General features: G+C 37.7%; 3 protein-coding genes across 3 annotated transcripts; 1 reads left to right on the plus strand and 2 right to left on the minus strand.

The window, feature by feature from the left end:
• Window positions 1-461: 461 nt before the first annotated feature.
• ppp2r5a (protein phosphatase 2, regulatory subunit B', alpha isoform) lies at window positions 462-31,403 on the minus strand. Its single transcript, XM_084090476.1, has 13 exons — window positions 30,766-31,403; window positions 24,278-24,474; window positions 24,055-24,156; window positions 22,636-22,728; window positions 15,967-16,097; window positions 13,553-13,612; window positions 13,213-13,321; window positions 11,878-11,931; window positions 4,660-4,710; window positions 4,368-4,487; window positions 3,192-3,319; window positions 2,137-2,238; window positions 462-2,061 (listed from the first exon to the last, which is right to left on the minus strand). The coding sequence occupies exons 1-13, from the start codon at window positions 30,917-30,919 to the stop codon at window positions 1,851-1,853; spliced, it is 1,512 nt and encodes a 503-aa protein (XP_083946602.1). The 5' UTR covers window positions 30,920-31,403; the 3' UTR covers window positions 462-1,850.
• Window positions 31,404-31,808: 405 nt separating this feature from the next.
• Window positions 31,809-43,139, minus strand: dtl (denticleless E3 ubiquitin protein ligase homolog). The gene is made up of 15 exons (XM_084090678.1): window positions 43,040-43,139; window positions 42,835-42,960; window positions 42,643-42,735; window positions 42,497-42,558; window positions 42,271-42,391; window positions 40,676-40,741; window positions 40,486-40,586; window positions 36,438-36,511; window positions 36,174-36,277; window positions 35,991-36,095; window positions 35,742-35,854; window positions 35,554-35,643; window positions 35,294-35,432; window positions 34,259-34,863; window positions 31,809-33,115 (listed from the first exon to the last, which is right to left on the minus strand). Exons 1-15 carry the CDS (start codon window positions 43,092-43,094, stop codon window positions 32,999-33,001), a joined length of 1,971 nt encoding a protein of 656 aa, XP_083946804.1. The 5' UTR covers window positions 43,095-43,139; the 3' UTR covers window positions 31,809-32,998.
• Window positions 43,140-43,931: 792 nt separating this feature from the next.
• ints7 (integrator complex subunit 7) lies at window positions 43,932-59,384 on the plus strand. Its single transcript, XM_084090949.1, has 20 exons — window positions 43,932-44,165; window positions 44,365-44,494; window positions 44,628-44,774; window positions 44,985-45,122; window positions 45,654-45,700; window positions 45,781-45,980; window positions 47,753-47,875; window positions 47,970-48,087; window positions 48,218-48,352; window positions 48,481-48,578; window positions 50,409-50,648; window positions 50,744-50,881; window positions 52,063-52,269; window positions 52,386-52,580; window positions 53,267-53,370; window positions 56,511-56,579; window positions 56,730-56,862; window positions 57,001-57,099; window positions 58,541-58,726; window positions 58,854-59,384. Exons 1-20 carry the CDS (start codon window positions 44,072-44,074, stop codon window positions 59,166-59,168), a joined length of 2,916 nt encoding a protein of 971 aa, XP_083947075.1. The 5' UTR covers window positions 43,932-44,071; the 3' UTR covers window positions 59,169-59,384.
• Window positions 59,385-64,277: the final 4,893 nt, after the last annotated feature.

Here is a 64,277-nt window from a genome sequence, read left to right on the forward strand (position 1 = left end):
TGTGGTCTCACGAATAATTATAGCTAGTTATAATACTTTATATTATTATTTATTATTATAATATTCATTGTTAATCCTTCCGAAAGTATAACACATAATTATACTGCATTATAACTTTGGTTACATTTACTTATGAAAAAGATATAATGCATTAAAACATACATTATAAATACCTTTATAATACATTATACATAAAGACTTAAGTGTTTACCACTTTACATGAACTAACAATTGAGCAATATATTTTTACATCATTTATAAACCTGTTCACAGTGCATTAACTAATGTTAACAGATACAACTTTTGATCTTAAAACTGTGTTAGTAAATGAGTAGATTAACTAACGAAACCTTATAAAGTGTGACCAATAAATTAATTCAAGATATATTCTCTATTTTTCTTAAATTCTTTTATTTTGATTAATATAGTATACAGTTTTTGCTTTTGCTGTACATTTAAAAACAAGACAAAAGTACTGATTAAAAGTGCAGTCACATTAGCGAAATTTCATCGGCTAAAAAGGTTCATTGTCTATGGTCAATATTGTAGCGATGCATGAAGAAATTGTTCAAACCAAGCAGCTTTCTGTTGGTCAACGTGGAAAATCCACATGACCAACTTGAAATCGTTGTGAAATCTGTGGAGAAATCTTTAGTCCTTACACAAAAATTCCAATTCCTATTGAAATGACAGAATTTCACAAATGTCAAATTTGTCGCGTAAATGTGACCGCACCATAAAGGTACACTACGTAACTTTTTTTTGTTCAAAATCAACAACATATAAAGAGACAATACATCATCAATCCCTCTTCCAAAACGCTTTTTTTGTCTTTTCCTGATTCACTATGGCAAGTCTATTATATTTAGAGCTGTCGGGATGGTTTTTGTGGAAAATTACATATATGCGTCACGCTTTTCGTCAGATCTGTAAATAGAGAAATGTTGCTCCGGATACTTTGACTTGTGTCTGGTGTGAGAGTGGCAGAGGATAGATGTCACAACGAGCAAGAAAGGCTGACATGGAGCAGCTAAATCTCCAACCTCTGTTTAAAAAAAAAAAGGCCAGTCTGTTGGCAAAAAGAGAACGCGACAGAGCTCGTAATAAAACAAGAATCAACATTGGCTGGGCTTTTTGAAGAAGGCGAGAAAAGTTGTTAATGATGGCATTTTTATTTCTCAACAGGCGAGTAAGGTTTTAATTGAACAGATAAATTGCCATTATGCATCTCTCTAACAGAGTTGATTGTAAGCATTATCTATTGTGAAGGGTAATTTTATTACGGTTGTTATAACTCTATGCTGGAATTTATTTTCAAGTAAGCACCGTGTCTATAAATGGGTAAAACTACAGTAATGTCTTCAGCTAGCTGGTTAAATCTCTTAAGCCTAGTAGTGAATGTTTTATGAGCGGTATAATAACCATATTCATCCGCACAATCACGCAGAGCCCAAGCACAACCAAAACAATGTTCATCCGCAAAATGCTTGCAGTTTTGTTTTTTAACCGCTAGAGGGCCGGAAGTTACATAGTGTACATTTAATCTTTTTTTTTTTTTTTTGAAGTGTCGGTGAAAATTTTACATCTTTGATTAGACAAAAATTTATAATTTACTATAACCACACTTTACATCCAAAATAGACTTACATACATAAAATATATTATCATTTACCAGGAGAAAATAGCATTTTGATTTAGTTTTACATACGCTTTCAGAAAAAGAAAAGGTTCTTGTTTAAAAATGTAGATTATTGCTCAAGGTCCATATCCTTTACTGCACTCTAGATTGGTTTACATTTGTAGACCAGCAAAATACTGAGTAAAGAAAGATAAAAAGAAAGAGGGCGGTGTCATTCGGCCCAGGTGTCGCTCTCACTTCTATCAGTAATGGCTGCTGCTGTGTTTTCATCCTTATCATGAAGGTTGTTGTTGTTGTTGTTTTTGTTGCTGTAGGTGAACTGCATCTCATGCCTGTTATTCTGGATGGCTGACGTTTCCTGCAGTCTTAGTTCATCCAGCTTCCTCCACAGTTCCTCACGTTCCTGCTCTTTCTTCTTCTCTCTGAGGACAGAAGTGATGGCAATCATGAGCAGTGTCATTTTAAACTAAATGCAAAGAGTAAAGGTGTATTCTTACCGCTGTCTGTCAGATTTGTATGAGGCTGTCAGTTCGTCAAACAGTTTGCTGTTCATCTCCATCAGTGTTTTTAACACATTGTACACCAGGGCCACGATCGTCCTGAGACAATGTAGAGTAAAAGAGTTTACAACAAGCCTGCGTGTCATTTCTTTACTGTCAGACTTTGTAGAATTTAAGGTTCCAACCATTTAAAGACTTTCATAGTAAATTAAGCAAATCAAATCTTTCATTTTACTTAGAAAAGACAATGTTACAACATGCTGTTCATTTGAACTTTTAATTAATCAAAGAATAAAACAAATAAATATCCCCAAAAAAAGTAGCACAACTGTTTTCAATATTGATAATAATATATTTTTTTTCTTGAGTATCAAATCAGCATATTAAAATGATTTGTGGTTTTTTGATGTGGTTCAGCGATCTCTGTGACGGGAGAAAGTGTGTGTCTCTGCCTGTCGTCTCACGAGGAGAAGCCTAAAGAAGCCGCTGTTTTGTTTGAGGAGAAAGTTATTGAAGAGTGTGTGAGAGAGCCGATTATTGTTTGGAAAAGACTTATCTAAAAAAACACACAATCCACAGCAAGCCGACCCCATCTCCTTCCTTCTTTCCACAAACGAACTTTTGTGGACAGACGTCAACATTAGACGTGCAGAAGATGTCGAAAAAAGACGTCGCCTGCCGTCACAAAACAACCCCTTCAGTGGACCAAATTTGGACGTCCAAAAATTACATGAAAAAGACGTCAATCTGACGTCATATTGCGCAGTGGGTTATTTAATGGGCCTGAGCTGAGTTGATACTAACAGTTGTATTTTTTTATCAACTAACATTGACAATATTTATTAATATTAATTAACAAACATTAATAAATGCAATGTTAATGTTAGTTCATGTGTTATGAAATTAAACATTAACAATTAAAACATTTTTATTTTTGGCTGAACTATTCCTTTATATCCATTATATATTTCCTTTATACATTTGATCCCTATCTGTGCCAGTGTTCAAATCACAACAGCAAAGATCAATTTAAAAAAATATCCAAAACCTACGGGTTCCAGTGTTCTTTGGAGATCCGGTACAGGTTTCCAAACATGATGGGAAGGATTTTGGCATTATTCTCCTCGATTAGACTCAAAATGTATTCGTTGTTCCAGAAGTACAGTGCTCGTTCTGCTACCTGCAAATACCAAACAGCCAGATTAATAATGAGAGCCAATAACTTGTGTTGAAATGTACAGCAGTCAAAAGATTAGGGTCAGTAAGATTTAAAGAAATTATTACTTTTATTCAGCAAGGACACATTAAATTGATCAAAAGTGACAGTCAAGACTTTTATAATGTTACAAAAGATTTATATTTAAAATAAATACTGTTCTTTTGAACTTTCTATTCATCAAAGAATCCTGAAAATGGTTTCTTCACAGTTTTCACACACACATAAAAAAAAACTATTTTCAACATTGATAAATGTTTCGGGTTACACTTTCTTTTAAGGTGTCATTGTTTCAGTGTAATTATATATTTAAATGCCGAGTAATAATAATTAACTACATGTGCTTAATATAGGGTTAGGGTAGGATTAGGATTTGGTTGAGGGTTAGTTGCATGTAATTATGCATAATTTACTGTTATTACTATGGTAAGTACATGTAACATTATGTAACAAGGACACTAAAATAAAGTGTTACCAATGTTTCTTAGAATGTTTTCTTAATGATCATGTGACAATTTTTACTGTATTTTTGATCAAATAAAGGCTGGAATACACTACATAACTTTTGCACAGATTTACAGTCTGGACAAGTTGTCGAAAGTCAGAGCTGTTTGATATTTTGAGCAGATTTAGAACATAAACAGTCATTTCGAAGGCTGCGTCACATTTGTCAGTTTGTTTTGTTCGTATTAATGACTTGAATGTCTGGTAGTGTGTGATCCTCAGTCATTTAGTGTATAATGCCCAGTTTTTCCTCTATACCCATTTACAAAATTGGCAAATGTATGAGGTCTATAGTTTTTTTTTTATATATACATGTTCAGATTTTAAAAGTCTTGCAGTGTATTCCAGCCTCAAGAGACTTCTTACCAAGAGAAATCTTACCAACCCTAAACTTTTAAACAGTAATGTAAATGCAAATAGCATTTGTAATCTGCCGTTTTTCCCTAACATGGTGTGATGAAATTGGACAGGTCAGCAAACAGACCCCAATTACAATCTTACACTGTACCTGAAAATGAGGGCTAGCTACACATTTAGAGATTTGCTTAAATAAAGGCTCCTGAATCTTCTTGAACTGAGTGGGTTCAATAACATCCAGAATCTCTTCGATTTCCCCTAGAAACATGACCTAAATAAAGCAGAGAGACAGAACCCAGGAACTCAGACACATAATTCGGCAAACATACAATGAGAAAGTAAAAAAGAAAAAGAAAAAAGATAATAGTAATGAATGCAAAACTGTGCCAATATAATGGCTGTATGTAATAACTGTTATAAAGACAGTTATCAGATGGGCTTACCTCTTTCTGACTACATGTCTTGGGCCAAAATTTCAGAAGGCCACGAACCACCTAAGAGAAAACAGAAAAGACCTAATAAATTTAGCAATCCTAATGAATACGAGTTAGAAAACAAATATTTCAGACACACACACACACTAATCAATATAAAGGAAACGATAAAATATTATATATAATATTATATATATATATATATATATATATATATATATATATATATATATATATATATATATATATATATATATATATATATATATATATATATATATATATATATATATATATATTCATGCTGAAAAACAAGTGATAAATAGAAAAAGTAAATAAACAAAACAATATATAAAAACTAAAATAAAAACTACATTTATAAGTTTTTAAAGTTTATCTTTGAAATAATAATAAATAATAATTAAAAAAAAATCTAAAAACTAAATCTGACCCTCACTACATTAAAAATATTTTCTTACAAATCAACCAAAAAGTAAAGCGTAAAGGAAAACAAATACATATATATACACATTATTTATATATATATATGTGTGTGTGTGTGTGTGTGTGTGTGTGTGTGTGTGTGTGTGTGTGTGTGTGTGTGTGTGTGTGTGTGTGTGTGTGTGTGTGTGTATGTATGTATATATATGGAAATTAATAAATTGTATATTTTTATTATTATTATTATTTTATGAGGTATATCACTTCAGTTACAAGGGGTGATGATTATTATGATTTTCTTGTCTAATTTGTTAGCTAGCTATTTTGCAAGAAAATTAATAAAGACCTTTTTTAAATGTATCGTAAGAAATGTGTTGTGCTAATTGTGACATTCAGTTGTTTATTAGTGTTGACAAGAACTGACTGCCTTGTATAAGTGGTTACTTAGCTTTCGATTATATAACAGTAAATTTGGCACCTTTCTGTCTTCTGATTGGCAGAATCCATTTCTCATTCCTTTTTTGGAAAATCATGCAAACTACCGATGAAAATTTTGGTCATTTCATCTACTTCAAGTTGATGTGGGTGCTGTACTATTTTTTTTATTATTGTGTTATTTTTTATTATTTTATTGCATCACATAAACATCCCATAAGGATCAGCTGTGCCATTTTCCCTGCTGTTTACTTGTGGTTTCCAAACCTAGAAATATGAAAATCATTCATCGTACCATATCATTTATTGCTCTGCCTTCAACATGACCGCCCTCTAAGTTGGGGGATTTATGCCTGTGCACAGCCATGAGTTAATTCTTGCTTACAGGCGAACACAAGTGGTAATGAGCTCTCATCTACAGTCATGAACACTGGGGCTTCCCTGCGGTCGCCACCACGTCCTCAGAATCAAGTCACTGTTCACGCATGACTGTTCAACAAAACACAGCAGCAGCCGTATAATCACAATGGCTGAAAAACACACTCCATGGCAATGCAGATGGCATGAAAACCAAATATTAAGCCAAACCTCCAGAAGCCCCTCAGCATCTTTGCACCCTATGGTATCCGAGATGTGTGGGATGAGTACCTGTTCCGAGGCTGCTAAAGCCTAGCTCTTTAACATCTGGCAGTCCCTCAAGCAGTCATTTATAAACTATCATCATTGTGCCTTCAAAATACTTAACTTCAAGATACTCCAGAGGGATTTTCTCTATAATAAGCACAGAATTGCAAGTCAAATTAGTAGCACACTCCATATAAATTATACCCTCACTGTCCAAACATCTACTATGAAATAATGAAACACACACACACACACACACACACACACACACACACACACACACACACACACACACACACACACACACACACACACACACACACACACACACACACACACACACACACACACACACACACACACACACACACACACACACACACACACACACACACACACACACACACACACACACACACACACACACACACACACACACACACACACACACACACACTTCGACTGGGCCAGGGCAACACCTTGATTCTTGTTTTTTTTTTCAGCCATTCTGTTGTAGATTTGCTGGTGTGCTTGGAATCATCGTCCTGTTGAATGACCCAATATCATCCAAGCTTTAGCTGTTGGACAGATGGCCTCACATTTGACTCAAGAAAACTTAGGTATACAGAGGAGGACATGATCGACTCAATGACTGCAAGGTGCCAAGGCCCTGTGGCTGCAAAACATGGCAAAAATCATCAACCCTCCATCAGTATGATGGACAGTTGGTATGAGGTGATTGTGCTGAAATGCTATGTTTGGTTTTCGCCAAACGTGGCACTGTGCATTATGGCCAAACATCTCCACTTTGGTGTAATCTGTCTAATGGACATTGTTCCAGAAGTCTTATGGTTTGTTCAGATGCAACTTTGCAAACCTAAGCCATGCTTAGAGAGAAGCAGCTTTCTCTTGGCAACCCTTCCAAACATGCCATACTTGTCCAGTCTTTTTCTAATTGTACTGCCCAGAACTTTAACATTTAACATGTTAACTGAGACGTGTAGAGTCTGAGGTGTAGTTCTTGGGTGTTTTGTGATTTCTCTGAGTATTGCACGATCTGACCTTGGGGTGCATTTGCTAGGACGTCTATTCCTGGGAAGACTGGCTACTGTCTTGAATGTTTTCCACTTGTGAATAATCTTCCTTACTGTAGAATGAATCAGAAATGAAATCAAATTGTTTGGAAATGGCCGTATAACCCTTCCCAGATTGATGGCAGCAACAATTGCTTCGCTAAAATCATTGCAGATGTCTTTCCTCCTTGGCATTATGTTAACACACCTGAATGCTCCAGATTAGCAAACTGCCAAAACTTCTGCTTTTATAGAGGTGATCAATCTTGCTGATAATCCATTACTCAAAAGCATTTTTAGCAGTGCCTGGCAGCTACTTTCCCTCTTAATTCCTATGGAAGCAGTAAGGGTGTACTTCGTTTGTCACCCATAGCTTTTCCATTTTGGCCTAGTTTTTGTTAAATAAATAATGACACGGTGTAATATGTCATGTGTTATAGTTCATCTGAGGTTGTATTTAATTGCTTCATTAACGTAATTTACGTCACACAGATAGATGATCTTAGAAGTCTGGAGTTTATCACACTGAGAGTCTACAATGGCGCAAGCACCTGCAACCCTGGTAGGCGGACATTTTTATTCTAACCCTTTAAACCTGATTTCGCTTCTCTGTTTGTGATCAGATCATTTTAAGCCACTAAACTCAAGGTAAGTTTTCAGTCAAATGATCCAGTAAGTGTATTCATTCAAACAATCAGTCCAAAACAGTGCTAATGTATAGAAAACGTCTAGGTTCCTAATGTAACCAACTTTACGTCAGAATAGTGTTTCGTCAACGAAAATTATGACGAAATATTGTCGTCAACGAACCGTTATCACCTGACGAAAACGAGACGAGACGTAAATGCTGGTCATGTGACGATGACTAAAATACATGTATAATGCATTATCGTTGACGAATAAAAACGAGACTAAATGTGGTTTACAAAATAAAAACTATGCTAAAATGTCTCTTCATTTTCGTTGACCAAAACGAGACGAGACGAAATGTTATAACGTCACGACGAATGAGAGAGTTGTGCGTGAACCCATAGCTTTGTCGGCTTTAAATTCTGGTTTGCGATCTGGTCACCCGATTATCAGCGAATTTAACAATATTATTCCATTAGTTATTCTATTAAAATGTCTCATTGATATATTTGACACATTCATAATCATTACTTTTGCCGGTTCTTTGTGACAGCTGTTATGTATTGGCAGCGTCTCTGGTTACATGAACGCGTCACCGCATCAGCACCAGAACATGGAGATTTTATTTTAGAGAATAATCGCACAACCTATTCGATATTCTATAATTAAATAAACTAATCAAATATCCAAAAATCGTGACTCATCCCTGCATGGAATCTCTTGTTTCTTTTCCCAAATCTTCACTCACGTCTCACCCATTTTCTAAAGGGATTATAAACGTTTCTTCATTGGTTCGCTTTTAATTAGGCCTATTATATTCGTATTCTTTACTGTGGTAAAGTAGAAAAACACTGTAGGACAAATAGCCTACATTTGTACTTGCATGTCAAATTCTTTTTAACACAGTTTGTGCTTGTTATATTAGACATAGGGCGCGTCAAGTTTAGTTGTAAAGCGCGTTTCACACGCGCAGGTGATTTTTAGTTTCACTTTCTCTGGCAGCGCAATCTCAGACATAGCCTAAATATTTCGCCCTTGTGGAGGATAAAATTCGCTCTTCAGACCAATTTACATCAAGTAGAAAACACGAAGATATCATAAAGAGATCGATGGTCTCTTTCCTGCTCGTGTCCCACATCCCTCTCAGAGCGCAGAGTGGTAGGCTATATCACGCGTCTTTGTGTGGAAATATAAAACGAGTTTCTTTTTTTAAATAACCTCCCAACCACCGCCGGTAGTTGGTCCATTACCGCGGTGGTAAAAAAAAACTGCCACCGTCACAGCCCTAAATATACTAAATATAATAAGATAACCTTGTTTGAAATTCTATATTGACTGGGTTAAAAAGAATTGCATTACTAAAAAGAGACTAAAATACAATTTTCATTGACTAAAACTAGACTAAAATGTCATCAGTTTTCGTTGACTAAAACTAGACTAAAATGTCATCAGTTTTCGTTGACTAAAACTAGACTAAAATGTCATCAGTTTTCGTTGACTAAAACTAGACTAAAATGTCATCAGTTTTCGTCGACTTAAACTTGACTAGACTAAAAAGAGTATGAACGTGACTAAAACTACTAACTAAAACGACAGCTTGACACAAAGACTAGACTAAAACTAAAATTAAAACAGGCCGCCAAAAACAACACTACGTCAGAACGACTGATGAATTGGGATCTCGCCTGAGAGCCCAATAACCTTCGAGTGTAAACAAAACAAGCCAGTGGACATTGGCGAGTGAGATTTGCATTGCGAACCACACTGAAATGGAAGCATGCTGAACTCACCAATTTTGCACTGAGGAGCCAAGGTGGTGTCCTGGCATTTCAGCGGTGGTACAGCAATTTTGGCGATGGGACGTAACATTTCCATTCCCTCCTTCAGGGAATGGGGGTTACATTAGTACCCTAAACCTTCCCTATCAGTCAGTCACATTCAATGTTACATCAGAATAACTGACGAATTGGGATCCCAGCCAAAACGCTGGAATTACTGCCCCTTCCAGCGCCCCGCGTTAGCTGCCTAATCCACCCGCACCTGCAGGGGCAGAGAAAGGACAGAGCTTTAACGCAGAGAGAGAGTCGATCACTGCTGTTCCCTCTTATCAACACAGTGATTGACTATTTGGATAACACTGGGAAAATGTGCCTATTCCAAAAAGAAAGGGACGCTACTGAGACCACATCCTGCTCATAGGGTGGTAACATGTGGAGTTACACATATGGACTGACCATTAGGGCAGTGCTACATATGGAAGGTCTCTCTGGTAGATCCAGCCTAGCTAGGGTGAAGTCAATACCGAGCAGCGACGGCAGGGTGGGCTCTGCCAAGGGAAAAACATGTGCTCGCCAACAGGGAAGCCGTACCGTGGAAAAATACACATGTGGGATCATCTGTAGGGGAATTACGACACATGGGCACCTAGTCTAGCACAAGGGCTGACATTCTGGGCATACACACAAGTGCTAGACTTAGCGTTGGATGCATCCACAGCGTCTGACTGCCCAAGATGCTGGAGGAACTCATGCAGGGTTCATATCATGCAGAGCAGATAAGCGCTCGTATCCCGTCCTAGGAGGGGAGCGGCACAGAAAGCAAGGCACCGAGCGGGTCCCCCTACATACTAGCTACTTATAGCCAGTACATGGGACGACACATGCTCTACACAGAGATTGTAAAAACCTCACAAATGTGTTGGGTGTCGCCTAGCCCGCAGCTCTACAAATGTCTGTCAGCAATGCGCCGTGCGGCAGTTGAGTGAGCCCTCACTCCAAGGGAGCTCGCCTGGTCGTGAGCCTTATACAACAAGACTATGGCATTCACTATCTAGTGGGCCAACCTCTGCTTGGAGACAGCCTTTGTGAGACGACGGCTGCAGTGTTGTCCATCCAGACAAGCACATGCTTTTCCTGTAGCAGTGATCTGAAGCAGCGCAGAGCAAGCCGTACTGCTAGCAACTCGAGGCAATTGATGTGCCACTGCAGTCATCCTGTCCAAGAGCCCAAGTCAGCATGCCTGTTGCACATGGCACCCCAGCCGGTGGTAGAGGCATCTGTTGAGACAACAACATGCCCAGGCACTTGCTCTAGGGGAACTATTGCCCATATAAAAGCAAGGTCTGACCAGGGGCTGAAGGTTTGGCGACAGTCCGGTGTGATCGCCACCCGGTGTGTGCCACGTTGCTATGTCCATCTCGAGACTCTGCTCTGTAACCAGTGCTGAAACAGTCTCACATGAAGCAACTTGAGCGCCGTGATTGCGGCTGCAGATGCCATATGCCCCAGGAGCCTCTGAAACAATTTCAGTGGAACCACCATCCTGCCCTTGAATTGATGATATACAAACTGCGTATAAAAAAAAAGAAAAAGTAAAAAAATATATTATATATATTATGTTATTATTATGATTATATATACACTCTCGATGCACTAATCACACACTGTATTTATGCAAATACACATTCAGGATAATGTTGTGATTTGTTTTGTATTTAGTCATTCTAAATGGATCTGTGTACTCCTGTTAGGTATCGCAACTTGACTTGTCTAAAATGTAAACAAACTCTTTGCTGTTGCAATGTACACATACTATACACTATACAGTTTTTTCTGCAATATTTTTTTTCCCCATAGGTGCTTCGGTGTGTATACTTTTATGAATTAGATCTTTTTATATCATTTGGTTATTTGGTGTCCTTTTGGAGTCTCAAAGTGTCCTTTTTTGGAAAAACAAAATTTACCTTGAAAAAGCTTTAAAAATTTAAATCTGTTGACAGCCCTAATATTTCTCTTTTTTAGCACAATATGGCAAACCCAACCTAAACCTACACTGTATTTTTGCCCTACAAAAGTCAGATGGTAGCCAGAGTGTAGCTGCAACACACAAAAAACAACAACAAAATAAAACGGGAAAACCAAATTGTTGGTGAATGAAATAATTTCAGATGTGCTGAATGTGTGAGCTCTTGTGGGGTTGTAGTGGGGTAGTGTGAAGGTGAAGGTGGGAGTGAGGTGAGCAGTACCACTTCAGTGAGGGTCGGGTCCTTTTCTAAGAACTGAACCACACAGTAAGCCAGCTGAAAGACAAAAAGGTCAACAGTGATTGTGAATAGATACTAAATAAGGGATAGTTTGTGCAAGCAATCAACCAGACAATGATTTATGTTTCGGCATACTTATGAATAGAAAATTAAATGGGATGAATTCTAGTTGCCCAAAATCAGTCTGCAGATTTTGGGCAGTGGAAGTTAACAGATTTAACAGAAAATAATGCAGAGTATGATGGGCACAGATTCAGATTTTTTAAACTTTAGACCAGAGGCCTGTTGCATGAAGCTGGTTTCAGTTGATACCCAGGTAAGTTTGAGATTAGTTTGAGCTAACTCTGGTTTTTCAGGCTCAAGAATGTAAAGTGGTTTTTAGAAGTGTTCATCGCCATGGTAACTTATGCTACACAGGTAACCTGCTCCGGAGCAGCTTTTATTCTGGGTTGACAAGCAAAAATATGCAATTTGGTGCAAATGCTGATATTTATATGGCCAAAAAGTGAGATGAAATTCTGGTAGCTTGTATGTAATTCAGTGAAACTTTTTATAACAGTAGAGTAGACTGCTTATAAAATGCACAAAAATATAAGTTGTCACTATATCTCACAGTAATATGTCAATAGTAAGATGGTATTTAAAGGTGCAGTAAGCGATTTCCGAGAAACACTGTTGACATTTGAAAATCAACCCAAACAAACACAACCTCCCTTCATTGCTCCACCCCCAAAATGCACAAGCACGAAATGCAAGAGTGGATGTGTCTTATAGCTGAAGCGAAGCAAACTAATGCTTCATGAAAAATAAAGCAGAGATGATACATACGTGTACACAAGAGTAAATACAAGCAAGAGTTGTTTGTTAGTCGCCAGCAGCACATCAGCGCCAGACAAACAATGACACTCAAAACTGTCCTGTTACTAGAGCTAACATTACAACAACAGCATATCTTGGTTCTGTGATACATTACTCACGTATGGAGCAGAAACAACGCAACCAGTCTTCCTACTTAGGTATTTCCAGGTCTTTTTCCAGTGATATTCCTCTGACCTTTTCTCTGTAGTAATGACTCTCTCTCTACAGTCTTTCTTCAAATCTCCCTCTTGCTCTCTCTATCTTCCCCTATCATGAGTGGACACGCCCCCTACTGCTGATTAGTGTGTAGTGGTCCTCAGTCCGATACACTTTCAACAGCGTTTCTCAGAAATTAAAATCTCTTTAAATGCTTAGTTTTATGATAAAAGCTCTTGATAATTTAAAGGCCTTAGAAATTTGCTTTAGGGTTATAGGGTTAAGCACCAACTCTTTGTGTACCTGTGCGTGAAACAGTGCTAGTCCTTTGGCAGTGTGCAGGGGAATGAGGATCTTCATGAGGAACTGCTTGTGTTCAGCTTTCAGCGGCAGAGCGAAGCCATTGATGATACTGCGATTACAAAGACAGTGACACAACTGATGACATGGAGGCCCAAAATTAGATGACTGAAGCCAGTCAACACCAACATGCTTCTGCCACAGGGTTCATGCTGATCCTGGAGCAAAAACAACCTTCTACCCAGCATGCATTCTGACTGCACTTACGCCATTAGATGAACTATGTGAACAGAAAATGAATAAATACGCATTAGCAAAGAAAAGAAAATGAAACAAAACTCACCTTCCCAGAATCTCGAGGAATTCAGCAACTCCATTAAAGTGCTCAGTTTCATAGAGGTATCTGGGAAAATTATTAGGGCATCCATGAACAATTTACATTTCAAATAAAATATGAACATAAAATGAGAATTTATTTCTATACTAAATGCACAATCCAACATTCTTATTCTTACATTAAAGCTTCACAAAGCTTCACAGACAATAATGTTGTGAGGAAAACAAAACAAAACATAAAACGTTGAAAATGAATATTGTCAAATATTATAACAATTTAAAATATTTTAATTTGAATATATTTTAAAATTGGATTTATTCCTACGTAGGGCTGGGTATCGAGTATCGGAAAAAAAAAGTCTTGTCATTCGGTACCAAATTTTGAATCGTCAACATCAGTGACAGAACAGGCATTTTTGCTAATGATGTCAAGGAGCCTATTGAAGTGGAGGAGAGAGCGTGCTGGACCGAGACATACGTGCGCTGGTTTCCAAAAGGCACCTACCTGGACACAATCCATCAGCATTGCTCTGTGGGATGGTGAGAAGTTCAAGCAGATCCAGAGGTTCAGTCATCAGGGGTCCAGCTCATTGATTTATCTCCCTGTGAGAGATATGTTGTCACGTTCAGCCCTCTTATGGACACTAAAGATGACCCGCAGGCGATTATTATCTGGGATGTTCTCACAGGACAGAAGATAAGAGGCTTTCACCGTGAAAGCTCTGCCCACTGGTTAATTTTCAAGTGGAGTCCAGACGGGAAGTTCTTTGCCCGAATGAGGCAGGACACACTGAGCTTGTATGAGACTCCTTCGATGGGTCTTTTGGACAAGAAGAGTTTGAAGATAAATGGAATTAAGGGTTTCTCCTGGTCACCTGGTGATAACATCATTGCATTCTGGGGTCCTGAGGATAAGGACATCCCAGCAAGGGTGACACTCATGCAGCTTCCATCAAGGAACGAGATCAGAGTCCGCAATCTGTTTAATGTTGTGGATTGTAAACTTCACTGGCAGAAAAATAAGCATGCCGCATGTATGATGTGCCCAAATTAAGTGCTGGCTGTGGCGACTGGCGAGGCATCAAGTTTACGTCGGCTTGATGGCAACAGCGAGTGATCACCGCGATGCAATGAATTGCGCAGACAAGCACTGCGTGCGGCGCACATGCTGTGTAGTAAAGGGAACCGCGCGTCTGGGCCATTCATTGACGCAGAACATCCAGGATTCATATTTAAATAGTCCCTTTGCGGTTTAATATTCTCACTTTGACATTTAATTTGAGAGAAACTATCACCACATCACAGAAGAAGGTCTAGACGGCAACCAGTCAAAATAAAAGTTTGGTTTAACTTAAAGAAACTGTGATAGAAATATATTACTCTTGTACAGTATAAATGTTCATCTTAATGTAATACAACTACTATTCCAACTACTACTACTACTAAAAATACAAATATTATTAAAACAAATCTTCTTCCATGTTAAACTTTTAACAGTAAACCTCTGTTGTGTAGCACTTGTTTGCTAAAAAATTTAAAGAGCTTGTTTAATTTTAATTTTAATAAAAGATAAATTAATGTTTTATGGCTTCATTTGATTACCAAATTTTTTTTAATTAAATACACACACAAAAAAAAAAAAACCCATTTCATAGGGCCCCATTATTGTATACAAATTAATAAATTAAGTTGTTTTTATGAATTAAATTAATTATATATGTTTTTGATTAAACCATTAAAATGTAATGTAGACTAAATTAAACGGAAAGCACATAACTGGGTAAAAATAAAATGGAATAAAAAAAAACCATTAAGAATGTAATTTTTGTTAAACTTAATAAATTGCTGTTAAATTGAACACGTTTCATGAGCTTGTAATTGCTAATGTGTAATTTCATAATTAATTCATTTCATTTTGATTAATACAATTTAATTTAACCATCCAGAAAAATTTAAACGGGAGGAAAAAACTGAATCCAGAAGAATTTTAAAGAATTTGCTCACATTAAACTAGGCATCTTGTAAAGTGTGCTTATCCTTAAGGTTAGCTGTTCGAAGTCATGGTATCGGTATCAGTATCGATATCGAAAAAAATTACGATACCCAGCCCTATTCCTATGATGGAAAGCAGAATTTTCAGCATCATTACTCCAGTCTTCAATATCACATGATCCTTCAGAAATCATTCTAAAATGTTGATTTGCTGCTCAAGAAACATTTATTATTATTATTATTATTATTATTATCATCAATCAATTAAAAACAGTTGTGCTGCTTCATATTGTTGTGGAAACCAGTTATTAATTTATTTAGGATTCAAAAGAACAGAATTTGTTTGAACCAGAAATCTTTTGTAACATTCTAAACCTCTTTACTGTTACTTTTGATCAATTTAATGTGTCCATGATGGTGTGTTCTTACCTCAGAAAAAGGTTGTTGATCTGTTTCCGAATAAAGGCACGCAAACCCAGAAACTTCCCGTAGATGCGATGCAGAATCGTTTTTAGAAACTCTCTCTCACGAGGATCTTCACTGTCAAACAGTTCTAAGAGCTGGAAAAAAAAATGTTAATGAGTTAATTTTTCATAACAAAACCATTTTCTTGTGTCTTGCTCTAAGGTGCCAATTTTCTGCAGTTTGTTTGTGCTAATATCTTTGATAAATTGTTACACAATGGAATAGGATGACATTTTATTTGTAGTCAAGATACTTGGATTATCTGGGTTTATAAAGCATGAAGAAAGCTACATAATGGCCTCATTAACATTTCTTATAATAGTACAAGGCAGCATTAATGGTCATTGTATATTGCACTAACTTTTTTATTTAATATTGAAAAAAGAAAAATGAGAGTTACTGGAAAATGAGTTTTCTTTTTGTACGAGTTGTCAAGCCATTTGTTATTCTAGTTGTTTGATGAGAAAGCGATAAAACAGTTGTGAACATCACTTTAGAATCCATACAACTGTAGCAGCAGATTACTATTGCTGCATCACAATTCACATACTATACATCCTAAATAGGATTCAAAATTAGAATTGGTGTGTCCTAAATTGTAGTATGTTGAAATTAGTATTCCAAAGATACCCGGATGGTCTACTATTTCCGGTTAGAATCCAAAGTGCAGATCACTGCACACTCTAATGGCTAATATTGCCCACAACCCATTGCGATTCAATTAGAACTACAAACATGAATAAAAAGTGTTAAAAAAATAAATAAATAAAAATCTACAAACATGGCAGATGTGCAAGAGCAACGGTTAAGTAGAGAGTTAAGTTTAGATAAAAGGTATCAGTATACAATCAGTATCTAACCTGACGAAAACATTTTTATTCAATGTTATTCACATTATATTTCATCTGAAAAAGCATTGCAAACTTTTATAAAGATACATCTGGTCATTAACTTTTAAATGCATCATTGTGCAAACACATGAGGAGAGTTCCCACTTTGAGGAACTCTGCGTCGAAGATGACACACTATGGGGAACGCCTCTGCATGATAGTGTCTGAAGCACGTGTGAAACTAGACCAATCCTGATTGGTGCTACGTCATGACATAACGTGACACAGAAGCTTACAAAGGCGCGCTGGAACGCAACAGCTTAAGCTTCTGTTCTTGAGCAAGTGCTCTGAAAAAGAGCCGAGCATGCAAAGGCAGCTCTCGTGTACACTGTGAGCATTTGGGATATGGAAGAACTCGATGTTGGGATTGTCTAGCTCCGAGGAGGGAGATGTTCTCGGCATCTAAGCAGGGGATTTTAGGATTCGCCACCGCTTTCCCCCATATATGAGGAGCTGCTGGAGGTTGTGACTCATGCTTTGGCCAAGCGTAATATTGACTGGCCATCAGAAAATCAGGAACCGTATAAGGAAAGCAAACTAAATGAGCACTTCCAGATCAGTCGAGCGCAGCCTTCACATCGGGGGCCTTGCTTTCTTTCCCGATCTCCCCGATGAAATCTCCAGATCATGGGAAAGACCTCTCTCCTCATGCCTAACGAGCCCTAATGTACATAAATCTTCATCCATCCTGGGCTCGAAGGAGAACAGCTATGGGATGATATCTCTCTCTCACTTGACATTGCGCCATCCCTCATTGCCCCGTAACTTCCCACCAAACCTTGCCGTACAACTTCTAATTTGGTATGCAAGGCTTACATGGCAGTGGGTAGGGCTGGTGTGTAGAGCCCTGCACAAGCCTCAAATCTAGGCCCGAGCCCGGCCCTGGCCCGAGACGCTCAGGCCCTAGCCCGACCCGTGTCCGACAACTCATCAGAATTATCAGCCCGAAGTCCCCAGAGTCCGACTCGAGCCCGTTTTTTTTTTTTTTCACAGCGGCAGACTGCCATTAAAATATGTCCGTTTTGTTAGTTATGTTTCTTTTCTTTTCATTTCTTTATTAAGTTAATTTAGACAAATGTTTGGAGCACTTAAAAAAAATAAAAATAATTACGACCAAGCAAGCCGAGCCAACAGCGAGTAAAACATGTTTGATCAATTTAGCCTCTCAAATCAACGCTAATACTTTACTTAGCTACAATAAAATCCATAGATATAAAACACTCAAGCATATCACACAGACAGTTAGTTTAATGTTTATTTATTAAACCATAGTGAGTAAAATTTTTTGAAATACTGAGGCAGGCTCAGGCTGCTCGCAACAGCGCTCGCAAACGAAATGAGCAATAGTCAATCTAAACAAATTAAATTTAATAGGCCTAAATCAAAAACAAACTTGCAGGTTATCTTACCTCAAAAATGCACCACAGAACATGGCCATTCTTTTTTCCAGTAGTTTCCAACAGTTAAACGAAAATAAAGTCCAATCAAACGAGAAGTTAGAACAGTCTCTTACAGAGCATTGTGGAGAAAAAGAATAGCATTCACAGTGGAAGATTTTAACCCAGTCCTCTCTTCTATCACTCGCTATTTTTCTCTTAATATTCTCCATTATTTGCACATGAGGTGAATCGTTGGTTCCGCTGACGGGAAACCTTCTGTGTGTGTGTGTGCGCGTGCGTGCGACTGTCATGTCAATCATATGTCAAGTGTAATTATAAGATTATGAAAGTTATGAGGTTATTAAATGTCTTTCTATGTTTGTTTTTCTATCGTCAACGTCTCATATTTTTTTAAATTAATGTCTAAAAATATAAAAAGAAGGATAACCCAAAAAAGGCCAGAGGCCCGGCCAGCATGTGAACTATGACGTGAAAATTGGCCCGAAGCCCCGCCCTATGGGCGTAAAAAAGTCGGGGCCCGTCGGGCTCGGGCTGAAATGCAGGGCTTTACTGGTGTGTGCTGGCACACTATTGCAATCATGCAGGTGTACCAAGTCGACCTGCTCAGAGAACTAGACAAGGGCGAAGAGGTTGGTCCCGACTAGGGCTGCGCGATTAATCTCAATGAAACCACAAGCGATTTGGCAAAGGCTGCGATTATTTTATGCGAAACTTGTCAGTGCAGTGCGGCTGATCGGTAGTTAATCTGAACACCAGAGGGAGCTCTCACACAGACACGCCAAATATGCTCCGCCGCAGAAGTACAATAACATACATCGTTCCAGAAAATCCCTATCGGGCATCATACTATCTCTGTAGCTGAATAAACAGAAGATTGAAACGCTTTGATTGATTAAACATGACTTATAAACACACGACTGCCTTTTTCTGTGTAAGAAGCCACATCATCTCACAGAAAGATGCTCAACTGTCGTTATGAAGTGAGTTTGGAGTAAAAGCATGTTATTAAAATGTTGTCTTTTGTTGGACAAGAGGTTCATAAATGCTTCTCATGTTTGGAAAGATGTTTGACGCATGTTGCTTTTTCAAATGCACGTTATAAGTGACTCAAACTCGCAGTGCTTTCAGGATGGAGCAGCTTTTAAGAGCCGTACATCAATGAAAAGCTGTGCATAAAAAAAACAAATCGCAGCCTTTGCGATTTCAAAATCGTGGTAAGCCAACTCGATTTAAGTGCGAATACATGTAAATTGCGATTAATCGTGCAGCCCTAGTCCCGACAATATCAAAGAACTGTGTCGGGCCACCGGCTTGTCTCTCCGCGCCACTAAGAAGGACGACTACACCATTGGCCGCTCCATGTCAGCGTTAGTAGTGGCAGAGAGACATTCATAGTTGAACCAAAGAGAGAGATAGAGCGTTCCTTCTTGATGCCAGTCTGGGTCTCGTGGGAGCGCTGGCACCACACCGAGCCGGTGGAGTTGATCTGGAGGAAGTTTGGCTGGGTGGAGGTTGATCTGTTTGCTTTGCTAAAGACCACCCATTGCCACTATGGTTCTCCCTCATGCATCCAGCCCCACTGGTATATGCATTCATCCATGGCAGCGCCTGTAAGCATTTCCTACAATCGCTCTCATCCCGGGAGTTCTAGAGAGCGTCAGGCGGGATGGGATCAGTCTACTACTGGTAGCCCCATTCTGGCCTAGTCTGGTTCTCAGGTTTCATAGTGCTCCTTGAAGGTCAGCCTTGGGAGACTCCGTTTAGGAGGGACCTTCTCTCGCAGGCCGGGGGCACGATCTATCATCCCCGGCCAGAACTATGAGGAGGACCATCCCCCTGAGGAGGACCAGCTCTTAGGGGTAGGTCTCTCAACTGAGACCATTGTTGAGACCAGCCTAAACTCTAGAGCTCCCTCCACGAGGAAACTGTATGCCTTAAAGTGGAATGTGTTCACTTTATGGTGCAGCTGAAAGGGGTGTTTCATTCCCACCCACATGTAGAGATCGAATATTCAAGCCGTTTATCCATTTTCTACCTCTGAAAGTAAAAAACTAAAAATCAAAGTTGAATTCTTTTTAGTTTTTTTGTCAATTTCAAATTTTTCTGCTTTCAAATTTTGTAAAAAAAACTAAATGATCGCAATGCAATGTACACAGACCAATAATGTTATTATTATCTTGTTTTTTTAATTTGTAATTTCCAAAATTCTAAACAAAAAAAGTAAAAAAAATAAAAATAAACGAAAAACAAATAGTCTTCAGTCATTCAAAGCAGTTTGTACCCATTTGAAACTCTTAATGGACCGTTTCATAGAATGGTTTTGATCTGGCAGCATCAACTGTTATGTCATGTTAGACTGTCTGCACAGGAATGTGTTATGTAATGCTACCTTTAGCCCCAAGTCAATGAATCCCTGTCATGAGAGATGTATTTGACAACAGCCTTTATGTAACATGACATTATTAGTAAATGAGTCTAACCTCAATCACATTCATGAGGACATTAATGATATCTAAAACATTAGTAACTATAAAAATCAAGATTCAAACATGAGAAAAAAAAAAAAAGTTAATCTTCCACATGCAGGACTTATTTCAATAGATCACTATATAATGTGGAATAAAAGACCAGCTGACCATAGCTTTATAACCCGCTAGTGTTAAACTAAAGCAACTTCGAATGCAAATTTTCCTAAAGCGGTTAATTGATCATTAAGATCCAGTACATGATAAATATATGGAAAATATATTTATAATTGTACTTTGTACAAAAAAAATAATATATACATCACATACATGCTGATTTTTAAACAACTTTCAATTCATCAAAGAATATTGAAGAAAAAACAGTTTCCACAAAAATATTAAGCAGCACAACTATTTTTAACACTGATAATAACAAGAAATGTTTCTTAAGCATCAAATCAGCATATTAGTATGATTTCTGAAGGATCATGTGACACTGAAGACTGGAGTAATGATGCTGAAAATTCAGCTTTGATCACAGGAATAAATTACATTTTAAACAATTTTAAATATATTAAAACTACTATTTTTAATTGTAATAATATTTCCCAATATTGTTGTTTTAACTGTTTTTTTTAATCAAATATATGCAACTTCAGGGAGCATAAAAGACTAGCACACTGAGTGTCATTTTTCCGTCTTTGTAATCTTTCATTAAAAAAATAACATCAATTAACAAAAAGCTATACAACTAATAAATATAACAAATAAAATCGAGTTCCGTCCTACATTTTTTCAACATTGTTGAATTTCCGATTCACAAATACACCACAATGAGTAGAAAATGCAGTTTCATTTTGATTTTTTATCTTTAAGCTTGATTGTGTAATTCCTGCACAACAGCATCTCCAAATGGAAAAATAATGCATCAGGCATCAGTGAACGCGATCCACCACATCCCTGCTAGAATGACTCTTTTTGTCTTGTGTCTGCTGTCTGTTTAACCTCCTGTCATTATGTTCTTCATCCCAGCCTGGACTGCAATGCTGCCTCTTTCCTTCCTGTGGCGTAAACAGGGCGCTATTTAAAGCAGCCCAGGAAACGCTCGCATCATGGAAACTCGGCTTTGCCACCTTCCACACTGACTCTACATTCCAGAGCATTCAGTGCACTCAGGGGGAATGACCGGGTCGATATGGACAGCTGATGACCCGACGGTTTACGCAGGGACAGGGACTGACTGAGGCAGTTCTCCCAAGCATATCATTTCATATTTCTAAATATTTTCTACTTCATTTGTAAAAGTCAGAGTGAGAAAATAAATATATTATGTGGTCTTCTAGGAAAAAATCCTAAAAACAGGATACATTTACTTTAGGATCACAACTGATAAAACCGATATGACTCGTTTTAAGAGAATATGTTGAATGATGCTGCGTTTCTTTTATTCCCATTGGAGCCAGAGAAACATCAAGTTGCATTTTAAGAATAAATAAGAAAAAGTAAAATAAACTGTCACATCCTTTTGATTTTCCCAGCAAAAACGTCCCCAGTGCTTCGCATAAAAATCAGTCTACAGTCTACTTTCATAGACTACCTAGGAAGTCGCGGATAGCCTTGTTTCGTTACAAACCGTTCACACATTGGCAATGAAAAAAGTGATTAATACATAAAAATTCTTATATATAGCCCTTTTAAGAGAAAGAAAACTTAATATTTCATTCAAATATTGCTTCAGGTAAATTTATTATGTTTTAAGAAATTTTAAATAGCTTTACTGCTCCTTTAAAAAAAATGGCAAAAGCCCAGAATTTTTTTTTTTTTTTTAAATTTGTGTATTATATTTGTAATTCATGAATTAATATAAAGCACATATACCTGTAGCACAAACTTCTGGTCAATGTAACGTTTGGCAGTACTTGGCTGGAAGTCTGGATTTTCTAGGAATCGAAGGAAAAACTCGTACACCAACTGAAAAAAAGATGAAAAAATTAAATGAAGTAACAAAAGACACAATTTAATGCTTCCAGTATGCAGAAAGAGATATTAGAACATATTAGGGCTGGGCGATGAAACGGTAATGATAATTATCACAATATAATTTTCCGATATAATGTTTATGTGCCAAAAGTGGAACGAAACATTGCCACTCATTTGAACTAGGGATGCAATATATACCGGCCACCATATCGGTATCGGACAATATATATATAATGTATTATATAATTTAATAACAGTATTTCTTGTTATTAAGCTACAACATTTGTATTTATACTAAATGCATTTAGGCTACTGTTATTCATTATACAATGAATGGTTATACATGTTATTCAAATACCATAGAAACCATACATTTACATTTTACAATGATAATTAGATGCTATATGCATGGTTTTACCTGTGGTTATCACAATCTAAATGTATGCTACTATGGATGACCAATGGTTAATTTTAATAGAAGTAGAGTCCTAACTAAAACAGTCAGAATATGTCAATTTTATCCTATTTAGGTTGCTACAATTTTAATAGATGTTACCGTTTTAGTTAATGAACATAAATCATCCCAACTCAAGCTTCTGCTACTGTGACTCAACTCAAGCTACTGTCAAGTGTGCATTCCTAAGAGACAAAACATGTAATATTATTAATATATTGCAGCCTGCGCTGCAAGCTGTGATGAAGATGTGTGTCATCAAAGTCAGGCAAACCTGTTCCATGATTTGAAACAATATTACCTGTTAGAACATGCAGAAACTAAGACATGTAATTTTTCTATTAAGATACTTATTTTAAGTAAAAAAAAAAAAGACAAAGTGTAAAGAATTCAAAAGTGGTTTGAAATGTTCTACCTCAGATTTGTGAAATGTTCACCTGTTTGGCAAGTGTTTGTCATGTTCTGACAATATAAAGAGTGGTTTAAAACCACAATTGACTGTCTGGTTTCTACAATTTTTATTCAGGGGCAAAAAATCTGCCTTTAAACGTGAAAGAAAAAAGATTTGACATTTATCGATATCGACTGATTTGAAAAATGGTATCATGATTTGTTTGGCTATATCACCCAGCCCTAGAACATATAGCTTCAAACAAACAAAATGTAAGCAATGTAAATGAACTAGTGTATGCATTTACATCAACAATTATATTCTTTATAACCTTAAAAAAATGCTGGTCTTATAAGTCTTAAAGTTGACTCGTTTAATTTATTTACATGCATTGCTGTCTATGAGGTAAATTAAGTATAATAATTCATAAATATTTACATTTTTAATATGCAAAGAATAAGCTACATCTAACCTGCATGTGAGGCCAGGAGGCTTCTAGAGTGGGTTCATCTTCTTCTGGGTCAAAGTCTGGGTTTTCACTGGGTGGAAGTGTTCGGAAAATATTTGTGCTAACCTGTGAACAGAAACAATTTGGACTTTGCTTTGACTATAGATCACCAAGGAAAAGATGATTATTTTTGCTAAAAACAAATACATTAATTTTAAAGATTGGTGGACATCACATGAATGCTGACCATGTTGGTGATCTCAGGGTAGACAGGCTCCACCAGAACGCCTCTGTTAGTGGACACATAATCCACGAGTTCAGTGAGAGTGGCCCGTTTGGTCTCTTTACACTTTAGGTCAGTCACCGTGTCGTAGAAGTCGAAGATTACGCAGCACTGCTGTAGTTTCTGCATGAACAGCGCATGCTGCTCTGTGGAAGATGCATCTGAAACAATGAAGAAATCATTTATTCATTCTACTGTACGGTCTAATTCAATAATCAACATTTTTATACACAAAAAAGTCTGAGAAGTGACGTGCTTTAGTCTGGTGACGGTCTGAGTCTGTCGGTGCAGTGTAAATGGGCCTTTACAGAACATGATACTAAATGATCAAAACGTATCTGGACACATCCTTCAGATTTTGCCCTTTAATTTCAATGAAGACAAGCCTGAATAAAAAGATGTTCTTACCGGAACATGGTAACATGACATATTTAAGTATTTATTGCAACTAGGCCAAAAAAAAAAAAAAAAAAAGCATTCACACTTGACATTTAAATCCATTTATTGTCCAATTGTATTCGAGTGTGTAGTGTGTACATGCACTGAGCTCTCTGAATGCTTGAGTGGACTAGAATGTTGTAATCTACACCGTGTGTCTAATTCCAGTAATCTGGATGAACTGGAGTAAGAATGGAGGCCATTCTACAGCTGGGCAGCTCAGAAACAAAATGTTATTGCACCAGTTTAGTTTCAGTTTAGTTTATACACAGTTGCAATAAAAATTATTCAACCCCCCGGAGACAGTAATACTTTACAAATGTAAGTTTTGCTAAAATACAGTAAAAAAAAGAAAGAAAAAAAAAAAGCATCTATAACAAACAGTTTAGTGGCAAAGTGATAATGTCAATATATAATATACTGCATGTAATGTATTCAGCTATATATCTATATCTATATCTATATCTATATCTATATCTATATATATATATATATATATATATATATATATATCATGAATTGGGCATTATTATTATTTTTTTGCGCATCGAGGGATTTATTCGATAAAATGTCCGTCACACTTTATATGCATGTCGTTTTAATTCCTGCTTTAACATAGTAAGCATAAGCAATCAGTTGTTTTTAGGTTTAGTTTTTTTTTGCTGCTTATAAATATACAGCATAGCCAACATAGATATTCACTATATAGCCTATGTTTTCATAGGCTTTATATTACACATTGCTCGGAGGACAGCATTGAGCAGGAGGATAGGGAATAAAATTGTTTAAAATAATTGATCTTTTTTTTTTTATTATTGTAAAAAAAACCTTATTTTTCATGTAATTTTTTTATTTTTCATCCGATTAATAAAAAATGTAATAGACAGATTATTCGATTATCAAAATAACCGTTAGTTGCAGCCCTACATCGGATAAAAAAAAATGAACCGCCTCAATTCAGCAGCGCATATGTTTTTAATGTGCAGTTCTAGAATTTACGAGCAACTTGCCATTTCCATTCAGCGTTTTTTTATGCGATAACCTAAAATTTGCATAAAAATAGGTGTATGGAAACATCATGTCACTGCTTGCTTCTTGTAGAGAAACATCACAGTAAATCAAACGCAGAGAAACATTCCCACATGCATCCATTGTGTGCAGCAAAGAAAAAAAGAAATCTCCTCATCCATCCTACAGGAGTCAACTAAAATGACTAAAGGTTACATGAATAATTTTATCATGACTTTCCATATGGCTCCAGAACTCTAAGAATATAGTGTGTGAGTCATATGGACTATATTTATTATGCCTTTATGGTCCGTGGTCCACATTCACTCCTCATATGTTTCATATGTTGCTCTATCCTATCGCCTGCAACCCCTGGGCCACCAGTCCCAAGAAGTACTTTGAAGGATCTTATCTTACATAATTCACTATAATACCAGTGACCTCAGCTGGGTGAGTGACACATGAAGAGGCCACTCATAAAACTGCAGCATTTACTAAGGGTTAGAGCTTACTATCATCCATCAAAACCACTTCACCAGCCTAGTAAATCATTTATAATATACAGTATCTTCCTTGAAATGAAAGTGCCACAGGTTATGGTCCGTTTTCACATGGACTATGGAATCTTGACTGTAATATAGAGGGTAATATAGTAAATATGAGCCATGTCTACTACAAACACTGTGTACACCAATAATAAATCAACAGGGCTCTATAAATACCAGAAGGACATTTAGTTGACATGAACTTTGACCGTGAACAAACAGCATAAATAATTTGTGGCACTGTTATCAGAATATTAGGCTCAATATGCTTCACTAAAAATCATTTCGCATTGTAAAAATTATTAATACAGGACACAGGAGGTTCACAAAATATCACTACAAAAGTACTAAGGTATAGTTTTTTTTTGGACATGTTCACTACTGTTCAAAAGTTGTTGTTTTTTTTAAAGAGAATACTTTTATTCAGCAAGAATGCATTAGATTGATCAAAAGTGACAGTAAAGATCCTTGCACACTGAGTCTGAAATCTTAGTCTGAAATTTTCGCACATTAAAAAAATAAATACGACCTCATGTTGTGTCAATCACGTTTACACACTGCCTCCGAAACTAAAAAAAGAAATTCAGATCGGTTTCGATTTTCTGTGTTTTTTGCATCCGTAGCAAGCATTTTGAGAAGTGTTTTGACCATTCAGAGCCACCGAATGACGAATACGAAAAAACGCATACGAAAATTTCAGTGTGCAAAGACCTTAAAACTTACATTGTTACAAATTTGAAATCGTAAAAATATTTCACAATATTACTACATCAAACTTTTGTACAGTCGTGTACCATCACTAAACCTTGTAAACCATGGTACTGAGTCTGACGCAAGTAAATCCAATGGGGATAAAATGTATAAACACTAAATAATCCCTTTCTTAATGTCACCTAAAAAAAGATTTTCTTTCAGTTGCTCGCGGCTCTTTTTATACTGTATTTTACTGCCACAGTGGATCTGCTGCAGGCTCCTGTAAACTTCAGCTCGTGATGTTATTTTTGAGAGAACAGCAGTGTAAGCCACTCGCTCTCGGAGCTGGGGGGGTTCAAACACAACACAACCCCACTGCTGCTCTATTAATACACCTTATGCAACCGATCTGAATGCCAGTGGCTCTGTCTTTCCCAGACCACTTCTGCTTATAGTCACTGCATTCACCACAAGCCACCATATCAATTCAAGCCAACACCAGAAACGCTTTCATTGATTGCCTTACTTTTATTAGCCCTCACGCACACATGCGAGAACATGCACAGGATGTGTCATTGAATTTGTTGAGGTTCCCATCAACACCCCGGGCGTGTGGTTGCCATGGTTACATGGCCCGTCCCTGGAGAGTGATGATGTCCGTATAGAGAATGTGAAGCTATGTCACGCTGCGTTGCATGCTGGGACGGCACCTCCATCTTAAGAGGATCGCCCTCTACTACTGATACTGATATTAATACAGATACCTGCACCTTTTGTTTTGTTTTTACCTTTAAATTAAATATTCACATTCCTCAATGGTATTGTTTGCAGGGAGGAGAAGCTCTTTTATTGCATTGCACGATAGTTTGATGTTTTCACTATAGTTTTGAAGAATATTGTTTACAATGTATCAGTTTACTAGGGGTGTTAACGGTTCTCAGTGAAAAAAAATAAAAAAAATTAAAAACAACAACACTGAACCGTATCATTCTCCACCCAAAGTTCGTCACGCACTTGCACCGCGGTTCATCTCAAATCTGACAAACCATAATATGGTTTGTTGAAAATAACACGTAAAATAGACACTGTCATCATGTTCAAAATTAAACATTTGCAAAAGAAGTCACACTCATCCGAAGAGCACACAGAAAGCCACGTCTCAGAGAACGAGATCATATTGAGCTCTCTTTCAAATCTTGTGCTTGAACGGACAAATTCATACAAAAATTGTCAACTTGCCCGTCTTGGTGAGTATTCTAGCAAACATTATTACGTCTTATTACATCAAACATATCGGTTACGTCTTAAGTGAACGTAAATGGTCAAGAAAGACAACGCATATGTACCAATATCAGTTTTTTGGATCCGTCCATTTAAAGTGACAACAGACTAATATTCCTGCTGTCTGTGTTTAATGTTTATCAAACAACAAAACACAAGGAAATCGCTCACCGCTCTTGACTCAATAGCTTTTGTAACTTTAATAAGAATGAATCTTTAATTTTTAGTCAAATATGCAATGTTATTTTTCATTTGACTACTCTATTCAATTTCTGTACCTGGAATCTACTGTTAGATACCTGATTTATTTGTATCTTTGCAACTTTAATTGTATCTTTGCACTTTTGTATTTATTTGTGTGGTTGCATGTAGTTTGATTATTTTTTCTTATTTTCTTTATTTTTATTTGACAGTAGTCCTTTTCCCCTAAACATACCGAACCGTACTAAAACCGTGACCCTAAAACCTTGATACAAACCAAACCGTGAGTAATTTGAACCGTTACACTCCAACTGTTTACTATGAAAACACTGTCCCATGCTAGACGCTCGCTGCTGCTTCAGCCTTCACAGTAGAAATGTCCAAATAAAAATGCGTTCGATAAGCTGAAAGAAGTTGATCCAAGTCTTTGTTGGAAACGTTTAAATAGAAGTTTGTTAACTTGTCACTGCAAATATTCCCTTCCCATGGCCACGGAGGGGAATCAGATATTGTGGGTCACTTTCAGCAGACAGACACCGACACACTGTTTTTTTTCTATATTTATTTCAGCACACGACAACCAAAATCAAATCCCTTGAAGCTTGAAACCGTTTTGCGGTGGCTGCCTGCAAGTTCTGCTAATTCACAAGCAAATAAACTGAGAGTCATACTCACAAAGGTAATGTTTAACCAAACACAATGCAAAACTTTCAAAAGCTCTCAGCAGTGTGATTGTTTTATTGAGTGATGTGCAGTGGGTTTAATTGGTGACAGAATTAATAGATTTGCTATCCGGCATCTTCTCATCACACCCTCAACCTGCTTCCCTTAATGCTTTTACACGTAGAAAAGGCAAAACAACTTCTGACATAATCCCATTTTCTCTCTGAACGAAGATGTGACCAAGATAGAAAATGACATCTGGCCCAGTTGTGGCCCACATCTGCCACATTCTTCTGGCCCACATACCGAAGACTCAACCTGAGTGTGGCTGGCCTGGCAATCGCATACATGTTTGGGCCTCATGTGGGCTCAGTTCTGGCAAGTGGCAAAGGTCACATGGGCCACACACAGCAAGCCACAACTCACACTAAAACCAGCTCGATGTGTGTGGGCCAGATACAGCATATTGCCGCCAATGCCATAGTAACTTCCCAGAAAGCATACCCATCTGGGCCTTATCTGGCCCAAATCAATTAAGGAGCCATTGGCTCCTATAAGGTAAAAAAATAGGTGCCAAATTATTATTTTTTAAGTGCCACAAAAGAATAAATGTGTTTTAATTTTGTCATGGGTGTCATGTCTGCCAACACTTTTACAACATCAGCATTTTCATCCATCTTGTGGATGTCCTGGGAATGAAGATTCGCTTATAGTAGGAACTAAATTGCTTTTCTAACTACATAGTCACACAGAATTGTTCTTTACGCAAAACCTGAACCAGTGTCACAGACCATCACCATAATAATGTCAGCATCACTTGGCCATCGAGTATAGTTTGGCCTCCTCCTAATGTATCCTATAAACACTGGGTAAGACAAACCACAATCTTATTTTTCTTTATTAATATCTGAGGTAAATTTGGCAAAAGGCAGCTATTCATAAGCAATTATATGGCCATTGATGAATTTCATTTTTAGCTCCTTCACTTCTTTCTATTGTAGACAACAGGTTAAAGTACACAGTCTTTGTCTTTTTGTCCGATTTTCAAATACTTTACTTCAAATCAAACTTTGTAATGTTGTGCATTTAACCTTGTACCTGCCTGGTTAAAGGTTCATGGCTCTTATAACTCTTTTTCAAAATCCCTATGGAAAAAATATAGTTACCTAAAGTTATATAGTATACCGAAAAAGTGGGCGGGCACTATTGCACTCTATCGACAGGTTTAACATAACTGACAACCACGTGACTTCCAAAGGCAGAAATAAGAGGACAGGAAATGTGCGAAAACACAGGTTGGACCATGAAATAAAGATACTTCCCTTGATAAGAAGACATAATGTTGACACAATTGGTGTTTACAGTCTACACCCAAACACACTCACACGAGTCTTCCAGCTATGGGCCTGCTGTAAATACTTCAATTGAAGCTTATCAGAGATACAAATAGGTAACTTTAAAGCCTGATTAAAACATCCATGCGTGTTTTATTATAGTTTATTAGTTTTATGCGTCACTTTTTAAAGCATTGTAGGCACCCCAGCGCTGTCTAGGTAACGTTAGGCAGCTCGCACGGGTTTGAGACGGAGCCTGAGAGTCTATTTCCAGGCTTTATCCTCTTACCTTTGAGCTGCGGGAGCGCCGAGATCTCGGGAGGCGCGGGCCTGCTGCTGTTCACCGCGAACTGAGACGAGCCCTGAACCCGCTGTCTCTGAGCCTTCCTCACAGACTTCCGCGTGAACCCGTCCACTTTCTCGGCCGCGGATATTGCCGACATTTCCAAAGCAGGTCTATCCAACGAGCTGCGTTTACAGTGTCCGTGTGAGCCCTAAACGTGTTCAATTCTGTCAGACATCCCATTGACTGCGCTGTACATCAAACTCACCAGACCCCATCCAACGACACGCACTGTCGAGCCACTCATGAAGGCTGCATGCTCTCCAAATACACACAGGTATCCTGCGATGATAATTTTTGGTGACGTGTAAATGTAAACACGTAGTTAACAGTAGTTTTTTATCATTCTGAGCGCCTCAATAAACCTGTTACTCCACATAACACAACTCAAACTCAGACGACACACAGCCGAAACACTGAGTCATGATTATCCAGTCGCTTGACACCGGCTCCATGTATAACCGACGCGAGGAAAGAGTTTAATGTGAATCCGCCGGGCCGTAAAATTCCTCTGATCCGCTGAACTTCATTCAGCCGCTGTTGCGCCTCACTGGGGTCTAAATTTAATAAAGTCCCGTGGCGCGGTTGAGAGACAGAAGATTCGTCCAATGAACGTTCGAGAAGACAGTAAGCCCCGCCCCTTGACCAATCAGATTCTTGTTTTAATGGTATTTCAGGAAATAAGTCAGGAGGTTCTGTATTCTTGAACTCTCACAAACAAACGTTAAACCACTCAAAATAATAAATATATTTAATTACATATATATATATAAAATGCACAGATAAGTACAACATTTCAACGATTGCTCACAAAATAACAGCAAGTTAGTTTGTAAGACTTGTAGCCTAGATAAACGAGTCAGTTAAAGGAACAGTTCACCCCAAAATGAACTCGAAATACAAAAATGCGGAGACAAACGAAACATTGCTCTCCCTGTTCCAAACCTGTACGACTTTCTTCTTTTGAAAAGAAAAGTGAGAATGTTATTGATTCAGTCACCATTTACTTTACTGCATCGTTTTTGACAGTATCAAAAAATTTACATTTCTGCGTGAATTAACAATTTAAGTATACAAAAAGGCATATTTTAATTTGAAATGGGTTATAGTTCAAACTGAACTTCAAGGGATAGTTCACCCAAACATTTGTCATTTACACTCCCTCATGTTGTTCCAAACCTGTATGAGTTTCTTTCTTCTGTTGGACACAAAATAAGATATTTTAAAGAATGTTAGTAACCAGACAGCTGACTTCCATAGTATTTTTTTCCTACTATGGAAGTCAATGGCAACAGGCAACTGTTTTGTTACCAGCATTCTTCAAAATATGTTCTTTCGTTTTTAACAGATGAAAAACTTATACAGGTTTGGAACATGACAGTGAGTAAATGACAAAAATGTTATTTTTGGGTGAATATCCCTTTCATTTCTAAAGCAGAATAGTTTAGATCAACTATGTTGAAGACCTCAGGCAAAAACAAGCAAAACAAGAACTAGGAGGATCAAAACACAGAAGCGGAACTGTCAGGTCAAGTCACATTCCAGACAAACCTGAAAATCATGTAAACAAAACAGACTATATACAGTACAATGTAAAAAGTGTTTAAATCATTTTGAAACGCACAGCAATATTGATATTCGATAACTAAAAGTCACTGAGCACATTGGAAATGGGTTAGTTATGTAAAGTGCTGCTATACAATCAATATAAAACTGAAAATGTGACCGCACATTTAAGGACAGACATTCTCAAATAAGAGGCATTATACATTTGGAAAGCTAAAAAAAAGAAAAAAGAAGTACAAACACTATGCTTATTAGACTTACGTAGAATTTGATATAAATGCAAATGCTTTAAAATGCATGTTAAATGGAATAAAGTGTCTACAAAAAACTATTTTCAATGCATCACAGATTGACATGGAAGATTCAGAGAACTTGTAGAGTTTAATTATGGTGTCAAATGACTTCATCTAGTTCTGTAATGTTCACAAATGATTATCAATTTGACCCTTATCTAGGAAATGAAACTTATACATTTAAAAACATACAACTAGATAAAAATTATACACATTGCATACATAAATACAAGTAGTATCTGCATATTTCTTGGTTAGATGGTTTGTCTAGTGAAAACCTAGATTTAAACCATAGATGTGTCATATGTTAGACACTTTTATCAGTCTTGGGTTCTTTTCATAAAGTAGCTAGAGATTTTTTTCATAGGTCTGGAGGGTGATGCTTTCTTGTTTGGCGTTGGAGAGATGACCGTCATGGGACGCGGTGATATTGCTGCCTAAAAAGATAAAAGATATGAATTAAAATTGATAATTTGGCCACACAAAAAAAAAAAAAGTATTTTAGAGAACAACTCAACTACTAAAACAATAAGGTTCTGGAAGTTAAGTCCCATTTAGGGTGTGTTCACATTTGGCAGGTTTGGTTTGATTAAAACGAACTCTGGTGTGATTGTTCTGTTAGTGCGGTTTTGAATTTGAATAAGTGTGAGCGCTACCACCCGAACCCTGGAGCGAACCAAACAAGCGGACCAAGACTAGGGCTGTGCGATATGAAAAGAAAAAAAAAAGAAAAATTCACGATTTTGAAACAATATTTCCTTACACGTACTGGTTTGTATAATTTTTGGGAAGCCGGCTTCGACAACAATATTTGCAGGCACCATATCTTTGCATAAATGATACGTGAGGTGTCAGCGAACTTTTCATATGTTGCGTAGTTCGCAAAAGCCTGTATTATCGCCTGGTTCGGACCAAAAGCACCAAGAGAACCGAGCTAAGTTCCCAAAACAGATTGAACAATTAGCTTCAAAAGGTTTTTCTTTAAAATTAATATTTATTTCTTTATATATAACCACTGCAGCTCAGTCCGAGCTCTTGATCAAACAATGCACAAAAAAATGAGAAATATTACAAATTAAAATTCTATTTGAATTTTCTATTCTATTTCTCTTATTAGTTGTGCTGCTTAATAATTTTGTGGAAACTGATACATTTATTTTCAGGATTCTCAGATAAATGGAACGTTCAAAAGTACAGCATTTGTTTGAAATATTTAAGACTTGATCATTTATTGCATTTTTGCTGAATAAAAGTTAATATCCTAAAAAAACAAAAACAATACTGTATATAAATCAATAGGTTTTATAATAACTGTATCCTTGTTTGATCATGTCATGTGCAATGCTTCATGGGTTATGTAGTTAAATGCCACAAAAAAAGGTCTTTCTCCTGTTTTCCCAATTTTCAAATCAATGTTTGTAATGTTGCAATTCATATAATCTTGGAGTTGGTTTGTTTGGTTCATGGCTTAGAATGCTATTGATTTATCTACATGGATCCAAGGGCACTGAAACAGTGGACAAACGTGTCTGATTAAATAAAGTGTGACTGCAGTGATGTCTTTTCATGCATCTACTCACTGGAGCGCTGTGCGTTCTTGCATCCTGCCGTTTGCTGCTGCCGTTCGGGCTTTTGGGTTGAGTCGATCCTTTAAATCTCTGACTGATCACAGACAGCCAATCATTCCTTCTCGGAGAGCTGTTCTCTTTGCCAGCGCCAGCTTGACCAGTCGAGCAGAGCCTCTCATCTGTTTGCAAACTGAATAGGTCACCTTTCTCCTCAGAACAGTTCTCTGCGCTCACCGAACTCCTGCTCCGCTTTAAGTCAGGATACAACTCAGACACCCCTTCACTCTCCCCTCCCAAACCAGATCTAGCGCAATCCCCCGTTTCCAGTCGTCGCTTCGCACGGCGTTCTGATGAAGGGCCCTGGAGGGCCGGTGTGAGCACCTTACGGAGAGGAGACGTGTCCTGGTGACCCGGGGAACTGCTGCGGCTGAACCACTGCCGGATAGACGAGGGGATTTTGGGGCTGCTGAGCTTGGCTGAAGGTGCAGAGGTGTTTGATGGGAGGGGTAAATCAGCACCCGTGGGGGCACAAGAAGCAGGCTGGGGTGAAGCCAGAGAGACCACCCTCTCTGAACCAGGACTTTTGGCTGGAGTGAGTTCAACGGGCATGTAACGGCCTGAGGAGACCAATCAGAACTCATAAGTACCAATTTAAACCCATCAAGAAACCAAATATTTGAATTATGAATTTAAGATACACTACCGGTTGATCACTACAACTGATCATCATTATTCGAGTACCAATAATAACTGATCACCAAATTAGCTTATTAGAATGATTTCTGTGAAACTGAAAATGTAGCTTTGCCGTCACAGGAATAAGTTACATTTTAAAATATATTAAAATAGAAAAGTGTTCTTTTAAGTTGCAATAATAATATTTTACAATATTACTATTTTACTGTATTTAATATTATAATAGATGTAATCAAATAAATGCCGCCTTGAGCATAAAAGGTTTCTTTCAACAACATTTAAAAAAAAACTAATTATTCCAAAACGTTTAATGGGTTATGTTTAAAAAAAAACCTTCATAAAAAACCCTACCAGGTGTTCTGGTTGGTGACTGGACTTTACGAAGTGTCCAGCCTACGATGTTTGCGTCTCGGTTCGATGAGTTTTCTCCCTCTGGTCTGCGGTTCAGGCGCCAAATCCTAACAGTGTTGTCATCAGAACAGGAAGCGATCTGCAGAGAAAGCGAACAATATCAAACTTTAATGACTGTCCATTCATCCATCAGATATATGGATATTTTTTATTATTAATATCCTAAGAGCATCATTTCTCGTGCACTTAAAAGTCCTAACCTTGGTGAAATCGGTGGGGCACCAGGCCACTGATGTGACTTCCTGGCTATGGCCCTGAAGCATCATGGGAGCTTGTTTTGGGTCTGAAATCTGAAATAAAAGCAAAGTTGTGTGCAGATAGTGACCACAGATGTTCTCAGGCAGACTTTAATTCACTCAGATCTCTAATTTTCTAGGTTATTGATTACCTTCCATATGTAAGCTTGATGGTCACTGGAACCACTGGCCAGGAACTGGTCATCTGGGCTGACACTGGACTTCACATAAAATGAGGAGTTACTGTGGCCACTGAACACAGCAACTGTGAAAAACAACAAAATGTAAAAGCATTAGCCTCAATAGCCTACAAATCATCTTTTTTTACATGCCTAACAAAAACAGAGAGGGAAAACAGTTATAGCAGACAAAATAAATATTAAATAATAAATTGACATTACCTGGAGTGGTTTTCAAACCACTAATATTGAACATGTAGATATTGTCATCTGTGCAGTTGGAGAACAGTCTGGAGCCAGTAGAGTCCAGTGACAGACCAGAATATCCTGAAGAGGAAAACACCAGTGAGAACTCAACTGCTCATTACTATTGGTCTAATGACTGAGTGGACGTGAGCTGTGTACCTAGTTTGCGTGTGCAGGAGCCTGGGTAAGGATAGGTCTGTAGAGGGAGGGGGTTGTGGTAGTACGCAGTGTAGTTCTTCCGCAAATCCCACATTTTAATGATCCTATGAGGAGATCAGAATGTTATTGGGAAATTTCATCTCAGCACATCAGCATTCAAATTACAGTTAGAAATGAAATTGAGAAGTAAAGTGACTATTACTGTGTGACATCCACAGACAAATAACTGTAATAAATCTGTACAAGACTGCATTATGCACTCACCCGTCAACTGCTCCCGAGGAGATGAGCTTGTTCTCGTCGCAGAACAAAACCACTGTCACACCCTGCTGGGAGTCCTACAGACACAACATCTCTGAATTAGCAAAAGTGGAACTTCCACTGTACTAAGTTTGATAAAAAGATAGGATGGGGTGTGCGATATTGACAAAATGTCAATATTTTAAGGGATTTTGTTGTTAACCATGATCAGATTATATTTTTTAAATTCTTAAATTGATTTTTACCTTTGTAAGGGCAATTTTCTTTTCTTTTTTTCAATTTCTTCTTACCTAATTAAATGTAGCTTATGCATCATTTATTATGTCAATTTATTACATTTAATCAATACATTCAAGTAGAATAAGACACTATAGGGCTGTTACCAGTCAAATTAAATCAGTATAAAAATAATGCAGTAATGCAGAGGAAACAGAAGCTGCTTCTGAAGTGCTATTTATATGCATTTACAATAAATTATTTCAGAATTGAAAAGATACTTTAACATGAAACTAAAACCGCCAGACGGTGGTGGCAAGTCACTGATAATGAGTGAGTCATTGAATTATTCATTCATTTGTTTGGAACTATTTTTGTCGGTGAAATGGAGAAAAACTGGCAATATTATATAATAAAATGTAAGTCACTTAATTGTTTATTAAACTGTTGTATAAAATCAATATTGCATTTGCAATCATGCTGATATTTGAAAAGAAAAAAAAAGACACTCTTTGTGTGATTGCTTAACTATATCATATGATTGGGGCGGTCACTAACTTTATTTTGGTAATCGAGTAATCGGTCGATTATTTTGACGATTAATCTGATATTTTTTTAAGTAATAAAAACAGACATAAGCAAACAATAGCCTTTAAAATTACTTAAAATACATATATAAATAATAACAATGAGGCAATAATTGTTACAAATAAAGTATCAAAATCAAGTAATCATATTATAGTTTTATAGAAAAACACTTAATGCAAAATTTAATATACATAATATGGATAATCAACTTATGTACATTAGGCTGTTGTATTATAACAAATGCCTGCAGAGGGCACCAATGGCCCTGTGGTGTTACACTTCAGATGATCAAATCCTGGTTTAATATTGGCCAAACGATATTTAATTCAAATGTTAACTTAATCTTTAATATTTGGCAACTTCTTTAAAATAGAAATGCTACAGCCACTGTAATTTTTTGAATAAGAAAATGTGGACACCAAAACATGCAAACTCAAAGCCAGGGTTTAAACTTTTATTTTGAAATCGCGATGAACAGTTTGCATATTTAGAAACATATTGTTGTATTCTCCTGTGTTGGCGTAGGTTTATAAATGATTTACATTACAAATCTGATGAAATTCCTGTCCCGAACGATGTCCACTGACAAGGTAGAGTATGTTGCATGATTTTATGAAAGTATGATGTATTGCGACATCAGAAACTAAGAAAAACAAAATAATGACTATTGTAACGCTTGCCGTAGAGCAAGTCAAATTTGTAGCTTCTCATGTCTCATTCGAACTACAGAAACGCGACCCGATCTGGCAAACTTGCATAGTGTGGTTATAGCAGATAGAGGGTTGCAAAGCAAATGCAGAAGTGCCGTTCACCCTGTTATGACTTGATGAACCACTGATACGATTTTGGAAACATTATTTTAAGGTAAAAAATAATCTTTAGTGTTGCTTTAACACATTGTGCAGCCTTAGAAAACGGTCTAATAATGCGGTTTGTGGAATGCACCGCGTCCGGTATTTTGCTAAATTGCACTCGAAGATTTTCTTAAAACAAGAGTACTCAAATTTATTCGAGGAATCGTGACAGCCCTACATATGATATAAATATAGCCTAAAAGTAAAATATTCATTTTAATAGAGTAAATCACAAAGTGAGAGCCTGCACTCTAAATGCGCACGTGCAGTGGTCTAACCTTAACTGATCACGCAGTGTATGCATGGTGTGTTTTTGGAAAGTGAGGGACATACTAAATAATGTCAGATTTAAGATCATTAAAACAATTAGGATATTATCATAGATGATCCAACAAAACTACCAACAAAACTACAACTATCAGCAGTCAGTTCTCGGCTCCACACACACAGGAACCCAGACCGACCCCTTCCTCAGCCAATGTCCCTCTGTCCTCCTTTTCTCCGCTAACCGAGGAAGAAGTATCTACACTTCTCCTCTCCAGTCATCCTACCACCTGTCCTCTAGACCCCATCCCCTCGCACCTTCTACAAGCCATCTCTCCGACACTTCTACCAGCACTCACACACATCATAAACTCATCCCTCCATACTGGCACCTTCCCTACAGCATTCAAGCAAGCTCGGGTTACTCCACTGCTTAAAAAACCAACACTAAACACATCAACTGTAGAGAATTACAGACCCATCTCCCTCCTACCATTTATTGCAAAGACACTTGAAAGAGCTGTTTTCAACCAAGTAACATCCTTCTTGTCTCGAAACAACCAGCTGGATGTCAACCAATCCGGCTTCAAGAAAGGCCATTCTACTGAGACTGCACTACTATCAGTCACAGAAGCCCTACGGATCGCAAAAGCTGCTTCCAAATCTTCAGTCCTCATTCTCCTGGATCTGTCTGCTGCCTTCGACACTGTGAATCATCAGATCCTTCTGTCCAGCCTCTCATCACTGGGCATCACAGGTACTTCACTCCACTGGTTTGAGTCCTATCTCACAGGTAGGTCCTTCAAGGTCGCATGGAGAGGCGAGCTATCCAGATCGCATCAGCTGACCACAGGGGTTCCCCAGGGTTCAGTTCTTGGACCCCTCCTCTTCTCCATCTACACCACATCACTGGGACACATCATACAAGCGCACGGCTTCTCCTACCACTGCTATGCTGATGACACACAGCTCTTCCTCTCGTTTCAACCAGATGATCCCACAGTAGCTGCACGGGTCTCAAGCTGTCTGGCGGACATCTCGGCATGGATGAAGGAACATCACCTACAGCTCAACCTGCCAAAGACTGAGCTTCTCGTCCTCCCTGCCAATCCATCTCTACAGCACGACTTCACTATCCAGCTAGATTCATCTTCAATCACCCCATCAAGGACGGTCCGAAATCTTGGAGTAACATTTGATGACCAGCTGACCTTCACAGATCACATTTCAAAGACAGCTCGATCATGCAGGTTTGCACTGCACAACATCAGGAAGATCAGGCCTTTCCTAACTGAGCATGCAACACAACTTCTCGTCCAGGCCCTGGTCATTTCTAGGCTTGACTACTGCAATGCTCTTCTGGCCGGTCTTCCTTCAAGTGCAACTAAACCTCTACAGATGATCCAGAATGCTGCAGCTCGTCTTGTCTTCAACGAGCCCAAGAGGGCCCACGTCACTCCTCTGTTCATCTCTCTGCACTGGCTACCTCTCGCTGCTCGCATCAAGTTCAAGGCATTGACGCTTGCTTACCGATCTATCACAGGCTCAGCTCCCTCCTACTTTAACTCATTCCTACGAGTCTACATCCCTACCAGACGCCTACGATCAGTCAACGAGCGACGTCTCGTGGTTCCATCGCAGAGAGCCACAAAATCTCTTTCCAGAACATTCTCATTCACAGTTCCATGCTGGTGGAACACTCTCCCCTCCCTCATCCGGAATGCTGAATCCCTGACAACCTTCAAAAAGCATCTGAAAACCCATCTCTTCCGTGAGCACTTAACCACAAAAAACCCCTCCCCTTTCCCTCTAAAAACCTCACTTATCGGGCTTATGCTACTCTGAATAATGCCTGAACTTTGTATCTTGAGCACTCCTTGCGTAGCTTTGGTTTTTGCCTCTTCATGATGATTCGCTTAATCTAGTCCTGCTTTGTAAGTCGCTTTGGATAAAAGCGTCTGCCAAATGACTAAATGTAAATGTAAATGTAAATGTAATGATATATATCGCACACCATTATAATTTTCATTATATATTTCATTATAATGAAATACAATGACAGATCAGGCAAATTAAAACCCAATACCAAAAACAGATCAGGCAAATTAATGTCAGGTTGTTTGACTCACCACAGGGGGCGCCATCCCACGTCTCTTCTTGTTTTGAGGTGTATATCTTTCAGGTTTCATATGGGCACCACTGATCTGTTTTACTTGCCTGTAGAAACCATCTGTGATGGATGAAAACATATTTTGTGAGCTTTAGAAAACATTTCAATGGCCCTATTATTAAGCACCAATGGTCAGAATAATAAAGAACCTTTTTTACTGCATCTTGTATCCCAAATCATGATGTTCCCATCTCTGCCTCCAGTGCTAAACACAGCTGTAATGAGAGAACAAGCCGTTTAAAAAAAGAAAAATAATTTCTAGAAAAGAAAATAGCAAGTATGCAGTGCACATTCAGTCATGCCTATTATCCAGTGTTGTTTTTAGTGTAGTTTCTGTACTATTATAATATTTTGACTTTCTTTTCATTTTAATTTAGTCATTTTGTGTTTTATACAAAGTCTTTTAATATTTCTATTTTGTTTCAGTAATTTTAGCTATTCAGCTTCTTTCTAGCCCCTTTCACACAGCGCTTTGAACCCGGGAAATTGCCGGCAAATTGCCAGAGCGCCTTCTGTGTGAACGCAAACTCGACCCGGGATTTATGTCGAGTTGGGGACCTAGTAACATTGCCGTGTTCAGTCCCGGAATGCGCGCTGTGTGAACAAAAACCGTAAAAATGGCGTGTCTTAGTGATGACGCTGAAGCCGGGATCGTTCGCCAGCTGTGAAACGGTACGTAATGCGCAAGTTTATGATCGAATCAGAGAAAAAAAAATGCACAAGCATGGTTGAGAGAGAGAGAGAGAGAGAGAGAGAGAGAGAGAGAGAGAGAGAGAGAGAGAGAGAGAGAGAGAGAGAGAGAGAGAGAGAGAGAGAGAGAGAGAGAGAGAGAGAGAGAGAGAGAGAGAGAGAGAGAGAGAAGCTCATAAGCAAACTTAAGACGCTGCTGAGACATTAAAGTCACATCGATGTCACATGTCTTTACGGGATTTTTACGGGTTGTGTGTGACTCTCTGATTCCGGAAAATCACTGGCAGTGTGAATGAACCAAAATCAAACGAACCCGGGTCAAATCCCGGGTCACTTTATCCATGTATTTTCCGGAATCTCTGTGTGAAAGGGGCTTCTGTTAGCTGCCAAGGTGGTTTTACACAAGTATGCCTTAAAGTCTGCGTGAACCGGAAGTTGCAAACATCTTTTCTCCAGTGCTGTGAAGTATTTCACAGTGAAAAGGAATATTGAACAGAGGGCAGGGTTTTACTCTAGCGCTCCTCCTCTCCATCTCTCGCTCATTACAGACTAACGATTTGAGGGGAGTGGTTAAGCGTTTCCCAAACCAATTCTTCAAACCTACGTCATCAGAGAAGGGACGCCATTCCAGACCGGAAGTAATTTTTCAGACTTTGATTAAAGATTACGACGGCAAACAAATTAATTTTTACCATGATAAAAAATTTTACCAACGGATTAATTTTTCACCATAAGACTAGTAATATGCGCTAACAAAGTAAATAGGGTCAATTTTGATTTCAGTTGGACTTTAATTATTGGCAGTGTGAACAATTAATGCATCAAGAAAGATGTTACAAATAGTTGATTATTTCTGGTTAGTGTCACACTGGAAATGGGAGGTGAAATGAGCGCACTGCATTATGGGATACAGCATCAGCATACTGCACATGGCAAAAGTAGTTGGTCATTATTTCATGCATATATAATTTGCATTATGAATAGAGTACACATACTGAACAGTATGCAAATTTAAACATAGCTGTAGTCTCGTGTGATCGGTATAGTTAGTTACCTCTCTCTTGCTTGGAAAAAGCCACCGATTTAAGACTGCATTGATGTCCTTTAAAAGTTCCCAGCAGGTCAGCAGTGATAACATCCCACAGACGGGCGGTTTGGTCACCAGAGGCGGTTACCTGTAAAATAATATCCCCATTTAAAGCAATACTAAAACATAGAGGACTTAATTTAGTCCAAAGCACTGAAACCATCATTAAACAGAAGAATCATGCAAAACTCACCAAGCTGTTTGTACCAGGAACCCAGGCAATATCAAAAACAGCATTATCGTGTGCCTGCCACTCTGCAAAACAAACGTTTCACGAATAAGAATAAATGCTATACTTTACATAAGTAGCCTGTCTTGAATCTAGGTAAAGAAACCAACCTTTCAGGACAGAGCTCTGTTTTTCTCCAGTATTAAAGATGGTCACAAACCCTTCTTCATTTGCAACAGCAAGGCTGCTCTGTTGGCCAGGAGCTGAGCATTGCAAAAAACCATCGCAAAGTTTACTCATTATACACTGGTGTGTTTCTGACTACAAATGAACTCATTGTGAAAGTTTAATTAAGTGTGTACCAGATGAAAACGTGCATCCAAACGGCGGGACAGCAGCAGCTGAGGCTCCATATGAAATGTGTTCGTCCTGTCGCGCGCACTGATACCCGTCCAGCAGAGAGGACAGCGGATAGCCTCGACGCTCACCTGCTTATTTAAAGCATGTTTGAGTGTGTAAACAGCGTAATAACATAGATTCCCACTGACATATCTTAATAGCACTCACCATTGAAACGTCTTTTTGTAACTCCTCGATCAACAACATGGTGAAAAAGAGTCATTGCTCCTGCTGGATAGACGTCTCATTCAGAAGTGCTCAGTTTCCCGCGAACAATGAAAAAGCGGCGAAGACGAATTCCGCGCGAGATTGACGTTCGGTGTTCTGATTGGTCGATACGTCAGAATACCGGAAGTGTTGAGGCGCAGAAAGGGGGGGGGGGGGGGGGGGGTGCCTTAGTATACAAATAAAACAAAATATGTGTTTGTGTTTAGCACAATTTATGGAAGCCTATTTCTGCAACATAAGAAAAAAAGTATGCTTTGGTAAATCATTATTATGATGACATAAAAAGTCGACATTATGACTGTCATAATTATGAGATTAAAAGAGTGAAATTATGACATACTAAAAAAATTATGATATGAAAGGTTGCTAAGCCATAATTGGAATTTAAAAAAATATATATTAAAAAAAATATGTCACTATTTCTACATTTTGTTTCATAATTATGGCTTCGTAACTCATGATTTTTATGTCATAATTATGATTTACCAAAGCACGATTTGTTTTTTCTTATTTGGGTGAAATGTGTGTCGATGCTATGTAATATATTTATTAGAGGGGAAATAATTTGCATGTAACTTGCTATTTATGTTATTTTTAATTTATTTGTAAGAATGAAGAATGATTATTTCTGTAAATCACAACACAAAGATCAACATTACTGCTATTTTTATTCATTAACAAAAAAAATCCATATGTGTAAATAATATAAAATAATATTTATTTATATTTAAAATAAATAAGAGCAAACTTTTATTTTTAAAAATAAGAGTCAACGCCGACACATAGGCCCCGCCCTCTTTGGTACCCAGACGGTGGTTTTCAACGGAAACCCGACGCAACATCCTGGCCACGTGACCTGTACTGCAGCCGGGTCACCCACTTCAAACTTTATGCACCAAGTCTATCTAATCTAACAAATAAAATATTAATTAAAAAAGCAGTATATCGTTTCTCGTAGTCTTGTCATAAATAATGTCGCTCTCCGCAGCGCGCTCGTTTCTGTCGGAGGCCGCTTACGGCGAGCAGGAGCTGGACGCCAATTCAGCGCTGATGGAGCTTGATAAAGGTGCTTTTCATAAACAACACACAGAGCATGCATGACTGTTTTCATTAATTTATACGTGGCTTATATCATATAAGCTCTATATGATATCTGATAACGCAGCCCTGTGTTTGTTTACATTCAGAGAAAATGAAATCTGTAGATATCATACCAATGTAATGAAAACATTCCTGTTGTTATTTTTGCACAACTAACGTTAAAGGTTTAAGGTCTTGTAAGCTGGGCGAGCAATGTGAAGCCGTGGTCCTTTTCCCCAAACTCTTTCAGAAGTATCCCTTTCCCATCCTCATCAACTCAGCTTTCCTGAAACTGGCAGACATCTTTAGACTTGGGTAACTGTGCACATTAAATAAATCAAAAAATCTATATTCATTAGCTTGAGGCTGTCTATTACCTGGGTGAAGTACTTTATCTGATTTGTCAAATATTTCTGAATAATGACGGTTGTTTAATTACATGAATTAGGAACAACTTCCTGCGACTCTGTGTGCTGAAGGTCACGCAGCTGAGCGAGAAACACCTGGAGAAGATTCTGAACGTGGACGAGTTTGTCAAAAGAGTGTTTTCCGTCATCCATAGCAATGATCCTGTTGCCAGAGCAATAACTCTCAGGTACTTTCATCTGCGACTGCGAGTGTTTTTCTGCATTCGCCTCCTCAAAATGTTTTGTTTTATTTGACAAAAGTCACATTTGTTGTCAGCTTCCTAATATTTAATGACATTTCTGTTATCAATTATTCTGTCAAAGACCATCTAAGGAAAATGTAACTGTACGTACACACTGTGTCAATATATGTTTTTGTGTCTTGTGCATTTTGACAGGATGTTGGGAAGCTTAGCCTCCATTATTCCAGAGAGGAAAAATGCCCATCACAGCATCCGGCAAAGTCTGGACTCTCATGATAATGTTGAAGTAGAAGCGGCTATTTTTGCAGCTGCTAGTTTCTCTTCACACTCTAAGTAAGTGTCATTTCAAACTGTCATGAAAAATATATATTGGTTAGGTACTAGTTCATTTTTGGCAAAATATTAAAATGAATTTAGAAGCTGATTCAGGTGGAAATTTCTTTGAAATGTGAATGTCTATATTTAGGTTATATTTCATTTGATCAATCAATGGAACAGCAAAGGGACTGATTCTTCATGCTCCTTCACAACCTTTCTTTCACAATATGAGGCTGATGAATCTTGACATTGTCATACTGGAATATGGACATGATGTGTCTTCCTACATGCTTGTTTATGAAATGAAAAGTTACACACTCCATCAATTAGGGTTAGAAGAACTGTTGCCAAACATATAACATGCTAGAAACATAATAACCACTGCAATAATGATCCAGTCAAGCATTTGCCTATTTAAATCCAAACTTTTTTGGGGCCGGGCAGGTTATTATAATATTATAAAGTGGGCTGATGGCTATTTAGAGATAGAAAACATGTTGAACGTAAACATTTGAATCATTTGAATCTTTTTTTTTTTTTTAATAGAGATTTTGCTGCAGGGATTTGCAACAAGATTAGTGAAATGATTCAAGGTACGTGATCTCCTCATGTGAGTGATCTTCATTTGTGTAAGTGTTCTCCAGTCTGATGGGTTGTGTGTGTTTGCCTGAAGGATTGGACACTCCAGTGGAGCTGAAGCTGAAGTTGATCCCGATGCTGCAGCACATGCACCATGACGCCAGTCTGGCCTCGTGCAGCAGAGAGTTACTCCAGGAGCTGGTGTCCTCCTACCCGTCCACAGCCATGCTCATCGTCACTCTGCACACCTTCACCCAGCTGGCCACCTCCTCGCTCGTCGATATCCCTGAGCAGGTCAGACTGTAGCCATTGTGTCATATATTGTCTTAAAGAGTTAGTTCACCTGCAAATTAAAACTCTGTCATCAATTAATCGTTAAAAGATTGCGATCTCGATTCAAATAGCCGCGCGATCTCATTCCTAAATGACAGCGATTCGCCTGTGTCTATTAAACCTTTAACCAAATCATACTGGAACATTCAAATTCAAATTGTTGTCCCTGCCGCTGATAGGTATAAAACAGCTTCACAAGCAATGTTTTCAACCACACTGTATCGTTATTTATGTTATATAGAAGAACTGAGATAAAAGTTTATATCATTGTCAATCATTAATTTCAACGAACTCAAAATTTTACTATATTTTCGGATATAAACGCTGATTTCTACGGAAGCAACCAAAATTTAGTAGCCTGACATCGTCATACTCAGATTCTAGTCAGAATGTGAGTCTGATACTGCTCCATTGGGCTGTGATTATGGGGCGTGTTTCAACCGAACCAGGAAGGAAAATGCCTCTGCACTCAATTGGATAGACCTACAACCAATCAGAGCAACGGAGTAAGTGACGTATGTTCTTCATTCATCTTTCCGATAGACAAATGCCTTGATCGCGGTTCTCTGTTCCTCTTTTAAAATGAATGCGCTGTCGATATCTTCTATAGCAGATGCGATGGCGGAATCTACACATCTCAATTCTCCAGTGGCAGTCATCTTTGTTGTAAACGAATTCAACCCAAGCGCTCTTTGGTGACGTGGATGATTAAGTTACTGTTGATTATCTGTCCATCATCGTATAAAGCCGAAAAATGTAGTAAATCACCTTTTGAAAGTAACATGACGCTTCAAATAAAGATTGTATCAATTGCATCGTTACACCAGTAGGTGGCGACAAGTGAATTGGAAATGTACTTGTCACTGAATCGTTCACTCAAGAGACTCGTTCAAAAAACGCTGATTCATCCAGTAAGTGAGTCATTGAATCATTCAATTCATTCAAACCCATCTTGATTCTAGATTCATTAGACATTTGAAATAGTCAGAAAAATTTGTCAGAACCTATAGTAAATTACATGTTATTGTATTGTTAATCATGGGAGAATTGTGATCGCTGTTTGAAACCAAAAAACTCTAATCCTCAGGTCATTCCAAACCAATTAGACTTTGGTTCGTCTTCGAAAAACAAGATACTTTTAATGAAATCTGAGAGATTTCTGTCCCTCCATTGACATTCTATGCAACTACCATTTTGTCACTTCAAAAAGCTCATAAAGAGATTGTAAAACTAACCCATATGAATCGAGCGCTTTAGTCCAAATTTCCCTTTGCACAATTCTCCCTTTTTTTCTTCTTTTTTTTCCACTTTTTTTTTATTATAAAGATCTTGTGCATCTGACAATATACATTGGAGGCAAACATTTTTGACATTTTCTGCGAAAGACACACTTACATAATTACTCAAAAAACAGGATTAAAGTATGACTTATGCTTATTAATTATACACTTTTCCAAACATAACATTTGGTCTGAAAAACAAAATAAGATTAGTATTTTGTATTGCCTCGCATACATGTTGACCTTTTTGTGGTTGCATGTCAGCACAAACACAATAAAAAAGGTAAACTCTCCCTTTAACGACTAAACTTGAAAGACAGTGAATTTAATATACTGTATTTACAGCAAAAATATATATTTTACTGTGAGGTAAAATAGTGATGTGTCTTTGGATGGGAATGTGCAGTTCATTCTTCCTTATACAAATTTCCCCCCCTTTTTTTTGTCTTGTAGATTCGTCTTCTTCTCCAGTACTTGAAGGAGGACCCCAGAAAAGCAGTGAAAAGACTCGCCATTCAGGATCTCAAGCTCTTGGCTAAAAAAGCTCCTCACTTGTGGACCAGGAAGAACATACAGGTCAGAGAGTCATAGATGTTCATGGGACAGTCAGCTGGTTCATTTCTTACTAGTAAATGTCGATATATATCATTTCCATTATATGTGTTTGTAGGTGCTATGCGAGTGCGCTCTCAGCACCCCATACAACAGTCTGAAGCTGGGAATGCTCTCTGTCCTCTCCACACTATCTGGTACCATCGCTATTAAACACTACTTCAGCCCTAATACAGGTACACTACAGACTCGAGCTATATAAAACATATGTTAACTTTTTTAAAAATGCTTTTATGCAAGTGTATGCAAAAGATTTCATGAGGTATCAACGGGAGTTTAACCACCTAATCTTTCTGGATGTCGCAGGTGAGGCGTCTCCTGCACCCCGTCACACTGACCTGGTGAAGCTGGCGCAGGAGTGCTGTTACCATAGTAACTTGGCAGTGGCAGCCCATGGAATCACTGTGTTGACCAGCATCGCTGTTTCTTGTCCAGAGAAAGGTGTGTTTCTTCTCACCAATAATTAAATTTGGCTTGTAAAGACTCAAAGGATATCCTTAGCCTTCACTTTAATATTGAGAATGTTTAAACGAAAAATAACGTTGTTTTTAATCTGAATATTTTGTCAGAGGTCATCCAGCTGGAACAAGAAACAGTGATGGGGATGGAGTCTCTTATCCTGCTCTGCAGTCAAGATGACAGTAAAACTGCACAGGCGACACTTAAAGTGAGTGTCAATCAAAGGTTTACAGGTCTTAGAGTATGTGACTTATGTCCCAAATAGCTTCTTCAGCTCTTGCGCTGGTTTGAGCTCACATTTCAGTAATCTCATGAAGCCAGGTCGATAATGCAGCTTATTCTGACACAGAACAACTGACACTTTAAGGACTTAAGGACAAAGCCACTCCTCCAAAACACATGAACGCACACAACTAGAGCAGAGTCTGCAAAGCGCCATGAGAGACGGCGTTAAATTACCTCAAAGCATACAATTTGGATCGAATGCAATGATTGGACAGACATTTTTTTGGTCCTGAGACTTCCACAGAAGATATATGTACATGTTTTAATATTTAGACCACTTCTATTATTGATTGCTCTCAGGATGTGAAGAGAGTTTTAACCATTATAAAAAAAATTGTTTATGAAGAACATTGCCTACCCTACCTTTAAAGTCAGCATGGAACGAAAATCGCGATAAATTGCGTTTTTTTTCTTCCCTATTGTGACGTATATTCGAGTGAAGCGGTTTCTCAAACAAGAAAAAAAATGTAAGCTGATTGATTAGATGGTTGGATGATTGTGGTTTGCTATTGGTTGATCTCATTTGAGTGACAGGTTGTCCCTTCCTCACGCCAGTAAACGCATCATCAGAGACAAGAAGAGGTGATGCTGCAAGAGGAAAGGAAAGTTATTTTGATTAAAGATTATGAGGGCACATGAATTTAAAAAAATAATGACGTGCATGGATAAACCATTTATAATGAATACTGCAATGTACCATAAAAAAAATGAAAATTCTCATAATTTACTCACCCTCATGCCATCCCATATGTATACGACTTTCTCTTGTCTAACACAAACAGATTTTAACAAAGTCCATATAATGCAAGTGTACAGGTCCCTCAAAGTTGATGCTTCAAAATGACGGTAATCCATACAGTTGATGAATAAATGTCTTCTGAAGCAAAACAATAGGTGTGTGTGAGAAAAATACTAACATGTTTAACTTTTTAAACTTTAAACCATCTCTTCCGGCCAACTGTCATAAACATTTTGCATGGCTTTTAAAGCATCCACTTTGAGCATATTTGGTTGATCACTTTCTCTGCCACGATCCTCCCATCTGCTATGATTGGTCAAGATGGTTTATCCCACAGTGCGGTCGAATTTACTGATGTTCGGCAAATCTTTCATGAGCGAAATCCAGTAATTTCTATATGAATCCACACAATCTGTTTCCCAAACATATTTCGCAAAGTGTTACATGGATGATGCATTGACAAACAGAAAGCTGTTTGGTTTGAAAGTGACTTCATATATTGCTACACTGTTGACAATAGACTGGAACTTTTTTGCCTACAGAATTTCCAAGAGGTCCTCGCAGCACCCTATAGTGCGATTAGATCCACCAAATAGTGAATCTTGTAACATGCATTTGCATGTTATTGTGTATTTTGTAGACCTTATGGTCTATTTGATGATAATATGGTGTACTTTAAATGCATGTAGAGTAGCGAGTTGGTAACCAAAACATAAATTTTCCTTAATCCAGGCAAGAAACAACTTTAACCAAACAAAGAGAACGGGACCACTAAATATACACACAATAAACAGAAACAAAAAAGTTTTTATGATTATATTAGATTATATTAGACTACATGGAATATTCGTGCTTTTAAATTTGATTTGTCACTTTGAACCCTTTGAGTGAACTGCCAAAAATCTAAAAGATGCTTTTAGAAATGGTGAAAAGCCAAGTCCCACCCTGTTTCTTCCCTTCAGTTTATGCTGAGTATTTTTAAGTCTTGAATTGTTACGTTTTGTTTGAACCCAGACGGCGCTCACCTCTTTGGTGAAGATGTTGAAGAGCTGTCCTCATCTCAGTCAGAGCTCTGTGGATCTCCTGCTGGGACAGCTGCACTGCGCATGTGACTCCGCACGGGTGCTCATGTGTCAGGCTCTGGCTGCTATTGCCACCCAGCAGCCGGTGCTGGCAGAGGGGATGCTGGGAGATCTGCTGGACCTCTTCAGGGTGGCGAGTCACAGAACCTCAGAGAAACAGCAGGAGCTTCTGGTGAGCAAGTACAGAAATGATGTCCAACTGTAGCTCTTAAAGTCTCAATTTCCTAAAATGTTCCCAAGAGTTATTTGTATTGTTGCTTTTCGTAGGTTTCCTTGGCAACAGTATTATTCGTGGCCAGTCAGGCCTCACTCTCAGCTGAGGTGAAGACGGTGATCAGGCAGCAGTTGGAGAATGTGGCCAATGGTTGGACTGTGTACCGCATTGCCAGACAGGCCTCCCGCATGGTGAGCCACTTCGACTTCACTGGATGATGTCTTTTATGAATCAATAGTCGGGTTTAAATATATACTTTAAAGGGATAGTTCACCCAAAAATAAAAATTTGCTGTTAATTAACTCACCCTCATCTTGTTCTAATCCTCGTTTTTCTGTGCAACACAAAATATAGAATGTAGGTAACCAAACAGTTTTGGTTACCATTGACTTCAATTGGATGGACAAAACATACAATGATGCATTTCTCAAAATATCTTCTTTTATCTCTTTAAATAAGATTTACAGCAGTGTCCTGTAGTTTGACATGGTAAAATTGTAAAGTACTGTCACTTTTTTTTTTTTTTTTTGATTCTTGTATACATGGAGTTTTTAGGATTATATTAATTTATAGACTGCAATGTATGGAATATTTGTACTTTTAAAATTGATTTGTCAATCTCTAGGCTCTTTAATGAACTGCCAAAAATCTAAAAGATGCTTTTATGGTGAAAAACCTAATATATTATCTTTTATAGTTAAAGATTTTAACCTAAAAACTTTAAAAAAAAGAAAAAAGTGCATTTTTGTCCTACCCGTATATCATGTTATTTTATTTAAAAATTTGGTAACACTTTATTGTACAGTGTCCTTGATACACGTTACATGTAGCTTCTACAGTAATTATTATAAATTGTGCATAATTACTTGCAACTAACCCTAAGTCAAAGCCTATTCCTCACCCTATAGTAAGTACATGTAGTTAATTATTATTACTCTGTACTTAAATGTATAATTACACTGTAACAAGGACACCTTAAAATAAAGTGTAACCTAACATTTTGCTGACCTTTTTATATATATATACTGTATATATTATTCCAGACATTCCTCCTCCATAGTGAACCATATGTTCACATCTTGTTCTGACATTTATTTAGCTTTTTCAGGATTAAAAAAATAATTAATTTCCATGAAAACTATCATGATATATTCACTGTACTGTACAATTTAAATATATATTTTTATATTTGGGCTATTGTAGTGAAAGAAAATGTCACAATGCACAAATTCATTTTATTATGTGTGTTTCTATATACATGTATTTCTATTATTTATTTATTTATTTACTGTGACCTGGATAGTTCTTCGTGAGATTCACTCAGACAGGTTTGTCGATGTATTTGCGCTATAAAGGTAAAATTCGTCCACAGGGCTGCCATGATTTTTCCAGGGAGTTGTACCAGAGCCTTCGCACCCGCGTGGCCTCAGAGCACTTCTACTTCTGGCTGAACAGTCTGATGGAGTTCTCTCAGGCCGAGCAGTGCCTCAGTGGGCTTTCAGATGGAGACTACAGCGCGGCCATGAGCGCCATCTCTGAAGCACTCAAATCCTACCAGAAGGGAATCGCGTCTCTCATGGTTAGGATCCGCCAGTCATGCTCTTTTCTTTTGCAACTGGTTTTGTCCATTTCTCTTATTTTCAGTTATTTTCATATTGAAGCACAGAACTGATTATAATCACGTTCTGCCTTCAGGCCGCCAGTACGCCGCTGAGTCCTCTGGCGTTCCAGTGTGAGTTTGTGAAGCTGCGTATAGACACTCTTCAGGCGCTGTCCCAGCTCATCTGCACCTGCAACAGTCTGAAGACCAGCCCACCTCCTGCCATCGCCACCACCATCGCTCTGTCCTCGGGCAGCGAACTGCAGCGCTGCGGGCGCATTTCAACGCAGGTGCTGGAAAACATATACAGTCAAACTAAAAATTATTCAGACACCAGATATAATTTGTGATATTTTTTATTGGTGGGTGCAGGACACTTTAGTTTATTTATGTATGTGAGGATGGCAAAATAAAGTAAACTGTGACATGTTTACAGTTCTTAAAAAATTATTCTTCATACAGTGGACTACTAGTAAAATGTATTAAAATTTGGGACCAAAAATTATTCAGACACTTTGACCTGACCATGTTTTCTTAAGCGTTTTTTCTTTAATTGATAATGCGATCTTTTTACACCACAGACTGAACAGAATTAAGCATTGCTTACTAATTGGTTGACCTGAATTGGTATTATCTAATTGTGTACTTTAACAGATGACAGCTATTCAACCTAATTCATTTGTGAGACAGCCTAACAGAAGGATGGCCAAAACCAGTGAAATATCAACTGATCTGATAACTCTGAGTTCTTGTCATATTTTATTACCATTTTCGAAACTATAGCGAATAAACTGTGATAATGTGAGAAATGTTGAAGGTATCTGAATACATTTTGGTTTGACTGTACATCTCTATGCCTGCATATTTTTGTTTCTCTGATTTCCTCAGTATTTAAAAAAAAATTATGTCTAGGAATTGCTTATGAGGATGGCATGTTTATTGTATGCTGCTTCTTTTTTTGTGTGTATTTGATCAGATGAAATTATCCATGGATGAATTTCGAAGTCTGGCGGCTCGCTATGCTGACCTGTATCAGTCTTCGTTTGATGCCGACTACGCCACCCTCCGTAATGTTGAACTGTATCCTTTTTCTCTTGGGGAATGATCTGAGACCTCTGGCATAAAATGCTCAGATTAGTTTTACAAGTTTACTTTTTTTTTCTTTTTTTTTAAAGGTGAAATATGTAAGATTTTTATGTTAAAAAAATGTTCCTCTTAAACTAGTTCATTGATTACTATTAGTATGCCATTCATGGGGTTTATCTCCCCCAAAACTGTGAACGTTGAGCATCCCAGACACCATCTAAACACTGAGAGCGCTCCGCTCACATCTGAGTTCCTTTCAGCTCAGCCTATAGTGTGATTTTGGGGGCGTGGCTAATGTAGCAGGCGGAGCCAGACCATGGCTGACACGGTACATGGGAAAAGACATTCAGCTTCGGCTACGGAAAGCGCAAGCCAAAATTCACTGCATTTAGACCTTTAAAGAATAAAAAGTTTGTGAACACATCAATGTGAATGGGGCATTGCGATCAACATACTACAATTGTAAGGGAAACAGGTCAATTTAGATCAAATGGAATTATTTATTAATTAATTTATAGGGAATTTTGAAAGAATCACTTTTTTTTACGGCCGAGCAAATGCGTTCATTTGAACGGGCCATAACCATCAGCTCTGGAGCGGATATAATTATCCAAACTATAGTGAAAACACTATTTATTAGCACGGTAATATGGGTCAACAGTTTAAGGCATTAAAAAAGTCTCGTGGATGTTTGAAGTTGGAACTGTGCAGCAAAACTTAACTTAGAACCGAGACTCTTAACGGAAAAGAAAAGAAACTAAGTAGGAGAAAGAAAAGTGAGACGAGAGTAGTTAGATGGCTTGAAATAAATTGTTTAACTTATGTTCTTCTGATCTTGATCTGCCTCTTCATCTACATGGCTTCTCTACATCGTCTAAAAAGTCTTCTAATGCTTTGTTCGTGTCCTAAGGTTTTAAACTCAAATGTTTGTCCAGCCTCATGAATGAGTTCTGACCGATTAGCCACTGTCTTTAGTTCAGAGGTGGCTGTTTCTCCTCACCGCATCATAAATTACACCTTATCTGACTAGACCCCTGGTGTCTTAACTTTCCAGCTCTAGCAGAGAGTGCAAAGAGTACAGTTTAGACATTACTTCTTATAATAAGAATATGACACATCTTACACAGATTTCAATCTAGCCATCTTCTGAATTATGAACAGACACACACAATGGTACCAAGCAAGGCACCGTTTCAATCAACCATTCAATAGTTAGAACAACTGCATGAATTATGAGTGATCTAAGTATAATAGTCACATATATAGGTTGTAGACATGATATAGAAGCATCGTTTTGGGATGATCTTATGTATTTTGATATGTGAAGTCTGAATCTCTGTGGGTTTTAAGAGATTTCCACCATGGGGTCGCTCAGAGGTTTTTAAGAAAAGGAAGGTCTGTTTTAAGTCTCTGTCATGGGATCAAACTACCTCTGATGTTATCTTTGTGGGGCTCGAGCTGTGCCATCTCCGAACCAATCCGTCTTTTACCAACTACCTAACAATGGCAACGTTCTTCCTTTAGCTAGGCTCTCTTTGAAGCTTGCATGGCCACAAAGTACTTAGCTGGGGGGTTCTTTAGTTAGCTCAGACTGGCTGGAGCCCACACATTATTTATGGTCCTAGATTGTTGGTCTGGAGTGTTGATTTGTGTGGAATTTTGTTTGAATGCATCATCTGGAAGATTAATTTGTGTTTGGTTCGCCCTCAAATCCTACACAATGGATGCTTCAATACCACACAACATCATCATGCACCCATTCAGAAAGACGAATGTACAAAATGTGCTCGGTGATGAAACATTGGATGAGTTTATTATAGATGCTCGTCTAGACAGTGTTAGCCTACTCAGTTGCTTATCATGACATATAGCAACACAGCTAAAAGTATTCCTAATATGTTTGGAGCTTTTATTGAAAGTAGCCTGATTTGACCTGTTGAGACATTTCTTCAAGTACCTGTAAGAGCTGTATTTGTGCTGTTTGAGTTGGGGGACGCATGAAAGGGACGCACATTTGCAAGATTGTTTGAAAATATGCTGTATTTTTGTAATTCCGCTAGGTGCCACTAGTGTCGCTGAAACATACTTCACCTTTAAGACTGGTCAACTTTTTTTTAAGTCAGTTACATAAAAATGTGAACTGGTCTAATTCGAATCTGAAAAGAATCTTGGCTAACTGCTAGTTGATAAGACTTGTTGTTAAGACATACGCTGTGTCTGAAATCACATATTGTATAGTATACTAATTTTGTACGTAATACATTAGTGATTTGTTTGGATTAGAAGATTAGATTAGTTTATAATGTTATAAGGTTTTTAAGATATTGTAAATATGGTGTTCTTAAAGGGATACTCCACCGTCTTTTCATATTAAACTATGTTATTCCCTTAACTAAGACGAGTTGATACATACCTCTCTCGTCTCAGTGCGTGCACTCAATCGCTCTGGCGCGCGGCGAAACTTTGTTCACTCAGTTCATTCAATACGGGCCAAGCAGAGAAGCTACCAAACACCTCCACGTGTTCCCTATTTAAACACAGTTACTCGCGTAGTGTAACTCGACCTAGGACGGTGACACAAAACAAAACGTTGCGCTTTTCTAAGCGTGTAAAATGGATAACTATATTGTATGGCGGAATACCATAGCAAGCGCTTGTAAGCACTTCGTCTTGGCGGAGTAATATCTTCACCAGAGGGAGCGGGGGCCGGTGAGAGGATTTTTCACGAGTGAAGATATTACTCCGCCAAGTCGAAGTGCTCATAAGCACTTGCTATGGTATTCCGCCATACAATATAGTTATCCATTTTACACGCTTAGAAAAGCGCAACGTTTTGTTTTGTGTCACTGTCCTAGGTCGAGTTACACTACGCGAGTAACTGTGTTTAAATAGGGAAAACGTGGAGGTGTTTGGTAGCTTCTCTGCTTGGCCCGTATTGAATGAACTGAGTGAACAAAGTTTCGCCGCGCGCCAGAGCGATTGAGTGCACGCACTGAGACGAGAGAGGTATGTATCAACTCGTCTTAGTTAAGGGAATAACATAGTTTAATATGAAAAGACGGTGGAGTATCCCTTTAAATTAATCTCAAACTGCTCTGCAAAACATATGTACTTTCCTTAAAGCTTTTCTCAAGACAACAGCAAAGCTGCTTGCTTGTATCTCATGTTATTGAGGCTTTAATAATTGATCCGCAAACGGCCAGGTAAGAATACTCTAACTCATGAATCTGTAAAATGAATCTTAACTTTAAACAGATGCTTCAAATATTTATTGTGGGATTTTGACAAGATGTTTGGGAGATTTTTATATGTTTTAATATTTCATTGGCACGTTGTAATGACATCTGGTTCAGTTTCCAGGAGTTCGGCACACATGGATCGGTTCTGGCAGAGAGCGAGTATGAACTGAGAATGCTGGCTGTGTTCAATCACGTCCTGGAGGAAGTGGAAAACTTAAGCAGGAAGCACCCTCCTGTCTCTTACCTGGTAATGTTGAAGTGTTTCCATTGGCCGACTTTCCACGTCTGCAGATCTGTTTGGATTCACTTTTCCTAGTCATCATCTCGCTTTCATTTTTCTGTTTCTCGCTTTTTTTAAATTTGTCTTTTTACTATCCGTTTCAAGCACACTGGCTGCCTGTGTGATGCCGTCATCGCCATTTTGAAGGTACCGCTGTCATTCCAGAGATATTTCTTCCAGAAGCTTCAGTCCACCAGCATTAAAGTAAGTAATCTGTACAATGCCACTTTTAAAAATAATTGAATAATTGACTGTGGTTGAGACTCCTTCACCTGCATAACTCTTGTGCAAAGTTTGCAAATTTCATGTGATATCCACAGGATTTCCATTTGGGTTGAAATATTTCTATGCAAGGTGACGTTTTTCTTCATCACCAACTCCATCTTTGCTCACAAAATGATAGAAAAAGATTATTGTTTCCCTTAATAATTATATAAATATATATCTCTATCACAGGCTGACGATATGATTATGGAGCATATCGACCATCACTATACTATATATGCCATAGATAAAAACCTGAAAACCTGTGTTCGAGTCTCAGCCTTGAGGTTCATGCTTATTTGTTCATCAATAGCCGCGTTTCCATTACCCTTCAAATTGCGCAAATTGAAATTGCGAATTGAAAATACGCTTAATGGAAACACGTAATTTCCGCAAAAACTCCCATTTATCGCAAAAAAGTTTTTACGCTCGCATGAGGTGGTTTTTCAGGCAATTCGAAAAAGAAATATTTCGCAAAACTGCAATGGAAACAGTTTTTGCGCATTTATAGGTCACCTGACGTAGCCTAGATGACGCGGTGTGTTTGGACAGAATGAATACGAGACAGAGTTCTTTATTAAATTCATATAAGACAAAATAATTACAGGAATAATGGATTCTAAACCTCAAATAAATGCCACAATCAAGACCTCGAAGCAGATATGAGGGAGAAACACCCAGAAACACCTCATAGGCCTATGTGCCGCTCACAAGTATAAGGGTCGTTTCTTACCATTAATGCTTGGAAAACACACATACATCTCCTTATAATAATGGCTAGTGCAGTGGCTGGGATTAGTAGGCTACATAAACCTACCAACGTCCGTTGCCATGGTTTTTAGAATGATTAATAAAATAAAATAATTAAATTTGAAATAATTAAAATAAATGTTTTAGTCGCATAACATTGGTTAATGGAAACACTGTCATTTTGCAATAGTTTTTTGTCAACATTTAGAAAAAATGGCAAAAGTTTTTCGCAAATCTGAAATGGAAACGCGCCTAATGATGTCATCAGCGACTAGTCGATGTCGACTCAACTTTAATCACATAAATGTAGACTGAAAGTCGGTCAACCGCAGTATATAATTTCTATGAAATATTTAACATTTTATACACACACGCGTATGTATGCATGTATGTATGTATGTAGCCTTGAAAATTGAGTAAGATTATTAAAATTTAGTAGCATTCAAGTACAAGTCAGTTGCTCAGAAAAATTGTAATATAGTATATTTCCTCAAGTACTTTACATCCATGTCTGTTACTATATAGAATGATAAATAGCCCTCTGTGCTCAATTCATGACTTTTCTTTCGTAAATTTCAAACTGTCTGAAAGGTTAGACTTTTATATCATTTTAAAATGATTTTTGTTTTAGCTTGCCCTCTCTCCATCTCCTCGTACCCCCAACGAGCCAATCCCAGTGCAGAACAACCAGCAGTTGACTTTAAAGGTGGAGGGGGTGGTGCAGCATGGCTCCACTCCGGGACTGTTCCGGAAGATTCAGGCGGTCTGCCTTAAAGTCAGCTCTACTCTACAGACAAAACCAGGATCAGACTTCAAGGTGAGTTCAACCCAGAGTCCAAGTTTCTTTTGGATCACATTGTTGATCATCTAATGCAGTTGTTCTCAGCTGGTGGGAAATATCATTTCTCAGTTGCGTACTCTTATGTTCTCAACTTTGATTTTAGATTCCTCTTGATTCCAAGACCAATGAGATTGAGCAGAAAGTGGAGCCTCATAATGATTACTTCAGCACACAGTTCCTGCTCAACTTCTCCATCCTCGGCACACACATGGTCTCTGTTGAAGCCTCAGTTGTAGACACCAGTGGGATCGAATGGAAGACAGGACCAAAAACCACTGTGTCAGTAAAGTCTATGGAAGACCCTTATTCCCAGCAGCTGCGACATCAGTTACAGCAGCAGCAGCAGCAGCAGCAGCAGACGACGACGACCGGGCCTCAGCCGGGACCCCAGAGGAACATTTGTGCCCGCTTCCAGTGACCTCCAACCTCATCAACTGCTTACTGCCTGTATTTTACTCATTCATAGTCTTTCTTATTTGTGTTCTTCAGTGTTTTGTGTGAGTGAGCGAGTGAACTGCTATCTGGCTAATTTGTCTTTGTGTAATAATAAATAGGCTCAAATTTTTCTTCTGTTGTATACTTCCATAAGTCTCTTTGTAAATGCCTAGTAAAATAACTTAACTAAAATATTGTCTTTATTGGATTATGGGTCTCCTTACTTGGTTTCACCGCTATGGTGGATCGGAACAATCCTAAAGAATGATTTGTTTCAGAAGAGGAATATTACTTCCACTTTAAGTGTGATACTATCATTTAGATTTAAGTTTTGTCAGGTACAAATTAGTCCATTATCTTCTGTGGTAGATATATTAAAGTCCCCCTGAGGTGAAAATCAAGTTTTTAATGTCGTTTATGTGGTGTTTTTAATATGCTTTAAGACAAACTATGTACAAATTAATGTCAACACCATTGCTCAGTATTTTATTCTTAAAACTGCAGTGAACCAAAGACAGTCTCAAAAACGAGGTTTGAAATCGCTGGTGTTTCTGACATCACAAACTACCTTGTAACCAATCACGTCATCGTGTGATCGTCAACGAGTGGATCTCTGAGCTAGTGTGAGTGAGTGGAGGCGGGGCTAATTTATATATTCATAGAACCCTGTATACTAAATGAAGCAAGGGTGTAGAGTTACATTCAAGCTATTTAAGGCATGAAGAATTTTTTTATTTTTTTCAAGGACAAAACTTTAAATATGTAGTTTTGGTGATCAAAGATGAGTTTTAAGGGATAAAATGATTGACTACAGGGGGACTTTAAACACCTGGGCTAGATTTTAGTTACCTGGGCTGGGTTATTTCCCAATAACTTTGTCTCTTATTGCGCTACGAAGACATAACAACTAAAGGTATACCATTTCTAGGCCTGTTCCCCAAACTATACCTTAGGAAGTTGCTTATGGTATCCCTTCTTTGTGCGACGTTAGCCTACCAGTGCTGTCCGTGGCGATGGTTCTGAATTGGTTGATATCGATGGATCGAGAATCAATTATTCACTTATGCAGGGGCTGCTTCTCTGCGTTATGTAAGAGCAGTGTTCTTTATAAAAGAAGGCAAGCACTTCAGAAATAGTTGAAATTGCATTTATTAGGACTCATGGGATATTATAAAACAATAATCCAAACTTTAATAGCTCTACATATTTTAAAATTGTATCATATATTTCTGCCACAATAAAGGCCCATTTCAAATGTTTACATGCTTTCTTCTCTTTTTCCTTTTTGTTCGCTGAGGTGGAGCTGGGTGTATTAACTTTAGAATTATATTCGTATAGACTGATATGTAAAGAAACTTCTTGTACAGTGGTGTCCACTAGCGGAGTGAACGGTCAACAGTGTTAAGGTATGGCTGAGAGTGGTCCAGACTCCAGACCAACCTTACGAATGTTTCGGGAAACACGTATTAACGATTGGTTGCCTACGACGTAGCATTACCAGCAACCGTATAAACGTGCTCAAACTGTTGTTACAAACCTTTTTATGGGTTTATGTTTAATCGTTCTCTTATTCAACTAAAGCTAATGAAATTGTGCATTTCTACAATGTTGCAGTTGAGTCTGGGTTATCAAATAGCTAATTACATTTTCAGTAACAGACATTGAATGTTGAACAGCGATATGGCTTTAAATCAACTTATATCAGCTCTCTTCTGTATATTCACAGGAGCTGAAGTCTGATTTACTGAATACTGACTTTTGTAAACAGCATAACAGAAAACACTGGAATTCCTTTATGTACAGTGGGAGTATACGATTACCACATGTAACTCTATTGTGATTTTTAGTTTAGCTAGCATACGCCAGAGCTAGTGCTGGGCCTAATGAAGCAAAAGCAGAAAGGAATGAGGATAAAATGAGATTTACACTTCAAAACACATACCATTTTAAACTGCTTATTCAGTTTACAGCTCTCAATTACAAACATCCATGCAGATACACATACACGCACAAAGTCATTGACATTTACACATGAAAACTAGCTATAATAAATTAGCAATAGCCTACAGACTCTATATTCCTGCTGAGTTAGACCAGTGTTAGACATGCAAATTCCTTTATATACAGATGGTCAAATGTTCTTACTTTCAATTCAGTTCTCATTTATTTGTATACCGCTTTCACAGAGATCACAGTGATTGTAATGTAAGGATAATATAATGGCAGCCTTGCTAGTCAGTGCATTGTAAGTCCACTTGCACTTATTTCCATTGAAGCAGAAGATATTCTTTGGATCATTCAAACATGCTGGATAACACAATCATCTGACTTTACAAACGGAGTCAGGTTTTAACCCTTGTGTGGTGTTCATATTTTTGTTACTCAGCCAGTGTTCGTGGGTCTGGTGGACCTGCTGCATTTTTTGGTTTTTAATTCAACACAATCAAAAATGTTATGTTAAAATACTGAACAGATGTTTACTTCATCCCAATTACAAGCAATATAAACAGCATATATGGTTAATATTTTCTCTTTACTTTGTTAGATCACATTTAAGAATTGCAACCTCGTGTGGGAATGGCAGGAGTAGAAACACAAAACTCACTCTTGCACTCTTTCACACTTACACACAATCTCTCTCTCACACTCATGCACACACATACACACACCCACAACACACACACAGACACACACACATGCATGCACACACACACACACACACGCACACACACACTTGGATATGTGGTGTACAGTCACTCTCCATAGGCATAATGGTTTTTCTAATGTACAAACTGTATAATCTATCCCCCTACACTAACCCTACCCCTAAACCTACCAATCACAGAAAACTTTTGGCATTTTTTGAATTTCAAAAAACACCATTTAGTATATTTTAGTATGAGGACAGTCATAAACCATGTTTACGTTGTAATACCCATGTCATTATACACATTTGTGTCCTCATAAACCATATACAAGAACATACACACACTAACAGCAGGCCCTGACAGGAGGAGGACAGAGTAAAGGTACACAGGACCTACAATTTCCACACTTTTATTAGCCCCGGGTCCAGTGGACCCGAACATCCTGTGTGTAATATAAATGTGTAGGGGCGGTGTACAGTGTGTTTTCATTGAAAATGTGTTCTGATATATATTCCTCACAGAAAATTAGCCAAGGCCAATGAGTCTCAGTTTGAAAAAATAATTAATTGTATCATTTTTCTTTTGATAAAAAATGAAAACGGGTCCAACAGACCCGAACACCATACAAGGGTTAAAGCAAAACAGGGATAGACCAAAATAACCAAGACCAAACAAGACAATATAAAATGTGTGTACATTTTCAGTTTAAACTATCATTTGTAATGGAAAATGTTGTATTAAATTATAAAATAATGCAAGTGTAGATATCTGAAAAATATCTGAAGATGTTTTGAACAATATACATTTATTTGAGGAGCAACACTGCATAAGATGTTAAGACTTAAAAAAAAAAAAAAATAGATTGTATCTTGAATTTAAGTGTATTTTATCTTACTGGTTGATGTAACTTCTTTATGTTTAAAAAGTAGAAAAAAAAATACATTTGCATTCAAGATACATTCCCTGAAAACAAGGTAAAAAAAAACCTTTTCAAAAAAAAAGAAAAAAAGAAGAAGATTTCTAGATAGCATGGTTTAACAATAGCAAAAGTAAATTTCTTATGTTTTCATCTCTGTTTTTTTGTGTTTATTTAAAATTAGACAAATCTGATATTATTTTATATGATGAAATGTAACTAAATTTGTATTTAAAGGTTAAATAATATTATTTAACAGTTGCTATGGTTCTTTAATGCTGATCTAACCAGCAGAAGACACTAGCCGGGTTTAAATCCCGCAGTTGTGCAGGTGGGGCATGTTGTCACACTGCGTTACAATGTGCCCCTATTAGAACTATGCTGTTCTATACTTTTATGAATTCTATTGAGAAACCATGAGAAAAGGGTGGACAAAGACTGAGATTCAGAAATTGTGAATTATTATTGTTTTGAACTATGCTGTATAGCTGTGTTTTGAGGTGTATTTGTTGTCAAACTCAAAAATGTGTTTATTTTTAATTATTAAAAAGTGCCATTATTTTATATGAAAAAGTTAATAATTGTATTTTATTTAGAAAATATTTTAATTTGTCTTGTATATTTTTTTTATTAGATCAGATAACATTTCATATCTCTCATATGATCATGTTTCAATGTACATGGGGCATGTTGTCACATATCACTTCCATTCTTTCAGGGCAAATCAAGAAAACAAAACAAAAACCAAACCACATAATTGCACTAGAAGTGTGAAATTAATGCGGGAAAAAATAAATACTCTGAACCCTAAGTAGGTTTACACAAACTGAGAAAGTCAAAAAGCGTTGGGTTGTGCCCCGCTCTCCCCACTTTGCAGTTTGGAAGAAACTTTTGTGGTTAATAACAGAGCAGCATTTAACTTGAAAAGCTTGAAATGTCATGACAATCACTTACACTTTTAAATAACTGAAATAACACATCTCTGGTGCATTATGACCTTGTGTTATTTTCTGATTGATCTGTACTATTTGTTTGCTATGCATTATATAAATGCATAATGTATAAATGCATTAATTCATTTATATTATTTATTTTTATTTTTATCTGTAAGACATTTTTTATTATTTATTTTTTTATCTCAAGAGGATTTTAAAATGAAACATGCCAACTTTACAATGCAGCAATTTTATGCAGTTCAATTTTTTCTTTATTTTTTTATATGAAAAAATTGGCCTACACAAATAATCAGTATTTACAACAGAACTAATGTGCATACCAATTAACCTGTAATAAAATTGAGTTTTATCAGGACCATTACCGATATTGAGAGTTCAATCATATAGAGGGAAATATAAATGCAATGAACTAACAGCTAACTCCTGATGTGATTTAAGAGGGTTGAGCTGGAATTTCATATTGAATATTTCACAAAGGTTTAGACCTGTCTGGATCAGAGGTGTGTCCTTGGGCTATAGTAGCAGTAGCCTGTGGTAAAATGTGCTAGATGTAAAACAGCTCAGTCATTCCT

Source organism: Abramis brama (genome assembly GCF_963993115.1).
Source record: "Abramis brama genome assembly, chromosome: 18".
NCBI classification, from domain to species: domain Eukaryota; kingdom Metazoa; phylum Chordata; class Actinopteri; order Cypriniformes; family Leuciscidae; genus Abramis; species Abramis brama.

Bases quoted from the DNA above. Each gene is read 5' to 3' on its own strand.
- dtl (XM_084090678.1), bottom strand. From the start codon at position 43,094: ATGACTCTTTTTCACCATGTTGTTGATCGAGGAGTTACAAAAAGACGT. The intron at 42,392-42,496 runs GTGAGTTTTGCA...ATTATTTTACAG, and splicing joins TTCCTGGTACAAACAGCTTG to GTAACCGCCTCTGGTGACCA. The intron at 36,512-40,485 runs GTGAGTCAAACA...TTGTGTCTGTAG, and splicing joins GTGGGATGGCGCCCCCTGTG to GACTCCCAGCAGGGTGTGAC.
- ints7 (XM_084090949.1), top strand. From the start codon at position 44,072: ATGTCGCTCTCCGCAGCGCGCTCGTTTCTGTCGGAGGCCGCTTACGGC. The intron at 50,649-50,743 runs GTGAGCAAGTAC...TGCTTTTCGTAG, and splicing joins AGAAACAGCAGGAGCTTCTG to GTTTCCTTGGCAACAGTATT. The intron at 56,580-56,729 runs GTAAGAATACTC...CATCTGGTTCAG, and splicing joins ATTGATCCGCAAACGGCCAG to TTTCCAGGAGTTCGGCACAC.
- ppp2r5a (XM_084090476.1), bottom strand. From the start codon at position 30,919: ATGTCGGCAATATCCGCGGCCGAGAAAGTGGACGGGTTCACGCGGAAG. The intron at 3,320-4,367 runs GTACAGTGTAAG...TGGTATTTGCAG, and splicing joins TAGCTAGCCCTCATTTTCAG to GTAGCAGAACGAGCACTGTA. The intron at 2,239-3,191 runs GTAGGTTTTGGA...ACATTGTCTCAG, and splicing joins TCCAAAGAACACTGGAACCC to GACGATCGTGGCCCTGGTGT.